Source organism: Lactuca virosa, chromosome 3 (assembly GCF_052849685.1).
Source record: "Lactuca virosa cultivar CGN04683 chromosome 3, Lactuca_virosa_CGN04683_v6, whole genome shotgun sequence".
In the NCBI taxonomy this organism is placed as follows: domain Eukaryota; kingdom Viridiplantae; phylum Streptophyta; class Magnoliopsida; order Asterales; family Asteraceae; genus Lactuca; species Lactuca virosa.
Genome location: NC_136428.1, coordinates 30051943 through 30124031, shown reverse-complemented (window position 1 = coordinate 30124031; position 72089 = coordinate 30051943). Strand labels below are relative to the sequence as shown.

The following is a 72089-nucleotide window of genomic DNA, read 5'->3' as shown; positions in this document are numbered from 1 at the left end:
TAGCAACTTCGACTAATAAAGCATTATCTAGTCTATCAACAGGCAAAGCTAGTTTTATACCAAATTCATGCGATATAAAGGAGTAGTTGGCTCCATAATCAAATAAAATTTGGGCAGACAATTCGTTTACGAGAAAGGTACCTGAAGCGACATCAGCTTCATCTTTCGCAGCTTCAAGTGTCATCTGAAAGGCTCTCGCCTTCGGTTTTGGTGGAATGTTGGGTTTTGCTGCCTCCTTCTTGTTCGGACAGTCTTTCAAAATGTGCCCCTCCTCGTTACATCCAAAGCACATCCTCTTGTTGGACGGACACTCGTTAGCATAATGCCCAGTTTTTCCACATTTGTAGCAAGTCACCTCCTCACTACATTTCCCAAAGTGCTTTTTCTTGCACTTTTCACACCATTTCGCTTCGCCTTTCCCTCCTCCTCCAAACTTCTTCGAATTAGACTTCGAAAATGTACTTTTCTTGTTGGAACCTGAAGTTCCTTCAAACTTTCTCTTTTCGCCAACTTCAACCTTGCTGGCGGTCATCCCCTTGATCATCTCCTCAACAGACTTGGCAGCGCAAATAGCTGCCTCCAGAGTAGGTGCCTGACGTACTGGCACCGCGTACTCCCATGGGAGCCCCTTTGCGTACCGGTCAACCTTTGTCAGCTCATCTGGGACGATGCGCAAAGCAAACTCCATTTTGCCGGTGAAGGCGTTAGTGTAATCGTCGACTGACATGCTGCCTTTTGTCAATGTCAGAAATTTGTTCTCCAACTCTAGCAGATTTTGGGCCGAGCAGAACTTGCGCTTGAATTGCACCAAGAACTCCGCCCAAGTCAGTTGCAGTGGCTCATTAGGGCTAAGGGTCTTTCCCAGAGTGTTCCATCAACGAACAGTGCCACTCCTGAACTGACGTACTGCATATATGGTTTGTAGTTTTCCCTTGCAACCGCATGTCATAAAGGCCAACTCCATTTCTGAGATCCAATCCATAACTCCGATTGGATCTTCCTTTCCAGTGAAGGTCGATGGTTTGCAAGTCAGAAAGTCTTTGTACTTGCATCCAAGTCCATCATTTCCTCCATCGTGGTTATTCTGCCTAACAATTGGTGGGTTGGCTTGAACAATGATCCCACTGAAGTTTCCTCCTTCCGACTGCCCTTCATTTAATTCGGGCTCTTCCACTTGAATCGACAGTTCTTCACGATTCTGCCGAAGCAGGCGTCTAGTTTCTTCTATCTGACGATCCAACATCGTCTGAATCATCATTTGTACCCCAACCATTGTCATTGGCTCAGGTGTTGCAGCTACTACAGGAGCTTGCTCAATCACTGGTGGTTGAGGCTGTTGATTCCTGTTTTCGTTAGCGTTTCCAACTCCGCTTCTTGTTCTTGCCATTCTTGATCTATACACTGAATAAGGTAAATTTAGATCTTTATTCACGATAGATATTTAAATCATCCTTATCACTCCGAAACGTTTACATGCTAGTTCTAATATCGTAGCTATACGCTTAGAATTCTAAACACATAAGGTTTCCAGATCCGGTCGGCAACAGACCATAGATCCGAACAAATAATATCATATATGGCAAACATATAACATTTAGCACATAAAAGCATATTAGGCAGCTTTCCTAAAATATACTAGTGCTCGTGTCTAAAATTCAACAGATACTCGTCTCACAATCTTTGCTTAGCATTCTAAGTTTAAATCTAGAAATCCTACAAATTCCTAGTTCGCTTAAACTAATGCTCTGATACCAACTGTGACATCCCCAATTTCACGGCCAGAGAATACCGATTTAATTTATGCTTTTAAAGTAAAATCAGAGTAATCCTTTGATTAAAAGAGTTGCGGAATTTGTTCCCAAAACAAAATATGATAAAACAAAATTTATCAAAGCATTTCTTAAAGAAATGTATTTTCATTATATAACAAAATCTCGGGATGTCATGTTCCGATACAGACCAAAAGCATAAACAATACAACATAGACCTTACAACAGTTATAAATAACTATGGTCTAAAATCCAAAATATCTTGACAAGTCATCCAACTTATGCTCTCGTGCCACTACCTGTAATACAAAGAAAAACTGAGTGGGTCAGGCTTGGGAGCCTGGTGAGCATATAGGGTTTTCAACCCACAATAAATGATTATATTAATTTCATCAACCAATAATAACCCAATTACCCATTCCCGTTATCCTCACTTTACGTCCCTAAAACAATTAACCCAAGGGACCTAGCCTAAGGATTTTCATCGGGGCGACAACACTGCTTTGGGGGTTTCCCAGCAATTTATGTCAAATAAGGCAACCATGGGGGGATGGAGTAGAGCAAATGAACACCCAAGGTCATTAACACCTACAGGTTATGAGCCTGCTAGCGTTCCACTGGACTGTCTAGAAAAGTCTGTGGTCGTCATCTAAACTCCGCCAGATGACTGAATCAGCAACAACAACGAGGCCTCTCATAATTTTATTTCATCACACACCAACTGTCTACCCATGTTCTACCTAACATATTAGTAGATAAAAATATATACATTTATATACAACTTAAATGTAACGCCCGTAGATCCGGGCTAGTCAATTTAGAGATAATAGGGGTCGAAAACGACTTTTCGACAAAAGATTATTTAGAATAAATAATCTTGACCAAGTTGTAGAATATGTCTCAAGGGTTCCGTACATATAAAGAACGCCAAAATCCGAGTTATAACAAAGAAGTTATGACCCGTCGAAGTTTTTCGGCAAAACCGGCACGGCACCAGGAGACGTAAATAGTGAATTTATGATAGAGCGACTTTTAGCCTTAGTAATCTAAACAGAATTTTTAGTATACGTTAAACCGAGAACATACAAAAAAAGAACACCCAAATCTGACTTCGTATGAGGAAGTTATGAATTTTCTAAGATTTGGCTTAGCAGTGCACGACTCGAAACTCGAATTTTAGTTCGATCGGTTTTTGGCTTACGCGACCTAAATGAGAGTTGAATATCTCATTAATAGGAACTCAACGGTAAAAAGGCAGACGAAAACGGAGTCCGTATGAAGGAGTTACGAATTCTTCGCGGTCATTTAACAGTCTAATCTCCTCCTACTGTTAAATTTAAGATCGGTCGAGAATTAGCCAAGGGAGTCTAAATAAAAGTTGTAGATCTTGTTTTTACCTACGCGTGGAAAAAATAACGCCGAAAACGGAGCTCGTATGCGAAAGTTATGAATTTTTGAAAATCGGCTGATTTCCACCTTATGTGCGATGCCACGTGTCAGCACCAGCCGAAACCTTGGAGCCTACGCAACACCACGACGTGGTGAGAGGCACCATGACATGGTAAACGCCCCAGGCAGCCTATAAATAGAGGTGTCGGGTGAAGCTCATTCCTCACATCTTTACTCACTTCTTTCTCTCTCTAAAACCTCTCTCTAACCCCCCCCCCCCCCAAAAAAAAGCCTAGGGAATCCCCTAGCACGAGGCGGAAGCCCGGGAGCGCCCGACGGATCCGAAAAGAAGAGCCTTCGGCTCAGAAACTCTGCTTCGGCGGAGCCCGGTTTTGCGAAAAAACCCGCTGTAAGTGAGCTATGCCTACCCTATCTTTAGTATAGCTTATGTTTTAATATAGTAACATTATTAGGACCTTAAAATAATTATTTGGGCTATTATTATGAGTTATATAAGAGTGTTGCTTAACGCTTATATAATAGTAATAATAGCTAGACTATTAATTAGTCGCGGTTAACGTTAGACTAAACTCTAGTGGTAATGATACTAGGTTTTGTCCGAGGGAAATTGTTTTAAGATTAACGAAGCGCTGTCCGAGTACCGAGTGACCACCTTATCAGGTGAGTGCATAGTTACTTTCATCTTACACATATATATGAAGTATTTTATATAAATTACGTGCTATGTGTGCATATTATCTGAATACTTGTTGTCTATGTTGGATGAATGATTTTATACATGTTTTAAATGATTCAAACTGTATATTTATTTTATATCTACAAATATGTTGGGAGTAAACATGGGTAGATGAAATAGTTGGTGTGTGATGAAATAAAATGATGAGAGATAGGTGATGATAGGAAGGTGATGATAATTAGGTGAGGATAGATAGGTGATGATGAATCGGTGATGTAGGATGAAAGATACCATAACCTTGTCCGACAATGTGGAGATGTAGTCATCTACCAGAGTATAGATGGCGACCACGGACTATTCTAGACAACCCCGTGGAAACACCAGCAGGCTCATAATCTGTAGGTGATGAATTACGAGTTCAGGCGATGTTGTAACTGTTGGATAAGATGTCTAAGTCCATAACTATTTCTGGTATGTACTTGACCCGACCCGGCATGGTCCATTTGGGTTGCATGGCACCATGCAATTGGATAAACTAAAATGAGAGAAATAACACTTATGGTTTATTAATATATTATAAGTTCTAATATATTAATAATATTATTTAATTAGTTTGATCAAGAATTAATTTAGAATTAATTAAGTGATCAAAAGATAACTAATTAAATATATGGGTAGATTATGTAAATCTTCCATATCTTATATAGTGGGCTAAGAGGCTCCATGGATTATCAAGTTGGGTTCCACCCATAGGATGCTCCATGGATGCTCCATGGGAGTTACAAACCCATGGGTCATGAAAATGAAGAGTCATGACACATTCGGGTTTACATGGTGTAACCCTAGATGTGTCAACACTATATAAGAAACCCATTCTCCACCAAAATTGGCTACACATAAGAAACAAGAAGGCTAGAGCCGATTTTGCAAGTGTAAAATTCTCTCAAAGTTTACTCCTTTGCATTTGGTGTTGTGTGAAGCATTTGAGGCATCACACTTGGGGTGCTAGGCTCACAAGGTTTCAAGGATCATAATCAACAACAAGGTAAGTTATTCTATCTTTCATCCAAGTTAAAAATGTTCCCCATGTATGCTAGATAGGAATATAACCTTGGAATTCAACTTTGCATGATTATTAGACAAACATAGATCCAAGGTTATTAGGGTTGCATGTACACTTAGGAAGTGTTAGAATGCTCAAAACCCATCAGTGGTATCAGAGCCAGGTTTGTTTGTTGTTTTTTTTTGTGTGCAAACAGCTTGAAAAAAAAAAATCGTTTTTCTGTTTTCTGCTCGTATGAATGTTTGCACATGTGTTGCTGGAAATGGACTAGAAACATTACCCTAAATTGTTTTGATGTTTTAAAGCTTGTTTTAGATGGTGTAATGTTTATGTTAATCCATTTACAATGGCAATTATTAAAATTACAAGTTTTTTTTAAGTGTAATTTTTTATTCTTGAAAGTGTTCATATTCATGTTCTTGAACTTATGAAGATTAGATGATCATAGGAATTGTTTGTAACCTTCATGGTAGTTTAATTCATGATCATAATGTGTTTTAATGAAGTCCATAACTTGTCCTCAAGTTATGGAAAACCAAAAGTCTCACTTTTATTAAAGCCATTAAAAGAACACAAGAGTTATAAAAATGAAGAGTCTTCATTTTTATTACTCAATTAATTCATAAGTTATAAGAAATGAAAAGTTTTGGAAGTTTACAAAACTTGCCCTCAAGTTTTGGAACATGTAAAGTCTTGATTAAAACTTTAGTTCCAACCCTTAGAATTTTAAAAGTTAAAATTCAACCCTTATACTTTATAATATTAAAAGTTACTAATATATATATGTATAACGTCAAGTCGTCTTACCGCTAGTACGCCTCATTCACGAAGCCGGTCTATAAGGGGGGTATAAGGTTGTTGCCTATAAAATGGCAACTTAATGGGTGTCCACTCTCACCCACCGCTTCCTTGATCGGTGGAGGGTCGTTAGCCGAACGGGTAAGACAAGGACTTATAAATTCTCATTAAAAGTATGATGAATATTATAAAGTAACTAAATGCTTTTATTAAATTCCCAATCTTAGTTACTTTAGGAAAATGTGAATAAGGTGCTAATCCATGAAATTACACTTTACACTTTGTTTAAGTCGTTGGTGGAGCGTGTGTGGTTAACCGGCACACTAACTTGGACTTAACAAGGTAGGTAAAGGGTGACTTAAGGTTTACCATAGCATCGGTGGAGCGTGTGTGGTTTACCGGCACATCGATTGAGTGATAAACCTTGAGGGTACCAAGTGATTTGCATGGTTACTTCACACCTCGTTTTGTGATCCTCGGTATCCCAGTCACAAAACTTGGAGGGCACACTCGAGATTGAAACATGCCTTTGAAAAGTTCATTGAATCTCAAAAGAATCTAGGAATTTCTAAGAACCAATTAAAAACCTAATATTTATATTTCGTTTTTCATGGTGGAAATTGGTGAATCGTCATTCACCTACCTTTCAAATATGTTATAGCTTGGATTACGGCATACCTCTTCTAAGTTATAATATATTGTGATTGGATCCTAGCCTTAATATTACATTTGGGTGTTTTATTAAGGACTCTCTTAATATCTAAACTAATCTTGTTCTCTTCTTTCAGATGTCTTCAAACAATGCTGCTTCTGGCTCTAATCCTAATGGCTCCTTTACCCTTATGAACTTGTGTGGGAAAGTCACTTTTGATGGATCCAACTTCAATGAATGGATCAGAAACATCAGGATGATTACCCGCTACGAGGACAAAGAATATGTCCTTGACAAGGAGCTTAAGGAGATTGATGAGACCACTGCAACTCCCTTGGAGATCGCTGACTTCCGGGCACATGAAAGGGATGCTACAAAAGTGGCATGCATCATGTTGGCCACCATGACAGCGGAACTCCAAAAGTCCTATGATGACTTCTACCCTTTTGAAATGCACCAAGATCTGATGGAAAGATACCATCAAAGTGCACGACAAGAGATGTATGAAATCATATGCTCTATCATAACAACCATGATAAAGGACGGGGAATCCGTCACGAGCCACATGCAGAAAATGCAAAGGTATGTGGATCGGTTGCTGAAGCTTAATGTGAACTTCCCTGAGGAGCTTGCAATAGATATCATTTTGCACTCCTTACCATCGTGCTATGATCAATTCCGCATGACATATCACATGAATAAGGAAGAGGTCACACTCAGCAAACTTCAGGGACTCCTCAAGACCGCAGAAACAGGTCTTAAGGGTAAGTCGGTTGTTAACACTCCTACTCCAAACTCAGCCCCGGTTTTGGCAATCAGGAAAGGTAGAGGGAAGAAGAGGAAGAGCTCTTCGAAGGGTACCAAGGCTAGGACCCTTGATGGCTCTTCTTCAAGTGGAACCAAGAAAGGTTTCGTCACTCCTTCTTCTGACCCTAAAGAGGCTGAATGCTTCTATTGCCATGAAAAGTCACATTGGAAGCGGAACTGCCCAAAGTACCAGCAAGATGTGAAGGATGGGAAAGTTAAACCCAACCATGCAGGTATTTACACTATCTTATCTAATAACTCACCCCATTCTAACTCTTGGGTCCTTGATACCGGTTGTGGTATTCATATCTGTTCTGATTTGCAGGGACTAAGAAGAAGTGAGAATGTGGAGCATGGAAGAATAAACTTAATCATGGGGAATAGGAAAGCTTTACCTGTCACCAAGATTGGAGTTTATACTTTATCGCTAAGTAGTGGGTTTAGTTTAGATTTGAATAAATGTTGTTATTCGCCAGAAATGGCAAGAAATATTATTTCCTTTCATGCATTGTATAAACAAGGTTTCACCTTTTCATTTGATAATGAAGTTGGTTCGATCAATGTTTTCTTTAATAATGTTCGTTATTTTAAAGCATTACTTTGTGATGGTGTGTATGAAACTGTATCTGTGGTTGATAACTTAGGAAATAATGTATTGTGTATTGATTCTGTTAATGATAATAACTTGGATAAAGCATCATTATGGCATTGTCGTCTTGGACATATAAGCAAGAAACGCATAGGCCAACTCCAAAAGGATGGAGTATTGGAGTCATTTGACCTAAAGTCAGATGATAGTTGCGAATCATGCTTACTTGGAAAAATGACAAAGTCACCCTTCACAGGCTCTTGTGAGAGGGGTGAAGGTTTGTTGGATCTTATACACACGGATGTGTGTGGGCCCTTCAAACATGCCACAAGGGATGCTAATCGTTATTATTTGACTTTTACTGATGATTACAGTAGATATGGCTATGTCTACTTAATCAAGCATAAGTCAGAGACTTTTGAGAGGTTTAAAGAGTTTAAACAGGAAGTCGAGAATCAATTGGGCAGGAACATTAAGATGCTTCGATCCGATCGAGGTGGTGAGTATGTTAGTTCAGAGTTCCTCGACTATCTTAGGGAATGTGGGATTGTCTCACAATTGACACCTCCCAGGACACCGCAGTTGAATGGTGTAGCTGAGAGGCGTAATCGAACCTTGTTGGATATGGTTCGTTCCATGATGATTCGAGCTTCGCTACCAATCTCATTTTGGGGGTATGCCTTAGAGACTGCCGCCCATATCCTTAATCTAGTTCCCATAAAGAAAGTTGCCAAAACTCCTCATGAGATGTGGACTGATAAAGTACCCAAACTAGACCACATTAAGATTTGGGATTGCGAGGATTTTGTGAGACGCGAGACTCATGATAAGCTCGAACCTCGAAGTGAGAGGTGTATTTTCATCGGCTACCCACATAAATCCTTTGGTTACCTCTTCTACAGACCTAGTGAGAATATGGTCTTTGTAGCTAGGAGGGCTTTCTTTCGAGAGAGAGAGTTCATAAGCCAAGGAGACAGTGGGAGGCAAGTTGACCTTGAAGAAATTCAAGAGTCAAGTAGTGAAGGAACTTCAAACCCTAGCACTCAACTTGAGGAGGAAACTTCTGTTGAGCCAATTGACAAGTCTGTACCTCTGAGGCGTTCCACAAGGGTTAGGAATGCACCTGAGCATTACTATGGATTCCATATTACTGCGGAAGGTGATACACTTATCAGTGATGAGACACTGATAGGACTGGATGAACCTAACAGTTACGCGGAAGCCATGGCAGGCCCTGAGTCAGCCAAGTGGAAAGAGGCAATGGACAGCGAGATACAGTCCATGTATGACAATCAAGTTTGGAACTTGGTTGAGAATGTACCAGGTCGTAAGACTGTAGGGTGCAAATGGATCTTCAAGAAGAAGACCGACATGGATGGTAATGTACATACTTATAAGGCACGACTGGTTGCAAAGGGTTTCTCACAAACTCCGGGAGTTGATTATGATGAGACCTTTTCTCCAGTGGCCAAGATTAAGTCTATTAGGGTTCTGTTAGCCATAGCCGCATTTCATGACTATGAAATATGGCAAATGGATGTCAAAACCGCTTTCCTTAATGGAAAGTTGGCTGAGGATGTTTACATGAGTCAGCCAGAGGGTTTTGTCAACACAGAGTACCCTAATAGAGTGTGTAAGCTTGAGAAATCCATTTATGGGTTAAAGCAAGCACCTCGCAGATGGAATCTTTGCTTTGATGAGAAAGTCAAGGAATTTGGCTTTTCTAGGAGTGAAGATGAATCTTGTGTATATGTCAAGGCTAGTGGGAGTATAGTTAGCTTTTTGGTATTGTATGTGGATGACATACTACTCATAGGAAATGACATCCCAACTCTGCAGGAAGTTAAGTCCTGGCTTGGGAAGTGTTTCTCTATGAAGGACCTAGGAGAAGCTGCCTATATTCTAGGGATAAGGATCTTGAGAGACCAGAGTAAAAGACTAATTGGACTTAGTCAGAGTACTTACTTGGATAAGGTGTTGAAGAGATTCGGCATGCAGGACTCCAAGAAAGGAGAGTTACCCATCCAGAGTAACGCCAGATTGAGTAAGACACAAAGCCCTAGTACTGAGGCTGAGATAGCAGAAATGAGTCGAATACCTTATGCTTCGGCTGTAGGATCGATCATGTATGCTATGACGTGTACTCGACCTGATGTAGCCTTTGCTTTGAGCATGGTTAGCAGGTATCAGGGGAACCCTAGCAAGGCACACTGGACTGCGGTAAAGAATATCCTCAAGTACCTACGGAGGACTAAGGACTGGGTCCTTACCCTCGGTGGGAGTGAAGACTTGAGAGTTGTAGGGTATAGTGATGCTAGATTTCATACTGATAGGGATAATTTCCGCTCTCAGTCAGGCTGGGTCTTTACCTTAAATGGAGGAGCAATTTCTTGGAAGAGTTCCAAGCAAGAGACAGTGGATGATTCAACTTGCGAATCAGAGTATATAGCAGCTAGCGAGGCAGCAAAGGAGGCGATATGGCTGAAGAACTTCATTGGAGACCTTGGAGTTGTACCAACTATTAAAGAGCCAATGGAAATTTTCTGTGATAGTGAAAGTGCAGTTGCCTTAGCCAAGGAACCAAGGGATCACGGGAGATCTAGACACATCGACAGAAAATACCATTTCATCAGACATCGAATAGAAGAAGGACTCCTCGTGGCAAAGAGGGTATCATCGAATGAGAATCCAGTAGATCCCCTCACGAAAGGACTGACTCGGGTTAAGCATCTCCAGCATGCTCGAAGCATAGGGCTGAAGGATGATATTAGATTTAGTAGTTAGATAACCTTGAAATTTGTAAAGTGTAATTGACATTAGATGATGAATAAAAGGTGTTTTATTTATGAGTAAAGTGTTGCTATCTCTTGTCGATCGTTTACTATATTTCTTTTGCATGTTTTGACTTCCAGAATAATTATGTTTGGTATATCATATTATTCGAACCTCCACGGTCGGTCCTATGTCGGAAGTAGGTATGAATCAAGACTGTCATGATTGGTTGCAGAGGTCTAAGTTGTTGGACATGGCTACAACACTCATGAGTGCTCATAAGTTCTGAGCATTGGACTCAACCCACGCTCACTGGAATCACTTCATGGAATTTATCTCAAGTGATCGTGAGACGGTAATATCATATAATTCTTCAAACCTAGATATATGATTTGTTACTTATGAGTTGGTTATGCATTGATTGTACGAAAACGCATTGGTAACTCGATGTTATAAAACGTGCTTTTGTGTATAATTCAATGAGTGGTAGAACAAACATATGAGTCGAAGTTTATCTGTTCCTTCTTGGATTAGAAGCTGATATCTGGGCCCCTCGATGATTTTGTTTTGACCTATGTACCGGGCTCGGTCAGAACTAAGTTGATGTGTTCAATTAAGTTCTTTGTCAAACAAATCGGAAATCGGGAAACAAACTGCTGGACAATAAGTAAGACATTGTTCCATGTATTTGTCCGGCTGATATCTAGAACAGCGGATTATATGATCACTTATCTTAAATGGCGTATCATCATCTTCTCAGTTCCGAGAGACCTTGAAAGAGCTACGATTGCCGATCGGTTCCTGAAGTATTGCAGTTATAGTTATTAGACTTATCCAAGTGGGAGACTGTTGGATAAGGTGTCTAAGTCCATAACTATTTCTGGTATGTACTTGACCCGACCCGGCATGGTCCATTTGGGTTGCATGGCACCATGCAATTGGATAAACTAAAATGAGAGAAATAACACTTATGGTTTATTAATATATTATAAGTTCTAATATATTAATAATATTATTTAATTAGTTTGATCAAGAATTAATTTAGAATTAATTAAGTGATCAAAAGATAACTAATTAAATATATGGGTAGATTATGTAAATCTTCCATATCTTATATAGTGGGCTAAGAGGCTCCATGGATTATCAAGTTGGGTTCCACCCATAGGATGCTCCATGGATGCTCCATGGGAGTTACAAACCCATGGGTCATGGAAATGAAGAGTCATGACACATTAGGGTTTACATGGTGTAACCCTAGATATGTCAACACTATATAAGAAACCCATTCTCCACCAAAATTGGCTACACATAAGAAACAAGAGGGTTAGAGCCGATTTTGCAAGTGTAAGATTCTCTCAAAGTTTACTCCTTTGCATTTGGTGTTGTGTGAAGCATTTGAGGCATCACACTTGGGGTGCTAGGCTCACAAGGTTTCAAGGATCATAATCAAAAACAAGGTAAGTTCTTCTATCTTTCATTCAAGTTAAAAATGTTCCCCATGTATGCTAGATAGGAATATAACCTTGGAATTCAACTTTGCATGATTATTAGACAAACATAGATCCAAGGTTATTAGGGTTGCATGTACACTTAGGAAGTGTTAGAATGCTCAAAACCCATCAGTAACTACGTATTCATGTGATGATACTCTAACCCTTACTATGAATTACGAGTTCAGGCGATGTTGTAACTACGTATTCATGCGATGATACTCCAACCCTTACTAAGCGCGTATTGAGGGGGTAATCCCCAAATCATTACTGTCTATGCGTTGCAGGCAATGATCCTTAGGAACGAACATATAAGGAAATGTGATGTAAAGAGATGAGAGGTAAATACGATATAGGAGATGACCCTTAAGATAATTCTCTAGGGAATATTAAATGAAGAAAATGGGGATGGGCAATCGGGTTAATTGTTTGACATGTATTATGTGAAGAAACAAATTAACTATGTTATTGTGGGTTGAAAACCCTATGTACTCACCAGGTTTCCCAACCTGACCCACTCAGTTTATTTATATCACAGGTGTTGATATGAAGTCACATTACACTGAGAGATTAAGGAGATATAAATCACTAGTGATAATGAATGTAAGTTCTGTTTATGCTTATGTTTCTGTATTGACGGTGACATCCCAAATGTTTTAAAAGGAATAAAAATACTTTTCTTTGAAAATGCCTTGATAACGTATTTATCATGTTTTACTAGGAACAAATTCCGCAACATTTTTATTAAAAGAGGTACTCTGATTTTTATAAAGCATAAACAAAATCGGTCTTTTCTGGCCGTGAAAATGGGGATGTCACAGTTGGTATCAGAGCATTAGTTTAAGAGAACTAGGAATATGGATTTATTTCTAGACTTAAACTTAGAATGCTAAGCAATGATTGTGAGGAGTGTGTCTAATAAAATTTAGGTAATACACCTGAATAGACACAAGCACTAGCTTATTTAGGGAAAATGCCTAACATGATTTTATGTGTTAAATGATTTATGATATGCATTACATGATCGGATCTATGGTCTGTTGCCGACCAGATCTGGAAATTTTATGTGTTCAGATTTCTAAACGTTTGATTGCGGTATTAGAACTGGCATGTAACTTTTCGGAGTGATAAGGAGAATTACACGTCGAATCTTTCTTATCTTAATTCTCGTCATTACACACCGAACGTCTGATTTGGTGTATAGATCGAGATGGCAAGAACCCGAAGCGGAGTCGGGAATGCGAACGGAAACAGGAATCAACCCCCAGTGATTGAGGAAATACCTGTTGTAGTAGAAGCTGCACCTGAACCAATCACCATGGCCGGAGTACAAGCCATGATTCGGACTATGTTAGCTGAACAAAGGGAAGAAATGAGGAGGATGTTGCATGAAAATAGGGACGAACCTACCATGCCCATTGAGCAACCTGAGCTGATTCCCGAGCAATCGGAGGAAGGGAACTATAGTCGCCATGTGAGTCAAGTTGGGACTCAAGGAGAACGAAGAAATGGCCCGGAGAGGGGAAACGACAAGGATGGACGAATGTATAAGAACTTCTTGGGTGCCAAGCCACCAAGCCTTTCTGGAAGCCCGAAGCCGGTTGAGATTATGGATTGGATCTCCGAAATGGAGATGGTGTTTGAGAGTTGTGACTGTAGCGACAAGCAAAAGACCGTCTCTGCAGTCAGGCAACTAAAGACTGGAGTGCTAAGTTGGTGGAAGTTGTTGGCAGATACAATGCCACGAGGAGAAGCCATGCGAATGCCTTGGGAAGCATTCGTGGAGCAGTTGAAAATAGAGTACTGCTCAGAGATAGATCTGATAGACCTAAACAACGAATTTCAGAACCTGAAGAAAGGAAAGATGAGTGTGGATGAGTATGCCACCGCATTCACCGAGAGGATGAAGCTATTCCCCTACTTGGTGCCTACTGAACTCTCCAAGATAGATAGGTTTGCTAACGGACTGCCAATAGACTTTGGCCCAACGGTTAAAATGGCAACTACTTTAAAGACAGCCGTTAGAGCAGCTAAGAATGTAGAGACCCATATAAGAGAAAATGGTCTAGAAAAGGATAAGGCGGGAGAAAAGAGGGTTTGAAGGATCTTCAAAATCCAACAAAGAAAGAAAATTCTCAAAGTCTGGAGGTGGAGGAGGTGAAACAAAGTGGTGTGAGAAGTGTAAGAAGAAGCACTTCGGAAGATGCGATGGAGAAGTGACGTGCTATAAGTGTGGTAGGACCGGTCACTATTCCAAAGATTGTACATTCGACAACAAGAAGTGCTACGAATGTGGAAATGATGGGCATATTTCTAAGAACTGTCCAAAGAAAAACGAAGTAGCAAGACCAAATGTGCCGCCAAAACCAAAGGCAAGAGCATTCCAGATGATCCTTGACGATGATGCAAGGAATCAAGAGTGAGGACTTGATATCCGAAGATTGAGTAATACAGTAGCCATGTGGACTATGATCTCTGTTTTCGACGTTCTTTATATCCACGCGTAGGTGAGACTATGATCTACAACTTTCATTTAGACTCCGTCAGATAATTTTGACTTTATTTTTAATATTATATTTTTAGCAGGCCGGGACAGGAAATTTCCGTTAAAAATTCATAACTTCTTCATCCGACGTCCGTTTTCGTCTGTATTTTTACCGTTGCACTACTAATAACGAGATCTTCGATTCTCGTTTAGATTGTTTCGGCTAAAAATCACTCCATCTCATATTCGAGTTTCGGGCTGCATACTGCTAAGCTGAAATTTAGAAAAATCATAACTTCGTCATACGAAGTCAGATTTAGACGTTCTTTTTACACACGCTCTCGGTTTAACGTATTCTACGACTTTTGTTTAGATCACTAAGGCTAAAAACCGCTCTATCGTAAATTCACATTTTACGTCATTCAGCGTCGAACCGGTTCTGTCGCGAAACTTCGACATGTCATAACTTCTTTGTTATAACTCGGATTTCCGTATTCTTTATACCCCTGGAATCCTTGTTCCGACCACTTTAACTTCATTCATAGATATCGGCTTTTTCTAATATTTATTTTTGACGCTCATTTTTATTCTTAGATAAATTAAATCACATAATTAAGCATAAAACACATAATACTCAAGTAATACATTTATATTATTTCAAAATGAGTTACAAAGGTTAACCTAGACTATTATATCAATATTAATGTCTAGCCTAGAAACACGGGCGTTACACAATGTTGCTATATTTATGTGGAATTGAATATGGTTTATCTAAACTTGAATTGAAATGAGGTAGTAAACATGATTGAATTGGATGAAAACCGATATAAATGAGTACTTTCAGAATTTAATATTTTAAAGGTGTGTAAAGCTTTCGTTTATTGTGTTCTTTATCTACAGATAAAATATTATAGAAAGTGTGTAAATAAATTATGTTGTAGAGAAAATGGAAGCTAATCACTTGGATTATAATGTGTCTTTGCCCCCACCCGTATCAATAACTTGTTGAGTGTTCATCCAAGCGATAATAATTTTTTCCAATTGAAGACTGGAGAGGCCTCAAGATCAACAATTGAGGTTGCAGCCAAGATTGCAATAGTTGCAAAAGCTTTAGCTTATAAGAGTTTTATAATGGCAACCATTGACATGACGAGTCTTGGTTGAATAGGTAGCAATCTATGGATTTAGAAGATGAAAATTTGGATGAGAATGAGATTGACATAGCTTCATCTTATAATGGAGAAGTGGAATTGTCTTTCTTCATATGTAAACCTCCCGAGGGTTTATGTATTCCAAGTATTAATGAAGTTATGAAGCAAGTTAAGGATATGCATCAAGAAAGATTCAAAGATTTTGGAACTGAATTCTTGCTTTCTATGCTTTTTCTCAACATTCTTTTTCATTATATTGTTATTTTCTTACATTTTTTGGTTGCATGTATGGTAACTGAAATTTTTGTGTGTTGCATGAGAGTTAATTTTGTTTATATATAATATCACCTTTTTGAATTTAAGATAAAGAAATTATTTATATTTTAAAAATAATCACAACTAGATATTTGTCGAATGTAAGTTAATTTTGTTTTGAATAAACTACACCAATGGAACATTGGTTATGTGACTGAACAAATGCCATTTTTTCAATTGTTATGCTAGCCGTGTTCATGATTTACTATTTTAATTTTATTTCTCTTTTAGTCTTTTAACAATGTTAAAAAAATTGTCTTTAATTACTTTTTTAATCTTTTATTTATTATTTATGGCAAATAACATAAAAATCATTGTAGTTTGACTCATATCCGATTTAACATATATATGTTGAGTTGCAAACATAATAGAATGGTAAAATAATAATTTTCATCATTCAACATAGTCAGTCAACATATTCAAACATCATTGTTTCAGATGTATATTTAATCAGACTTTAGACCAGTCAGATATCTGATTCGGTTAGATCTCACTCAATCATCACTTATCAAACAACTCATGAGTTATATCTGATCGAGTCAAAGTCTGACTAAGCCCTGAATCTAACCGAGTAAAACACATTTTAGAAGAGTTAGTACCGAGTAAGTATCAAACAATTTGAATCTGATCGAATCAGACTCGACCTCTTACAATACACAATAAAAATCAATAAATCATATCAATAGTCTTTAAGCAAAGTCCCTCATACATCGAAATCATATTAAATTGAAGCTTGTATCCTAAATCATAGGATCATAAATGTTTTAATACAACAAATAGCAAATAAAGTACAAACCATACGGAAAACTTGCATGTGTAAGCATTGAAGTTATAATTATGATCGACAACTCATATGGTAATAAAACTTGCACGTGTGGTTACGGTCGTGCTTTTGGTTGATTAACCCATATGTTTCAGATTTTAATATTCGTAAATCTAAAAGTTTAATGTGATTTATATTTGAAAATACATGTGGATGGGTGCTTGTCTCCCTCTCATTACATTCTTAGCTTTCGCATGTGCAAAGTCTCATTATATTCTTCTACATTATAATCCAACTTGCCTTTTCCTTTTATTCAAAAATTCCCTCTTCCCTAAGTTTCCTTGCCCCTTTTACCAAATCAACAATCAAATTAATAATACATTATTTTGAAAAAAAAAAAAAAAAATCCAAAAACACAGTTTCCATTCAATTCTTGATATAGTTTTTATTTATATCGACAAATATGAATCCTTTACAATATTTTATTTTATAATAACAAATATGAATAGGATATACATAATTCACATTACCTGTTTACATTGTTGATTGTTTATTTTGTTTTTGATACATATTAATTCATTGAAAGTACCAGTTTTCATTTGATTGTGGGAAGTTCAGTTATGATATTTGGTGAATATTGTGACGTATAATGGTTTTTTCATGTTAATCAATAATGAAAGCTTTAATAGTGGAGTTAGTTTGTGAGAATCATGTCATTCAAGGTGCTCATAATGATTTTTCTTTAATTTGATAAAATTAAATAGTTATTTATGTGGAAACACAACATTTTGGTTCTAAATCGTTTTGAGATAACTCTAATGCGACGTATACATTTTATTTAACCACATAAACCACTATATTTACTTTTACATTTATTTATAGATAAAAACAATTAATTTATTTTTTGCATAATAACAATAGAATTACATTTATCTTTATGCCCTTACATATGTTCTTATCTCTATAACTTTGGAAATAATCTTACGTATAAATTTAAATACATAATTTCAAAAAAGAAAAAAAACCCAGCTTGTTCCAAAAGTGAGTTATTAAAAGTTATACATCCGATATTTTCCTTTGGTAAAGCAAGAATGCGAATCTTATTTACTTTGTAGCAAATTATGGTCCTTCATAGTACTCAAATAAATACAATAAAGTTACATATTCAAGATAATCCATCTACATATTTAAATTTAGAACTCAAAATAGATTCAATGAAGTTCCAATAATAAAAATTATCAAAACTTCACCATAATGTCAAAATTAGATGGGAAGATAATTGATCAAAATTCATTTAATCAGTCAACACATGTAACTTGTTAATATGAGTAATATTAAATTATTAATGAATAGACTAGGTTGATCTATTGATATTTTCTTTAATGTGGCCAATTAATAAATGTGTGATTTTATCAAATTATGATCATCAACTATATTATAAAAATATAAAATAAAAGTAAGTTTTTAATTCTATAAAAAGAACAATATTTGATGCGATTTGTTCTTTATAAAAAGAGGAGTTTAGAAAAAGTTTGGGCCGTGGGGTTGGGCCTGTTAAAAGGAAAAGCTTTGATAACTGCCCTTCGATAGGACACACAAAGATGGCTGATGGGAGTGTGTGTGTGTGAGAGAGAAAATAGAGATGCAATCGTCGTCGTCATCATCCTCGTTTATCATCAATCATAATTAGATTCGAGTATTGTGCAGTGGATACAACAGAAACAACACTCCGAGGCAAGAATCAAAGCACTTAGGCATTTGGAAGGGGGGCCGGGGTGGTGTCAAAGAGGTTATGGTGTGGAGGAATTTGGGGAAAACAACGACGAGGAGGAGGAACAAGGTTAATAATCTGATTTCATTCCTGTTGGTGTTGCTTTTCTCATTGATGTTCGACGTCTTCTCCGGTGGTGATGGTCGTCGGACAGGTTACGGTTTTGTTGAAGGCGCCGTTGGAAAAAGCGATGGAGGTTCTGGTGCGATTTTCTGGATTACCGGTGGCGGTGTTGGTGCTAGTGGTGCCTCTGGCTCCCAATCTAATGTCGGAATAGCTATCGCCATGACGGTCATGGCTGGCCTCGCCGTGGCCGCCACCCTCGTTTACTCTAATAGGTAAAAGAAGAAGAGAACATTTACAATTACTTCAATTAGTCGTCCTAATCGAAATAGATCAATCGGAACCCTAAATTCCTAATTTCATTCCCTAGGCTCGTATAGATTATAGATATAGTTACTTCACATTTAGATTTACTAGAAAAAAGGAAAGATGTTGGCCTCACAACAGAAACATCATGTGTTGAGAGCACTCCGGCGGAGTCACACTTCGTCACCATCATCTTCGAATTCGTCCTCTCCGACATCGTCGTCCTCTTCGTCATCGTGGATTCATTTGCGATCAGTCCTATTAGTCGTTGCTTCTTCATCATCATCCTCACCAATTTCTACTACTAGGTCAGTTCCCTCATTCCTCTTTCCTCTCCTTTTCAGATCTCGATCTCCAACTACTATCTTTTACTCCAAAAAAATGCACTGATCTCTTGTTTCTCAACTTGCTTTTTCGATCTGTTCTAGGTTTTTTACTTCTGTATTCAAGGCACCAACCTTTCACCAGATATTGTATTCCTCCTTTTTTTCTCAAGTTTCTAAGGGAAGAAACGTTCAAACTGCTATATTTATTTCCTTTTTCTTTTCTCCCAACGATAAAGATGTCTGCCATTTGTCCTCAAGTATAACGAATTAATCCGACACTGTAGCTTCGGTGCTATTGACTTTCTTAAAAAATAATTTAGAGAGGAACAGTCATCTTCCACCATGGAGTTGCGATAGTTCTGCCCCGTCAAATGTCTTATCATATTGTTGTATATAGAGATTTCGTTGACCAAATGCTTCAGTATAATTTGTAGCCTTATAGAATGAAGGGGTGGGGATGATGCCATGTTTTTGTTCCGAAATACTTTATGCCTCTTTTCAAATTCTATCACTCTGTGTAAGACATGTTAGTATAGTTCTATATAAACTGTTAAAGGATGCATTAATCTTATACAAAATATATCCCCAACTTTAAAGTAAACCGTGAACTTTTTAACTCTGAAAACTAAAGAAACTGCACACTAGTTGTTTCTGAAGTCTACTATATCATCTACAGTTCCTTGTTATTCTGTTTGATTCTTGATCCTACAATAACTATGTACTCTCTCATGTGTTGTGATGTAGGGGTCACCTTCAATCCCCATGGTCAAAAAGGAGAAGAAAACATGCTCTTCAGCCAAAACAATGGAAAGCTTTATTTGATGAAGATGGAAGACTATGTGATGGCGGAGTGAAGTTCTTGAAGAAAGTTAGAAGTGGAGTATGTTTGATCTTTAATTTTTAGTTAACTTTCTGTTATCATATCCATTTTGGCATTTGCTTCTGTTATCTGATCATGTCTGCAATACATCTTTATACAGGGTATTCATCCTAGCTTAAGAGCAGAAGTTTGGCCCTTCCTTCTTGGAGTGTAAGCACCTAAAACATATCTTACTCTCATATACAGTTATACCTTTTCATAAATATGCTTACTCTCATGGCATTCTTCAAACTCATTCTGTTATCTGAAACATTTTTTTTTTTTTTTTTTTTTTTAATAATCTTCTTACAGTTATGATCTTAAAAGTTCAAAAGAAGAACGAGATGCTGTTAAAACTAAGAACAAGAAAGAATACGAAAATCTTAGAAAACAGTGCCAACAAACTTACATACGAAGAGATAACAGCACTAACGACATAAGTGACAGCAACAATGATGATGTCAGCAACAACAACGATAGTGGTGAAGTTGTGGACGCAGATTCCCAACAAGTAAAAGAAGAAATCAGTGACACCACCACCACCACCACCACCAACAACAACAACAACATTAACAACAACAAAGAGGACAGCAAAGATGGTGATGATGTAAGCGAAGTGACTACCAAAACTGACACGTGTTCATCTGATTCTGACTCATCTGAAGAAACCGACAACATGGAACCCTCTCCTGCCACACCGCAAAAACCCAAAACAACAGAAGAAGTTAAAAGTAAAACGTCACTTCCGTACAGATCTGAAAGTTTTGCCACGTGGCAAAGAATCATCCGGCTGGACGCCATCCGGGCGAACGATGAATGGATTGTGTACTCTCCATCACAGGCATCGGTGTCAGTAACAAAAGCACAAGAATTAGCAAAAAGCGTAGTCCTAAAAGACTACACTCATCTCGAAACATGCAGAGTCTTCCACGCTGCACGTTTAGTTTCAATTCTAGAAGCGTACGCTTTATACGACTCAGAAATCGGCTACTGCCAAGGGATGAGCGACCTTCTCTCTCCAATCATCTCAGTGGTGGAGGACGACAGCGAGGCGTTCTGGTGCTTTGTTGGGCTCATGAAAAAAGCGCGCCATAACTTCCGGCTGGATGAGGTGGGGATCCGGCGGCAGTTGAATATTGTTTCCAAGATTATTAAAGGGAAGGATTCGCATCTGTACAGACACCTGGAGGAGCTGCAGGCGGAGGATTGTTTTTTTGTGTATAGGATGGTGGTGGTTTTGTTCAGACGTGAGTTGAATTTTGAACAGACGTTGTGTCTGTGGGAGGTGATGTGGGCGGATCAGACGGCGATCCGGGCGGGGATAACGAAATCCGGGTGGGGGAGGATGAGGCTGCGGGCCCCACCCACGGATGATCTGTTGCTGTATGCGATTGCGGCGTGTGTGTTGCAGAAGAGGAAGATGATAATAGAGAAGTATAGCAGTATGGATGAGATATTGAGGGAGTGTAATAGCATGGCTGGACATTTGGATGTTTGGAAGCTTCTGGATGATGCACATGATTTGGTGGTAACCCTTCATGACAAGATTTAGAACAACTTGCTTTTCTTAAATTTCTTCTTTTTTATTTACAAAAAAATGTCTCTGTCTGTCTGTATCTGGTTTTGAATAAGTTACGGATATTCCTCAACTTTTGTGCCCGCACTCCTCCCAACCGAGTGATGGTGGCTTTTTTCTAAAACTAATTCTCACAAATGTTTGTTGTTCTCAGAGAATGATTAGTATTTGTCAAAAAAATTCTGAGATATTTTATTCAGAACTATGGTCATGGAGAAGTTATTGTATTGTTGTCCTCGTTTCTGCATTTGGAAAACTATATGCTTTTCATTTTACTAATATGTCTTGGAGTTGGATGAAGGACAGGAACATACCATATCTATTTTCTGGATTTTTCATTTTTTTTCCAAGATACATATCAATCTATTATGTATAGTTCATTTGTTTTTACTTTGTAATATCGTGATTGCAAGAGTGGATTGGAATGGAATTATCCCACCAAATTACATTGCTATCTACTTGTTGACAAGTTATATAAGGTTTGGGAAAAGAATGAAAAGCTTAAAGTTAATACTTAGCTTTAAATGTGACTATCTAATATAATCATAATTGTTAAATGATTTATTGATATGATTTTCCCGTTTTATAGTACTGTTATCTTTTTATTGTAAAAGGACAAAATTTTAAGGCTATGTGTTGGATTAATAAAATTTTAAGGCCAGGTGAGTGAAACCAGAAAAACTATATAAAAAGACAAAATTTTAAGGCTATGTGTTGGATTATTAAACCGAGATTAGTTTTTATTGTTAGCAAAACTATAGAATTTATACTTTTAAACACTAAAGACCAAATTTAAAAAAAAAAATATGGGATTGGATCATTGTACGATCTATTTTAGCTACGATCTTGCTACAAAATTGATCCTACTGTGATCTAGATTATCTTATTGATTAAAAAGATCAAGATCTCTATCTTAACAATACTCCTTTCAAGTTATTTCTTCAATGTAAAACATTAACATATACTATATTTATTAGGGTAGATTATGATGATTTCATGGTTTGTTTTTTATATTTATGGTCAAATAGTTTCATTTTTAATGCTAGTAAAACTAGATCAAATCTCAGTTAATATTGTTTTTCATCATCAGGTTCACGAAAGTAATGCTTGACAAAAATAGTTGACATAATGGTTTCTAGTAAAGTACCAAACCAAATTCAGTAATACAACGGAAAATAAATGATTGTCCAAAAGGAAAAGACTCTGTTGACAAATATATTCAATTTTGATGGAAGAATCAACTAGATTTATTGATTTAAAATTTAATTCAGAGATGAATGTTGCTTCCATAATTCTAGTATTTACGGCTCATTTTCCAAATGATAACAATATAATTGCAATTGTTGTAACTTCGATCTCGTAGTACAAACTTTTGTTTTATGGATGGTATTTTTCCAAAACTAATAAGCCATTGAAGACCTTATCTTAGAAATAGACCTAATCGTAGTACAAACTTTTGCTTTATGGCTCATTTTCCAAATGATAACAATATAATTTCTTTGTAGATAAGCAGAAAATTGAGTTCCTTTACGCATTGTTCCCGAGTTCTACTTAAGGAGGGATATGGATGGATACGGAGGGAAAGTGAGGGATGTCGAAGGAAAATTGTGTTCCCGAGTTTCATTAATGGAAAGAAAGTGAGGGGAGACAAAGGATTTTGGAGGCATATTTTCCTCCCAAATTGGGCGGATTTGGAAAGAAAGTGAGGGGAAGGAAAATTTTAAGTTTTTTTTTTTTTTTTTTCTCCTGACTCAGGAACACCAAAACTTAAAATTTTCCTTTTATTTCCTTTCATTTCCTTCGGGAACACGGAATAATGACCATAGTTAAGTTTTGTTTTATTGATTTATGTTCAAATTCTGATACTATTCGGCCCGTGTGACTATGAAGGTTTGTCTGTAGTGACTCCAAAACATGAGACATAGCCTCATGTTTGCAGCAGATGATTATGTGGACCCTACACTGACCCTCCTTGGATATATGGTTAACCCGCTAATAAAAAACTGACATACCTATCATCTTTTGATCTCTCGATATTTCTTTATCACACATGGCTGATGAAATCAAACCCGACCAAGAGGCGGTGGTCTGTTTAGAGTTTGATAATGTTCATAATTAGAAAAATAGTAAAACAATCATTTACATGTCTGAAAAGTCTAAACTAAATGGTCTCCGTTTCAAAAGGCCAAAAGATAATAAACCTAATGATTTTATAAAAATGAAACTATAAATCTGTATTGGTAAAAGTCAAAAAACCATGCAAACAAAAAATGTAGATCTCAAAATTTTATTAGAAAATGTAACATTTTGTAGAAGAAAATATAACTATGTTTCAAGAAGCCAATTTAAAAAAACAAAACAAAAATGTGAATCTCAAACTTTTGTTAGAAGATGTAACATTTTGATTAACGTTAGCTTCAATATTCACAAAAGAGACAAAGGAATATTATATTTATGAATTATGACAAACCAACCTACTATACTATTCATGCAGAGGAATTGGCATTTTGCAATTCGCAGTTTTGGAAGCTTGAGAATCCATGCTACGTTACACATTTGATCATCGGTTTAGTGGTACCAGTCCATGACTAATTGTTCATAAACCATAACGTATATCAGGATTTTGTTTTGGAAGATGCTACACTACTGTAAACCTAGAAGAGGGGGTGTACCATCGTAAACGAACGGATTTCTGAGATTGGATGTGTGATGTGTGAGGGTTGATTCATTGATTCAACAATGTCTACGAACCATGACCGGTCGGAATCACAAAACGGCGACTCGGAACACAATCCAGATCCCAAATCTCCTCCACACGAAGACGCTGCGATCCAATCGACGGACGGACCATCACCTGGCAACGATGTGGATCGCCCTTCGAAGCTCGACCAAATCATTACGTCCAATGATACTGATATCGATTCGACCAATGTTGATCCGGATCCGGAACTGGAACCGGAACCCCCAAAAGAACCAACACCTACTGTGCTACCGAAAGACCAAATCATTCCGTCCAATGATACTGATATGGATTCCACCAATGTTGATCCGGAACCGGAACCGGAACCCCCAAAAGAACCAAAGCTTACTGTGCTACCGAAAGATGAAGCGAAACCGTCTGTCGCTATGAGAGAATTGTTGGGTGAACTGAAGAATGTCGATGTCAATGAAGATTCTCCATCGGCTGCAGTTGCCACGCCTTCTCGTAGGTCAGACATTTGGTTTTTACAGTTGTGTAATATGTAATTTCAATGAAATTCCTGTATAATAACAAATCAACTCATGTAAAAACCTAATTCTTCATTACTTTCCCTTTTGCATGCACTCAACCTGCTTCACTTCAGTCAAGATAACAAACAACCTAAAGGACGAAATAGTGCTGCCATGGCCTTGATTAATAGTATCTCGAGTTCTGATGAAGAAGGAAGGACAAGGCAACGAATGCTTAAGTTTGCTGCAAAGAGGTGTAGCCATGTTATCCATACCTCACCACTTCGTCTTTGTATTCTTGAGTGTGTTTTTCATATAAAGATTGCCATATTTTCAGGTACGCTAGTGCAATAGAGAGCAATCCAGATGATTATGATGCACTTTATAATTGGGCATTGGTTCTTCAGGTCTGTTTCTGTGTGGCTAAATAACATTCATATCGCTGTTTGTAATTGGGCACTGGTTCTTCATGTGATTACAGGAAAGTGCAGATAATGTTAATGCCGATACTAATTCACCTTCCAAAGATGCTTTACTTGAAGAAGCCTGCAAAAAGTATGCTGAAGCTATCAATTTAAACCCTGCCCTTCATGATGTGAGAAAAAACTTAATCTGATTTTGATTACAAATTTTCCTCTTAACATATGCTAATTTCTACCTGTTGTCCAACCACAGGCTTATTATAACTGGGCTATTGCCATATCTGATAGAGCCAAACTCCATGGACGTACAAAAGAAGCTGAAGAACTATGGAAACAAGCAACAAAGAATTATGAAATAGCTGTCAAACTAAACTGGAACAGTCCACAGGTAACTTCAAAAAAGAAATGTAGCTCTATTTCATTTGTAAATTCCCTGCTTCTTGTTTATGACTTTGTGATGAAATTAAATTCAGGCTCTTAACAACTGGGGACTTGCTTTACAGGTGCTTCATTTTGAAACTTTCTAATATAGTCCTAAACATTTTATATGTTTTATTTATGTATATTGATTGACATCAATAATGAGTGTCACAGGAGCTGAGTGCAATTGTTCCTGCTCGTGAAAAACAGACTATAGTAAGAAGTGCAATCAGTAAGGTAAACAGATATTATAAAAAGTAAAAACTTCACCTTTTTCTTATAATTTTTCACCATGAATGGCTTATTATTAACCACATTTATTACCACCTATGAAGTTTCGTGCAGCAATACAGTTGCAATTTGACTTCCACAGAGCAATTTACAACCTTGGCACTGTTCTGGTCAGTTAGTTTGTGGAATTTCTTTCCCAATTTAATAATATCATCTTATACTATTTATGAAATTTGATATATTTGTCATGAATAATCTTGTTTTGTTGCAGTATGGATTAGCAGAAGACACATCAAGAACTGGAGTACCAGTTGTTGGAAATGAGATTCCTTTCAATGAATTATACAGTCAATCTGCTATCTATATAGCTGCTGCTCATGCATTGAAACCAAATTACTCAGTGAGTATACTGTATACCTTCTTCCATTGTTTCATGTAGAAATTTCAAAATTGTTTAAATGACCTTTTCGTCCATCTTATGCATTCAGGTTTACTCCAGTGCCTTGAAGCTTGTCCGGACTATGGTAAGTATTATTCATTAACATTTCCATAAAATTAAATGATAATTCATTTTTGTACTTTGTTTTTTGCAGCTTCCTTTACCTTATTTAAAGGTGGGTTATCTTACATCCCCACCAGTGGGGAATCCAGTTGCACCACATTGTGATTGGAAAAGATCTAAGTTTGTTTTGAACCATGAAGCACTTCAACAGGTATATGATTCTATTCTTTTTCTGTTGATGTTAATTAAGTGTAATGATTCTTACTTTTCAATTATTGTAGATTCATGATGATCAACAAAAACAAATATCTGGAGATAGAACAAGTATCCGAGTTGAAATTCTGAATATTGTTTCAGTAAAAGAGTGCTCAGATTTGACTTTACCACTTGGTCCTTCCTTCTCCATTGATACAATTCATGGACCATTCTTCTTGGTACTTCCCATCTTCTCTCTTTCTAATTTTAATCAACAATTTAAAATATTTAATTAATTAGTTAATCAATCATATGCTCTTTCTTTTCTCATCAGATTGCAGACTCACGCGAATACATGGACACATGGCTGGATGCTATTCGCCTAGTCTACACAATATTCGCCCGGGGTAAAACCGATGTTCTAGCTGGGATAATAACAGGATAGAATCCTATTTCACTTGATATTCTTTAATTCTTTCGCCTTTTTTCTTTGTATAAAAATTCAATCATTATAGAATAAACTCCAACTCAGCATTATTCAACACATCAACTATGGTTAACAAACATTACTAGTTTACTACTTACTACTCTTTCCCAAAACTAATCACAAAATTTATAAATCTAAGAAGAAAAAAACTTCATACAAATAGGAGGCCTAATTTTGGCCAATGCAAGAACCGAAGCCGGTAGGGACCACATACCTTCACCACAGATCAAACCAGAAGCAACCGCAGGCACCATTGAATCCGCCTTTTTAGCATTCACCTTGTGCCACATAAACACAATCAAACTCCCAATACACATATCAATAGCAAAATACCCACCTACCAAAAAAGGAACAGCCATACATATAGGCAATGGCATCCATTTCCCTATCTTTTTAGGCAACATATCTTTAATCATATTAATCAACACAGCAAACGCGAAAAAACCATAACAAAGGTCCAAACAATGTTTAGGTAAAGCCGAAAAACCTTGCACCCCAAGAATCGCCAAGTTTCTGTAGATTATCGCGTATGGTGCTTTGTATTCTCCATCAGGGTTTCCAATATCAAAAGCTTTGTAGAACAAAAAGAAGCTCAATGGTGACACCATGCACCCTATAGCTGTCCCGATTGCTTGACTCACAAGCATCGTTCTTGGAGAAGTCAACGTGAGTTGACCGGTTTTCAAGTCGTGCATCAGTATGCAAGAAACCGAAACCACCGATTTCACCAGCCCACATCCCGCCATTCCCGCCACCACCCCGTCCTCTTTTCCCGCCATTGCCGCCATCATGAAAAGCCCGATTTTCCCGTAATTGTATGCCATGTTGATGTCGGTCAACCCGGCTCCATACGCGTTACAGAAGGCTAAAGATGGAGCAAATATGTAGGAGATGATGACATAGTACCATTTAACTTCGGGAAACATGTATGGGATTGCAATCACAGCAATTATAGCTAAAGTTATGTATCCGATTGCTCCTATTGACATGGGAATGTTTTCTCTTAAGAAAACCTCGTTTTGTTTTAGCTCAATTTCACTCACCTTCTTCTCGATAACTGGATTGAGGCTTTTGTTCTTGAATCTTCCATGTACGCTCATGGATGTGATGTATAGTATCTTGACGAAGTTGTATAGACCATCTCCTAGGATTAGAGCAATGGAAATAAAGGCCTTGTAGCCATTGAGACTCTTCATGCTGCTTTCAGGTAAACCATCAGGATACCAGTCTCCTTTGTTTTTTCCAATTAAGGGCCACATTATACCCCATGAAACCACAGCTCCAATTAGCAATGACAAGTTCACAATGTGAGGACAAATCATTCCGGTTCCCACATAAGTCATACTAAAGTCAAAGTAAAACCTACAACCAAATTCAAACAAACCCACCCGATTAATCAGAATCAAAAACTGTGGATGAAAAAGAAAAAAAAGTTGAAGTAAATAAGAACAGACATACGTGTTCTTCCAAGCTTTTAATCCGAATGTAGGAAACTGAACAAATCCGCATTCTTCTTCTTTTCCTGTAAAGAACCACTGAAAAAAACCCCATAGAAAGCTTGCAGAAAAGTACTTTGCAAATCCCTTCACTTGCTTCCTACAATCCAAAGAAAGAAATCATGAGTTTTTTTGACATATGTCTAGTTTGAAAAGAAATGGGTTAAATATAAAAATACAAAAAAATACTTTGCCATATCATCTCCTTGAGTATGAAATCCATTAATAAGAACCGCAGTCGCCATCCCACTTGGAAACACCAACTTATAGTCCACAATTAAAACCTGCAACCAACCAAACCAAACCATTAAGCAGTCATGAAATATATATATATATATATATATTTATATAATAAAATCAGAAGACAGGAAAAGAGATAGATAGATAGATGTACCTTGCGTAGTGGGATCAATACAAAAAGACCAATAAAACAGACCAAGAAAGAATAGCCCATCATCCAACCAACACCAGGTTCTTTATATGTCCCTGGAGAATTCACACCTCCAGCCATCTCATATGTTTTCTTGTTTAATCCCAGTAAATAAGATCCATATCCACCTACACAATCATCAAAAACCCATAATTAATTTAAGAAAAAAAAGATGTTGTTGATGATGGATGATATTGAATTGAATTGAATTGAATTTCACCTCCAATAGCAATGCTGTAACAGGCAACGGAACATGTCTGAATCATGGTGTTCTCATGTCTAGTAAAGGGAACAGATGAAATCCCTGATTTCTGAAGCATCTTTGTCCAAGTCCTCATGAACACAAAAGCAAGAAGTGCAGCCGAGACATTCATATTAGGTGTCATTCCAGTTGTCAGATTCAATTTCATTGCTATGATACTGTAAATACTCCCTATAATACAACTCGCCACAATCCCACGAACCGTAATCTGCTTTGTCCATGGTTGCAGCCTCCCTGAACCACCCTCCTCCACACCATCACCATCATCTTTCTTCTCATCTTCCATTTCACCTCTTTTCTCTCCCTCAATCTCCCCATTCATCATGGATCCTACATCAACATTTCATCATTAACTAATTAAACAACATAAAAACAAACAATCCAAATTGCAAATATATGTGTATGATCTCCCTCACCTTTTATATCGGGTACCATTGAAGAAGCACACTCTTTGATCTTACTTATACTTGTATATATATTTATATATATATTCCTTCCAATATAATCGAATACAAGTTTGGATATGAAACTATGAATGTCTTGCGTTTTCTTTCTCCATCCGACAAGTATAACAATAGAGTCTACTGCTATTGTGCTTACAAACACAACTAGTATTTGAAGGATGTTACTTTGCACTTTACCACCCTCTACTTCCATTTAACTCTAAATTTTGGATGTCACATTTTGTCATTCGTATTCGGTTGAAAACGAGACCAGTAATTCAGAAGGTTACGTTTTTAATTTAGCATCTTATACCTTTTTGTTTGAAATGACATTAAATAGTTTTTTCGTTGAGACTGATCTAAAATTTGAGTATTTTAGTTGTTTAAAGGACATGAGATGTTTCGTTAAGTTTGGACTCGTTATGAAACCCAGTATAAGTGCGAGGGGTTAATGTGCAATAAGAGTTTTCTTCGAATTTGATTTCTTAGATATTTATTCTGTTATTATTCTAAAGAAAATTATTGGTTCAGTATACTATTTTGCATACGTCGTTCTCTCTTTGTTGATAGAAATCATTAACAAACACAACGTCTAACTTGACATGTAATGCTCTTTAAAGATTCAACTAACAATCAAATATTAAGAAAAAAACATATGGACCACAATGAATTTTATTATTTTCTGACATATGATGGTTGTTGATGAAGAATTATATAAATATAGAGCAAACATACTTTTTGAAGTTGAACAAAATAAAAGGAAAATATGTGCAGGTAATGGAATTTAGAAAAAAATAATAATAAAAAAATGAATAGAAAAAGTGAAAAGACCCATGGAGAATGGTGACCTCACAATCGGTTGATGGTGAATGGTAAGGAGTGGGGAAAATTGATCCCGTTTTGTAAGGTTGTGATTTGGAGATGAAAAAAGCGTGTGGAACATTTACTCCTCTCTCATTGCCTCTCCACATCCTTCCCTATCACAATTTTATTCTCTTAAATCTCTTTATATCATTTAAGAAATAAAAAATTATAAACCAAATCATCTAACCAGCTTAGATTAACCCATCTCAAAACCCATATGTACACTAAATCATGCAACGCTCATAATATTTTGGGCATATTTTGGTTTGAAGTTTGAATCATAAACATGTTTCAACATATATCATTATACTGTGTAATATTGTAGATTTTTGGATTATCTATTTTGTCCATGTTTTATTTATGTTTGTTACTTAATGGGATATGGGCGTCGGGCGTCAGCCCACATAAAACCAAGCCGGCTAAGAAACCCGATTTGATGAAAAACCATAAACAAATAAACGTGGGTCGGTAGTCAACCCACCAAGATGTACCGACCACATACACCAATAATTGTCCTATCTCCTGGACATAACATATAAAACAATATCCTAGGAAACACGGAAAAGACAACCTTATTTTATTGCAAGGGTCTTACCCTTACAACCTTATGACCAAAGCAAGGTCCAAAAGAAAAGACTATGGACTGGGTAAAACCCCAATTATAAAACGAACCTCGATCCCTCCGAAAGGGGTAAGCAATCTTTATCAATTTTACTTAAATCGTAATCCAAAGCATGACATCTAACTTAGGCATCAGAGAGCAATATCGGGGTCCCATCCTCGATATGACTTTCTAACCTAGCTTTGCTAATTCTGTGCAGCGTGACATCTGGAAGTCTATATAAGGGTAACCAGATACGCATTGGGGATATCACGTAGCAACATTGGCGTCATTCATATATAAACATGAAAGACAAGCAAACACTTCACGCCCTCTTCCCGATACACCTTTTAGCCCAATCAACCTAATCCCTGCCTTTACACCAACCATCACAACAACTTTGACCGCCAGAGCCCTCATGGCACCCTCATACAAACAACAAATACCACCTACTACTCAGCCAAACGTGCAACCTAAGGTAGAGGTAAACGATCAAACGACAGAAAAAACTAAGAAGGCTAGGCAGGAAATCTCAACGGCCAGTAGTTCAAGCACATTCGGGAGAAATATGTCTGGAAGACCTACAAGGCCAAACCCGAGAAACAATGACACAACAGTACAGACATAACCACCTTTGCTACAACAACACCTCACAAATACCACGATTACCCAACAAAACACACCACCATACATGTCATTACCGCCACCATTCCCATGCGCACATTACCAAGCATACTGGCCTCCCTAACATCAACTAACATATGCTTTACAACCCACACCAGGAGGACAATCAACGCCTCATCTGCAACAAACCACACAACTGGCAAACAACAATAGACAAAATAACACAAATGGAGATGCAAGCAGTAGACGGGTCTTGAGGTCAGACAACTCACATACGATAAGAAGCATACACGAGTACCAACTATCAGTCGAAATGAATATACCAGAAATTACGAAGAAGGATGGGACGGGAGATCCAACTGACCATATTGATAACTATAGATGGACAAAGGATGCTTACTATTTGGATGAAAAATATTGGTGTATATTCTTCCCAATTGCTTTATCATGCGCAACGCGATTATGGTACACAATTTTACCAGCGGAAAGCATACACGATTTCAATCAACTCAGGGAAGAATTCGTGGGACATTTCGTCCAACAAAGTAGATACACGGCATATGTACAAGCTATATTGGGATGTCGGCAAAGAGAGGGCGAATCTTTAAGTGCATTCGTTCGAAGGTTCAACAAAGCCACACTCAGCACACCTGAGAAAGCAGATAACATGGTGATCGACGCCTTTATATATGGGTTGTGCCCAGGAACCCTATTTAAGAAATTAATTGGTAAACCAGTCGCTGTCAAGAAAAGAAATTATGGAGAGAGTTCATCGGTACATGAAACAAGAAGAAGCAACATCCGAGAAATACAAAACCGACCATGGAGGAAAGGTTAACCGGACATCCTATGCTAGAGGCCACATATTGGAAAATACAAGACACCAAAGTATAAAGCAAGCCCGCTCAAATCGTTTCCCACACCCGCATCGGAATCCATTAATAGCTAGGCATGGCGCTCAAAACGAGATAGCCACGGTAAATGAAAACAAAAAGAACACAGGGGGAAAAGCTGGAGAGAAGATAGTAAAACAAGGATCACGGAAGATACTACGAGTTCCATGAGTTTACAGGGCATGACACCATTGAATGTACTATGTTACAACGGGAACTAGAAAACAAAATGAAATTAGGACAACTGACCGAACTGATCAAAAGTCTTCGATCTAAGCACTTAGAGAGTATAGCACCCATAGAACCAAAGGTAACGAATGCAAGGAAAAACGAAATATCCATGCTGCAAAACGTTGATCACGACGAAACAATTGGTGAATGGGAGAACTATAAGTTCACATTCGATGAATGGGATTACAATCACGATAACCATAGAGGGGATTCGCCAATCATAATTGGAGGATTGATGGGGAAGAACTACGTGAACAATATCTATGTTGACAGTGGGAGCTCCACAGACGTTATGTACAAGCATTTCTTCAAGCAATTACCAGGATACGTGCATAAAAAAGTAGAGCCGCCTAAAAATCACCTGATAAGTTTCACAAGCCATAATTCATAAATATATCCTCACCATATGACATCATCTTTGGAAGAATGGAAATGCATAAGTTTAAAGCAATAACATCGACAATTCATTGGGTAGTCAAGTTTCACACAGTGTCGGGCGTAGGTACAATACAAACTAAGAGGAGATTGGGGCAAATGGAACAAACTCAAAATGCACACAACTCCAACAACGACCTTAGAAACCTTGAAGCACTCAAAGAAAACATATCGACAATGAAGAGAGAGGGCAAAAATGCAAACCGAAACACACCACCCAAAGAGCAAGCATCTAGTAACGATGGCTCTACAGGAAACATGCGCTTGAAGTAAGATTACAACTATTAGTGGATAGAATTTTGTGGCATGTCACTAAAGATAGTGTGTTTGTTGTCGTTAAAAAATTCAAATGGACAATAAACATTATACCAACCACTACCTAGGAATTAAAGCAAGGAGGAGAAAAAGAACGAGGCGAGGTGGTGAGAATAAACGACAAGGCAATATTCCATCCCATAAACCCAAGCACGGCTGAGAACAACCAGATACCAACAGAAGAAAATGAGAAAACTCCACCTGCAGAAGGCAGTGAAAAAAGGTACAAAGGATCGCGACAATGTCACGGAAAAATGAATAACTTGAGTGAGATATATGGTACTAGTAAGACACAAAAATCTAAAACATCTAAGGAAACTAGAGTGAAGAAGAGGCCAACAATTGAGTTACCACAATGGGGAACCAAGAAGGCTCAAACAGAAAGGTTGAAAACAACACGACCCAAGACGAACTATGAGGGCAGACGTGGAAGGAAGAGAGGAAAGGATTATCCGACATTATTAGGCACGTCGAAGGATAGGCAAATGCAACAACCTATGAAGAGCATGTTGTAGGGAAAGCGGTTGCAACCGCCACCTTTATCTATGACTAAATCAAAGAAGAGGCAGTAAACACATTTTAAGAATATCTTTATTCTTTTAAAACATTGTATCTCGGTCATCCGACTACATTCATAAAGGTCGAGTAACATACACCGACCAAGGCTACCTGATTAGCCTAAGAATATCTTTATTCTTTTAAAACATTATAGCTCGGTCGGCCGAATACATTCATAAAGGTCGAGTACCACACTCCAACCAAGGCTACATGCTTAGCCTAATAAATATCTTTATTCTTTTAAAACATTATAGCTTGGTCAGCCTACTACATTCATAAAGGTCGAGTTCCATACTCCGACCAAGGCTACCTGCTTAGCCTAAGAATATCTTTATTCTTTTAAAACATTATAGCTTGGTCAGCCGACTACATTCATAAAGGTCGAGTTCCATACTCCGACCAAGGCTACCTGCTTAGCCTAAGAATATCTTTATTCTTTTAAAACATTGTAGCTTGGTCAGCCGACTACATTCATAAAGTTCGAGTGCCACACTCCAACCAAGGCTACCTGCTTAGCTTAAGAATATCTTTATTCTTTTAAAACATTGTAGCTCGGTTAATCGACTATATTCATAAAGGTCGAATACCACACTCCAACCAAGGCTACCTTCTTAGCCTAAGAACATATTTATTCTTTTAACCAAAGAATGCATTTTTTTTTCTTTGCACAAAGTCACTTGGTTAGTTACAAACAATCATGCATGGGACAATAACAATGTCCTAACCCAATATACTTGATAAGGAGTATATAAATTGGTGCAACCAAGCGATTCGACTACCTGGAAATACAACAAAATATTTAGACCCATGTTAATTACTCTGCTTAAAAGGACATTACTTCCTCAAAATCCATGACAAGTATACAAACAGACTCGAGGATCAAGAACACAATATTCAGACAAACAAAATCAAAAGTTACCACAAAGTTTGAAATCCTTACAAAAGACCCTGGATAACCCATAAAGGAAATATAGGAATAGCAAATTGTCATACAACTCGAATTGCACTAACAACAATAGGAGAAAATAGACAAGAAATTCAGTACCAAGGGACAACCACAGGTTGCATTAAACCATACTACAATAACAAGTCAAGTGGTACACAAAACCATTACGAGAGGGAATGCATACCAACACTCAAGCTCAACCACCACCTCCAGCACCTTTCGACGTCCCACCATCACCAGAACAACCAACCAAATCTCGTAACTGCTTTACATATTTAAAGGGAAAACCTAGCTCGGATAGATAGTCACCATAAAACAAAGCAGAAAACGCCTCCTCCATCTTCTAAAAATAAGTAGGATCATAGAGTAGTAAGTCGGTAGCAGATAATCCCAAGTTGTGCTTTGCGTTCATCATCTTACAACCCTGTCTTCGACCATAATCGACACAAATAGTTTGCAAATCCCGGTTTGCATCATAAAAGGAAGAGTCATCAATAAGTTTATCCACCACTTTGGTCATCCCATTAGATAAAACCCATGACATATCCTCATTCTCCTTACGCAAGCGATTCTCCAACCCAACCACACTCGGTTGTAATTCTATGTTTTTCAAAGTAGATTCATTGAAATCACTCTTTAACTTTCGAACACCATGCTCCAACATTGCTATTTATCCAAGAATCCAGTTTTTTCCAATTCAAGAGATATTGTTATAGCCTTTAACATAGCAACCTCCTCATCCACATCTCAGTAACCCGCCAATTTACTCTAAAGGATAGCCCTTTCATTCTGCAACACGACCAAATCATTCCTCATCTTCTCCACCTCAGCCTTAGAAACCATACCAACAGTAGGGGAAACTTTCTCCAACTCAACAACTTTCTCCACAAGACTCACATATTGGTCATGAAATGTCTGAATATTACAGGAAACTCCTCCATATAAAGCTACATACGGTATTATAAGGTCTTATACAGTCTTATAATAATTAATAAACCAATTTCTTTTTTTTATTTATTCTACTCAATTTGGGTCTTAAGGGCAACCGAAAAGGACCCTGTTATTATTAGAAATATTACAAATAGTTAATGACCTTGGACACTCTTTCCAACAGTCTCCCACTTGGACAAGTCATAAACTATATGAGGCCATATATTTCTCTAATAATCAACAGATAGTTAGCCATCCAATGCAACTATCGAACTCTTGATCTAATCAAGATTCAACCCTTAGATAAGTGATCAACTATCCCTTCATTCTATGATATCTATATGAATTCGAGACATGGATAATGGTCAATCTCAGAATTCAAGATTATGTTTCTCGATGTGGATTTGGGACAACTGCATCTGACTACTAAATTGAACACATCAATTTCAGTCAGGGCTCGGCCAAGAACTTTAGATGTCAGCACCAAATCATCGAGGGGCCCATAAATATCACTTCTCCTGTTAAGGCAGAAGGAACGAATAAACTTCGACTACATAGTTTTTGTCTATTTCATCATGTCACACATGGACATACACTTTATAACTACCAGTTACGAATATCGTTGGAGTAGACCAATGCATAACAAAATCATAGAGCAAAACCCTACATGTATCTAGGTTTGAAGAATAGAAGATATTATCGTCTTAGAATTACTCATGAGTGTTAGCGCAATCTCTATGCTATGTACAATCACTATCGACAATCCACTAATGCTTATGACAGTCTTGAATCACTACTTACTTCCAAGAGTATGACCGACTGTGGATGTTTGAATAAATTAATACTCGGGAAGTGGGTTCCAAACATGCAAAAGGAGAACACATTGATAAGCTAATTGAAATGGATGAACTCCATCATATATTAAGATCTCCACATAATAATCGCCAAATCAAATTAACCCTTATACTTTTTTAAGTTCTTAGGTTTAAAACAAATTCATTTGCACATCTAATGCCTCTCGACTTTGTCTGACTGTCAGACTTGGTCAGTGACATTGTCTTAGGGAATGGATCGACAAGATTATCTTTTGATATGACTCATTGACTATGATGTCCTTACATTTGACTCACTATTAAATGTGTTGGTACTTACTGACTATTTCTCATGTGAGCTTGTATGACTTGGGATCCATACTCGAGGTAAGTTCACCCTTATAGTCACAAGAAACTTCAAAAGGACCATCAATGATTGAATTTCAACAAAGATGTCACTAATGAATCTCTTTTAGTCACATTGTCTTCTTTTCAATTTAACCAATTGCAACATACTCTAAGTTTCTTAAATCTACTATGGTGTATTAGTTGGTACTCTTCCAAGCTAATATCTCACCATTCAGTAAAAGCACGAATTCTGACTGCAAACAAAATCGTCTTTATCAGTATGGAACTTAGCATCAAAGTAACCTTTACAATGATATCTTCCATATTGTCAAGATCCTTTCCTCTGTCCTCCTAGGACACTTAATAATGTTCTTGATCTTTATTCGTTGATTCTCGTCAAATTTATCTAATCCAACTTGTCATGCTCAAGGTATACGAGTCATCAGATCTGGTACATGTCATGACATATATGATCAATTCCATAGCAGAAGCATGTAGAACACGACTCATAACCTCTAGGTCAATAATAGAACTAGGACATTAGCATCACTTAATGTTATTCCATATTTTTGACAAGCACGAACTCCTTTTTGAGTTCTGTATGTTGAGTTTCCTCAAGAATCCATATACTTTTGCTTAATCAAACGAATCACTTTGATCTATCTCCATAGATCCTTATTATGTACGTGTTCTGTATCTCCAATGTATATCATAGTGAAACAATTCTCATACAAAGCCAATTTTTTACACTTGCTAAGTTAGAATATAGTTTCCTATGAATCGTACATTATCTATTTACAATACAAGGGTGAAAACAATGCTCTCACTAGCATTGACATATATATGGTTTATCTATATTTCTCGAAATTCAAACTCCTTGACCTTTATCATTGAAACAAAGATTCCAATTACTTCCACTAACTTTGACATATATATTTCTCGAAATTCAAACTCCTTGACCTTTTCTCATTGAAACAAAGATTCCAATTGCGAGATGCTTGTTTCGGTCCATAAATGAACTTATTAAGCTTACATATCTTTCACAACCTATCTTGGTTTGATTATGTGTTTGTTCCTATCCATGCTTGTCTCTTCTTGAAGATCCAATTATACCTAATGGTTAAGGCCAAGTGCTTGATATACCAAGTTTTCACATACATGGACTGAATCACGTCTCCATTTCCTCTTTCCATGTTGTAGCCTTTACGGCCTACCATAGCTTATGATAGTTGGTATACTATGATTGATCCATACCAGTGACTCATTTACCTCAGTAATATAAACTCTTATATAACTAGGCGTATGACGTCCTCTATCATATCTATAAGGAAGAGGTGGAAATATGTCAGTTTCCTCAAAAGCTCTTTCAACCTCGAATTGAATTCTAGGTCCAACTTTAGTCTCTTCGTTGGTTGACTCTCGAATCTTATCAAGATCAATGTGGCTCCCACTGGCCCTTTTGGAAATCAGGACCCTCTCTTGGAAGACTGTCCTTCGAGCAACATACACTCTGTTCTCGAAAGGATAGTTGAACAATCATCCAAAATGCTTGATGGGTTCTCCAACGATATAACACATCTCTTTTCTAAGTCCTAGATTATCGAGCGCTTCACGACGAGCGTAAGCCTCATAATCATAGACTTTCATATGTGGTAGTGAGGATTGAATCCTACTTCACATATCATAGAGTGTTTTATGAACCTTACTAGTTGATACAAGACCAAAGGACTTCTTGTAACACTATTCATGGTATAATCCATGAATTGTTAGCAAACATAGTGTGACTCATCTAGTACAAAATCAATGAGCGATTCATTTCTCTATCCAACTAACACTTCCTAGTGGTAGTGTTCTGGGTTGAGATAGATCGTGAAACTCTTTCACAATACCTTAGATGATCGATAAAGCTTGGACTGAGATGCTCATTATGAGTGTCTCATCCTATTGACCATATGATTCTTAACTTTGCTATATGAGAGCTCTGAACACCTGAAAGGTTCCAGACTCATGTTCATATGAAGTTGTTCTTGATGGGTTTGAGCCATAAGAACTTTCCTATGTGCACATGCAAACCCTAATGCTTGGATCTAGGTTTCTCTAATTGAACATGCATTGTATCCAAGACTTACAATTCTAGATCTAGTGAATACGATAGAAACTTAACATATGAAATCAGATCTAGATGAATACATTTGATTGCTTGCTTGAATCTTCTTGTTCTTGGAGCTTAGAGTCATAATTGTCACTCCTCTAATGGCTTACAAACACCAACTAGCAAGAGGTTGATTTGGAGAGAGAGGAGGGATGTAGAAATCGACTCTAGGGTTCCCAAGGAAGCAAGGTGGCCGATTTCTCCAACCCTAGGGGTCTATTTATACTATGAGCTACTAGGGTTACATCCTTAACCCTAATTGAATAACTTAGGCCCTAAGCAATCCAAGGATCCTTCTAGAGTAAGGCTTGGATGAATTCAAGGAGCCCATACTCCTTAATTTCGGCCACCCTATATTCACAAGGATCCATAGCCCAAAAACTAACTATCACACAATTGACAGTTTAAGCCCCTTTATTCAATTAACCTCTTTTAGTCACCAAATCAATTCCTAATTAATTTATGACTAATATTAATTAAATAATATTATTATTCCTTTAATATATTATTCTCATAATATATTAATATAATAATATCTCTTCTCTCTTCATAAATCACCCTGTCAAGTTGCTATGGTGAAGGCAACCCAAAAGGACCATGCACAACCGGGTCAAGTACTTACCAAATATAGTTACGGGCTTAGACACTAATCCAACAGTTCTCACTATGTACTGTGGTTAATCTGAACAGTCCATTAGTGTGAACTAATTTCAACATATACTCAGATCACCTAGTGATGTATTCATTATCTATCTTAATAAACAAGTTTTGCATTTATCATGAGACTCGAGGTCAAATGATATCCAAAATCCGATCCAACTGTATACTTGGAAATGCATTTCTCATTTATGTATCCAAGACTATGATTCCACAATACATTTCACCTAAACCTTTTGGATGTATTTGTATCAGTACGTATTGTGGTCAAATACATTTCATAGATTTCATGACTTTCTTTTAACATGTTAGAATGCTCTACATTTAAATAAGTCAGAACTATCTCATGAATCATAGTGTAAACAATTTCAATTATGATACCATAGACTAAACATTTGGGAAAAGAGTTGTATTTTTATCCTATGAATAGTAACAAGGGCTCGGTATTCACGATCAAATGATCTTCTCCATGTTTTAGTCTTCTTACTTCATTTTAGTCACTGCACATTCTTTCAAATGTCAGTACTTAATCCTTAGTAAAATACTCAAGGTTTAGAAGTAATGTTCTGATGGCATTATGAATCCATATATTTGATTGAACACCAAACATGGGAGAACTAGTTATCTTTTGATCCTATGGAAATTAGCAAGGGCTCGTGATCCATGATTAAATTTAACTTCTTCATGTTTCAGTCCTTTTACCTCAAATATATATTTTGGGCATGTATGCTTTCTTAGTCATTTCTTGTTATGGAAAGGAATAGCTATCAGAACATGTCTCAAAATAAGTCATTTCTTCTTCTTGACACTTCTATTCATGATAGTAAAAATATGGGAGTATTTTGAAGTTTGAGTTTCTATGATTCCCCATGTTAGTTCCAAAAGGAAACCTCAATATTTATAGACATTCCAAGTTGTTCATATCAAAATCAGAATGAACTGATTATATGTACATGTCAGCTAGTCGACTAACCTTAGTCAACTCCTAACTCAAGGAAATTCCATTTTACATTAATATATCAATTTACAACGTACATTTGATAATTGCTCTTTCTAATAGATTAGAATGCCATGTATGGAGTAACCTAGGAAGAGCTTTATCAAAGGCATGATCTTTGCTTTCGTTTATGAGAACTATTCCCAAACTATGAATTTGACAAGATTGATCATCCTCATAGCTAATCCTTTCAAAGGTTTTATAGCAGTAGATATTAGTGGATAAGGTTATAGACATCATTCAATATCAATTACATTATAGTTTGTTTTACTTATCCTTAGAAAATAATTACCCTTTACAAAGTTATTTAATAAGGCTAGGATCCATATTTGGCTCCATGATGTGTCAAGGGATGCCGTAAACACACCATAAAGTTATTTAAGTTGGCAAAGCCCTTTGGCAATTTCGATCACCACGAAATTCCTAGATCTTTGAGATTCATTTACTATCAATGTCATGTTAATCTCGGATAATGTTCATCCCATATTCAATGATGGGGTCGCCGCAAATCACTGAACATATGGTGAATCGACCATACAAAATCGCGTGGTCCCTGACTCAAGTTACGCTTGAGATTCAAGAGTTCCACATCATTCTCTGTTGGATTAGTGTCTAAGTCCATAACTATTTTGGTATGTACTTGACCCGATTGTGAGCATGGTCCTTTTGGGTTGCCTTCACACGGGTGACTAGACAGGATGACAGTTGAGGAGAGAGGTTGATTAGGGCATAAATATGATTTATTTATTATATTATATGATTAATATAATAATTTGGAATCATATTATTAATTAGTATTTAATCAGAAATTAATTAGGAATTAATTTCGGGATTAAAGGAATTAATTAAAAGTACATGGGCTGTTTTGTAATTATTTGATAGTTGAGACTTTGGGCTATTGGATCACCTTTATTAAGGCTTGAACGAAAATCCTAGAAGGATCTAGGAGTTTTCGTCCAAGGGCTTAAGGAAAGGAGTCCATGGACTTGCTTAGGCCCTAAGCTAAGGGATTAGGGTTTCCACCTTGAAACCCTAGCTAGCCTCAAGTATAAATAGCACCCTAAGGCACTAGAATTCGACCACTCCTTGGGAAAACCCTACTAGGGACGAATTTTGGAGCTTAGTAATTTTCCTCCTCTCTCTCATATTCATCCTCTCACCCAAAGTGTGTTTGTGAGCCATTAGAGGTACTACACTTGTGGTACTTGCTTTCAAGAGCTAAGGAAATTCAAGGAACTAGTTGTTATTGCTATATAACAACAAAAGGTATGTATTCTATTCTCCTATGTAGATTTCGAAAATTATAGGAGCATTCCAGGTTTCTTTTTGTGTTCATAAAGTTGTATGTCTAATAGTGAAAACATAGATCCAATTAGGGTTGCATGCACACATAGGATTGTTTGTATAAAACCCATCAGTGGTATCAGAGCCATTGGTTTTTGTTTTCAATTAGATTCTATACAAAAGTATGAATTTGACATATTAGGGTTTATAGCCAATAAACCCTAAAGGCATGATTTTCGAAATTAGGGTTCATAAACCCTAAATTTCGAAATTTGGTTAGGGTTTCCCAAATCCTTTCCTTAGCCTCCAAGATTTCGAATTCTAGGGTTATCCAACCCTAGGATTTCGAAATTGGCCTCCTCCCCAAGATTAGATCCTAATTTTTAGGGATTTGGATAATGCCATATCTTGTAATTGTCTTTTAAGTGTTTAAATTTGGTAATTAAAGATTTTGAATTATCCCATCCCATAATTTCGAATTTTATAGGATTTAAGGGATTATGTTAAATTAAGTGTTTAATTTAATAGATATCCTCCAATATTTAATAATTCAAATTAATTGTTTAATTTGGATAGTTATTAAATCAAATTTTAATATTTAAGATTAAAAGGTTTTAATTTTTCGAAAATTTTTTAAACCTAATTGTTTTGAAAAGTTCAAAATTTGCCCTCAAGTTTTGGAATTTAAAAGTTGATTAAAAGTTTAATTTTGAAATGTTAAATTCTAAAACCCTCGTATTTTGAAAAGTTCAAATTACACCCTTATGCTTTTGTTAAGTTAATTAAAAGTTTAATTAAAAGAGAAAGTTAATAAAACCACCTAGTATTTTAAAAGTGTAAAAAATACACCCTATACTATATATATATGACATTAAAAGTCTAATATTATATATATCTATGAGTAAACAGTCAGTCTTACCGTTAGTAGGCCTCATTCACGAAGCTGGTCTATAAGGGGTGTTTAAGGAAATTGCCTATAAAATGGCGATTGAATGGGTATCCACTCTTACCCATCGCACTCTTGACTAGTGGAGGGTCGTTAGCCGAACGGGTAGGATAGGACGAAACCTTCCATTATAAGTATAATGAAGTACAAAGTAACTACTTGCTTTTACAAATTCCCAAATTCTAGTTACTTTAGGTTTGTGAAATTGTATGCTAATCCATGGAATTACACTTCGTACCCTTGTCAAACGTTAGTGGAGCGTGTGTGGTTAACCGGCACACTAATTTGGGATTGACATTGGTGGCGAAGGGTGGCTCGATGTTTATCATAGATCAATGGAGCGTGTGTGGTTAACCGACACATTGATTAGGTGATAGTATCATTGAGTGCATCACGTAGATTCGTATGGTTATTCACACCTTGTTTGTGATCCTCGGTATCCCAGTCGCAAATTTGAAGGGCATAATCGAGATTAAACATGCCATTGAAAAGTTCAATGAATCTCAAGAGATCTAGGAGTTTCAATTCATTTAAAACTTAAACTTCATTTTTGTTTTTCATGGTGGGAATTGGTAAATCGTCATTTACCTACCTTCAAATATTCTGCAACTAGATTACGGCATCCCTCTTCTAGGTTGTAGAATGTTGTGTTGGATCCTAGCCTTGATGTTTCATTTGGGTGTTACATCAAGGATTCTTATCAACTAACTTGAATTTTCTCCCGTTTTGTAGATGTCTAAATCTTACAATGGTCTTCCCAAGTCCCTTGGAACAAGCTTTCCAAATGAAGATGACGTTCCACGATACGATCAAGGAAATGAGAGTCATGCTTCACTTCCTCCACCTCCTCCAATTATTCTCCCTGACCCACAAGTTCGAAGGCTTGAAAAGTTCAAGCTCACTCAAGCCCTTTTGGCAAGTAAACACGAAGATGGGAAACCTGTGTGTGCACACGTCTTAGAGATGAAGTCACACATGGATAGGTTAAGGATGTTGGGTGTCGAGATTTCAGGTGAGTTGGCTGTTGACTGGGTTCTTCAGTCGCTTCCTGAATCATATAGTGAGTTCGTTAGAGAGTACTATATGATGAACCATGACGTGACCCTCATTGATTTGACCTATTTGCTTATAGCTGCTGAATCAGCAATGATTTGGCGTGCTGATCAAGCAAATTTGTCTGGTGAATCAAACTCCCAAACTTCAATGGACATTGAAAGTGGTGACATTGGAAATCCAGAAAAGGCAAATTCTGAGATAGTTCCTTGTGCCATTCCAAAAGAGTCCATTTGCTTCTATTGCCAAGAGAAGGGGCATTGGAGACGAAGCTGCCCTATTTACCTGAGAGATCTGAGTGATGGGAGAGTCAAGACGTATGGCTCTACTTCAGGTAAAATCTATTAACTAACTCTATAAGTTCCTATTCTTTGAATCTTAATACATGATGTGACAAGATTACATTTTGATGTTTTTGCAGGATCGAAGAAAAGAGAGGAAGCTTAAGGAAGAAGTGTGCTGAATCTGATCATGAAGAAATGGATTTCGATCGCATGGACTCGAGGATCAGATTTTTGAGCTGCTACTCTAGAGTTAGGATAGATTGATAAGAAATATGTAATAGCATAGTTTTTCAGCTGAATTGCATTGTAAAGACAAATTTTTCCGCAATAAAATAAATTTTGATTTTGTCTTATTTATTTATCCTTGCAATGGTGTGTATGAAAAATTGATGTTTGATTGTTTCTATCGTTAGCAATAATGGATTTGATTCTTAATTATGTTATTTGTGGAAATATCGAGAATTTGCCAAATAAGGGAAGATTCTCATCGCCCAAGTTTCAGTTGGTCAGAAACTTGGAGTCATGCAACTTGGTTGCGTGATGAATGAGAAACTTCATATTTGGAAATTAGACTAATTCTTTGACAAAGTGTCAAGAGAAGGACTAGGAGATCGAGTACACTAGGTTGTGCATTGATCAAGTCCACCACAAGAGTGATAAAGATATTCGTCATGATTTACTAAAGTTTAGTAAATATGGTTATACTTATAAGATTAAGTATAATTCTGAGTTGATTGAAAGAGTTTCAATCAATAGCAGAACGAATAAGAAGAATCAAACAGGCAGAAAGATAAAAGTTTCTCTATTCTACGAAGAAGGGAGAGTACCTTTTATTGTGTTTTATGATAAGTCTTAATGATTAAGAACCATATCTCAATTGATCCTCCAAGTGAGTCTTAGTGCATTTGTATGTCTAAGAAGAGGAATCGAGAATTGTAGAAATGGTTAAAATCAAGAAGTCAATCATACTTCGTTCCAATATCAAGTCTTAGAGTTATATTCCAAGATTGTGAATTGAGTGACAAGTCTTAAGTAGGTTTATAAAACTCATCAAATGTGGAGTTTGGAAAAGGTTTTCTTATTCTTGCACATTTGAAATTGGTAAGTTGTGCTGTCTTGGATAAGACAAAGACCAACTAGGACCAATTATGTGAAGTGTTTTGTCTTGATAAGAACTACACTAACTCTTGAATATTTGTTTTGTCTAGGAAAGGTTCCTGACAAGAGAATCATATATGTCAAGAGGTCAGTGGGAGTCTCAATTGCCTTGAAAAGTTTCAAGAACAAATCAAGAATAAACCGATAGTTAATCACTAGCACACGACTTGAGGTTGGCGACCTATCGTGTTGATATAATTTTGTTTCTGCGCCATTCCAGATGAAGTCAACTATGCAATATGAGTTCTATGAATTGATTGCATAAAGGCAAGGCACCCTAATCAATGGAAAGTACATTGATAGGAAAGGGTGAACTACTCAACGACCTGGAAGCAATGGTGGGCATTCGTGCTACCATGAGGCAGGAAATCGAGATTGAACAAGTTCAGTCCATATGAGTTAGATTTGTCACGAACATTGTCTTACGATTATTGTTATGACAAATTCAAATGGATAGGAACACATACACTTTAAAATCTAAGTGTCATAAGGTCTCACTCCTTCATGAAAATGATTTTGAGGAAATGCTTTCACTAAGAGAGATTTTAAAGAAGATAACAATTGTGATAATTGTATTCTTAAATTCGATTATGATTACGGCATCCCTCTTCATAGTTCGAATTGTGAGATTTGGCAATTAGTCTGAACATCTAGGACTTAGTAACATAAATTCTGAATTGTTTAGACACACATGCGAGCTATCTAAGGAAAGGTGTATGAGCTTAAAAAGCTTAGATAAAGGCTTATCAAAGCATTAGATATTAGAAATATGAACTTAAGGAATTCAATAAGCATTGTTTTCTAGAAGTTCAAGTGTTTTCTGAATACATGTCAAAGCTAGTGGGAGCATAAGTGTTATGCTTGTATGGAAATAATCATTGTGTTAGTGGGAGCATGATTATTATTTCAAGTATTGCGAGTTAGCAATATTAATTATAGAAAACAAGATTAACTTTGCAAAGTTGTAGGGGTTGAAAAGTTGTTTTGCTATAATTAAGGGAGAGAATATTATACTTCGTTTCAAAATCTAAAAGCTTAGATCAAGAAATGTTAATAAAATTTAGTCAAGGATACATAACACGTTCTCAAAATTCGATTATGATTACGGCATCCCTCTTCATAGTTCAAATTGTGAGAACATGGCTAACAAAATATTATGGCAAAAGACTGATACAGTATCATGTCTTTATGTGAGACATTATGCATCGTGTCCAATACGCTTCGGGTATAGGATCGATTGCATATGCTGTAATATTTGACCATTCTAAAATTTTCCAAATGCCTAGGGCATTAAGAGGGAAAAAGGACTAGAATCGGTTTTGACTAAAATAATTAAACAACTATCAAAGGACGATCTGAGGTTCACTGAGGATTTGTCGCTTGTGAGTAGTTGGAAGTATAGTACTGGATGGACTATATTGACATTATTATGAATAGATAAGATTCTATTAAGAATGAGTTGTCATATGGCAAATATGGAAATGTTTCCATTAATGGGAGTTGGAAATTAAGAATTTATGTCTAGATTAGAAAATTTTATGCGAGAAGGATGTTCAAAGGAATGTACTTTGAATGTGAGACTTCACGTCTATGGAATTGTCTTGTAACAATTTCCGATAGAATACCTTGTAATTTCATTAGCCGGGTCTTGGTGACTTTTGTGCTATGACATTACGAAAGAATCATTGCATAAAATGTTAGAATCTGATATATTCTAAAAGTGGCGAGAACCTTGTGTTCTTACACTAATGATGAGGATTAGGAATTGTGAAATGAGCATCATTGGAAAAGTTTTCAATTGATCTATTTCACAAAGCATGGACCATAGGAAACAAAGTGTGCATGCTTGGAGCATGGGACAATTATTGTTGTAATTCTAGTAATAAGTTGATTTTCTGAAACAGTGAGCAATGAATAATGAGTAATCAATATGGTGTTTAAATAAAAGTGTTTTATTTACGCTCAAAAGTTTTGGGGCCATATAGGATTACTATTATTATTGCGTTTCACTTTGCATGTTTTGACTTCCAGAATAATTGGGTTATTCGAACCTCCACAGTCGGTCATACATTGGAAGTAGGTATGAAGGAAGACTGTCATGAATCTGTCTGCAGATTGTCTAAAGTGTTTAGACATAGCACAAGTTTGCTGCAGAGTTCATGAGTGCTTTGGTAAGATTAAAGTATTGGATTAAACCCACGCTCACTTGAATCACTTCATGGATTTATCACGGGTGATTAGTGAGACGATAACATTGTATATTCTTGAAACCGAGATGTGTGAGTTGTTATTTGCTGGTCGGTTGCACATTGATGATAAGTAAACGCACCAGTAACTTGGTGTTATAAAACTTATTGTTGTGTGTGATTCGATTAGTAGGTGCAAGCAAGCATTTGAGTCGAAGTTTATCCATTCCTTTTACCCAAAGTGGGATAAAAGCGATATCTGTGGCCCCCTCGATGATTTAGTGATGACACCTACGCGCTTGGCCAAGCCGGGACTAAGTTGATGTGTTCAATTGTAGTCTGTTGTCAGTCGTCATGAATCAGAAGTCGGGAAACAATACATAGACAGAGAGAATGATTTAAATCCATGTCTCGTGTCTATACGATATCTTGATAATGGAGGAATATACGATCCCTTATCTAAAGGACAAGTTACTGATCAGAGTTGGCAGCGGCTTTTGAAAGCTACGATTGTTGATCAGGTTCTGAAGTCATACGCAGAATAGTTATTAGACTTATCCAAGTGGGAGACTGTTGGATTAGTGTCTAAGTCCATAACTATTTTGGTATGTACTTGACCCGATTGTGAGCATGGTCCTTTTGGGTTGCCTTCACACGGGTGACTAGACAGGATGACAGTTGAGGAGAGAGGTTGATTAGGGCATAAATATGATTTATTTATTATATTATATGATTAATATAATAATTTGGAATCATATTATTAATTAGTATTTAATCAGAAATCAATTAGGAATTAATTTCGGGATTAAAGGAATTAATTAAAAGTACAGGGGCTGTTTTGTAATTATTTGATAGTTGAGACTTTGGGCTATTGGATCACCTTTATTAAGGCTTGAACGAAAATCCTAGAAGGATCTAGGAGTTTTCGTCAAAGGGCTTAAGGAAAGGATTCCATGGACTTGCTTAGGCCCTAAGCTAAGGGATTAGGGTTTCCACCTTGAAACCCTAGCTAGCCTCAAGTATAAATAGCACCCTAAGGCACTAGAATTCGACCACTCCTTGGGAAAACCCTACTAGGGACGAATTTTGGAGCTTAGTACTTTTCCTCCTCTCTCTCATATTCATCCTCTCACCCAAAGTGTGTTTGTGAGCCATTAGAGGTACTACACTTGTGGTACTTGCTTTCAAGAGCTAAGGAAATTCAAGGAACTAGTTGTTATTGCTATATAACAACAAAAGGTATGTATTCTATTCTCCTATGTAGATTTCGAAAATTATAGGAGCATTCCAGGTTTCTTTTTGTGTTCATAAAGTTGTATGTCTAATAGTGAAAACATAGATCCAATTAGGGTTGCATGCACACATATGATTGTTTGTATAAAACCCATCATTCTCTACCTATACTCTCAAATTGACGTGTCGGTTAACCACACGAGCTCCATCAACAAGTTATAAAGAGAATGTGCAATTTTTATGGATAACATAAGATTCACGCTAAATAGATTGTAAATTAACCATGCAAAATCGCATGGTCCCCGACTCAAGTTACGCTTAAGATTCGCGAGTTCCATATCACTCTCAACTATACTCTAGATTGATGTATCGTTTAACCTCGCGAGCTCCACCAACAGAATATAAAGAGAATGTGCAATTTTCATGGATAATATAATACTTGCATTCTATTAATAAAACGAGATTTTGTTTTATACTTGTATTTAGAATACTTTTAGATTGACCATTATCACTATCAAACCCTTCGGTAACTCCATTCTCAAAATGCAATAGGGCGGTGAGGGTGGTAAGCGCGAAGCATATTAAAAACCGACCTCATTAGGAATCACAAAGACCTCCTTAAACTCCTACATCAGAATGGGTGAGCCTAGTCATGGTAAGATTGATAATGTCAATATTTAAAAACGCGAGGACGCATGTTGTAACTTTCTTATACATATAGTAGATACAATTGTAATATATATAAGGGGTAAATTTAAAACTCTTTAAATTTAGTTGTCTATTATTAATTCTAATTAATTGAAATGATACAATATTACAATTAATAAACCATGAGGGGGGGGGGGGGTAATATTCAAATTTATAAATCTCTATTATAAATAATATTAAATATTTATATTCACTATTTAAATAATAAATAAATAAATAAATATTCAAATTTAAATCTCTATTAAATAATATTTATTATTTTCCAGATTTAAAAAACATTTTAAATTTGGTAATTATCCATATTTAATAAATCTTCAAATTTGAAAAATGAAAAATAGGGAAACCCTAATCCGGGCTGCTCACGTCGTGAGCATAAACCCCTCACGTCGTGAGCTGCAACAAGGGTTTTTTTCAGTTACAAATTTTCCAATTTTTCTTCTTTCATTCAATTTCAAATAAGTATTTTCAGAAAACATGGATCTAGAGTGAATGTAATCGTGAACCAATGGCTATGATACCACTGTTGGGATTTCTACGCATCAAATACACTCTAAACTAGGTAGCGGAAAAATCGAAACTACGATATACCTAAGTGTACATGCAACCTATGGATGTATGTTTTCATGCTAATTACATCTACCCTAGAAAACATAAAATATAAAGAAGAAAAACATACCTCTTATGTAGCCCTTGATCTTCATGCTTGAGATCTTGATTCTTCACGAAGTTGCTTGGATGAGAGGACCCAAACCAGAATCCATCTAATGATATCACACCCATGACACCAAAGAGTGGAATAAAAATAACTAGGAGAAGGGTCAATTTCACAAACCCAAAGAGGGTTAGAAATCGTACCTAAGAGGGGGAGGAAGAAGGGTTGTCGAAACTTCAAGCCAAGGTACAAGGAATAATGAAATCCCTAAGGCCCTATTTATAGCCTTGGATCCTTTCCTAGGTTTTGTACTCCTTCCCATGTGGGATGGAAGCATAACCACGAAATTCACTCCTCTTCCCATGTGGGATGGAGTGATTTTCATCCAACCCTAATCCCATAACGATTCTGGAACATTCCTGATTAGCCAACTATCGGTTAATGAATATTCAACCCTTTAACTAATTAAACTGTTAATTAATTCCCAAAATATATTTCCAAAATATATTTCCAATTAGTTTCTAATTAATTATTAACCATAATAATTAATAAACCAATTTCTTCTTTTATTTATTCTACTCAATTTGGGTCTTGAGGGCAACCGAAAAGGACCATGTTATTATTAGAAATATTACCAATAGTTAATGACATTGGACACTCTTTCCAACAATGTATGCAATGTGTTTTAATAGGAGTAGATGTGGTAGTAGATGTCTCATATCATCCATTGTGAATGGACTGATGAAGAGAGTTTAGCAATTTTGTATTGAAAATGCAAGGAAATAGCAAGCAAATTACTATTTTATGTAATGAGAATTAAGGAAGAAAACAACCATAAAAGTGAACCATATAATTAGGGAATTTCGATGGAAGTTAAGGAAAGATTCTGATGATGGAATCTCTTTAAGGATGGGAGATTGTAAGAACCCAAAATTTAGAGAGATTTAACTTTGGGTGAATAATTGACCAAAAGGGAAATTTGGTCATTTAGATGAATTTCATGAATTGAGAAGGTGTAACTTCATGAAGTGAGTCAAGATAAGTCTAAGTCACTTTTATAAGATGAGATAAGTGGGTTCCAGATAAGAAATGCAAGAGATTGTGCATTTAGGATATAAAGGGTAAAATGAGAATTTTATGTTTTTTGCGCCATGTGACTTAATAGATTAAGACCTTTATGTAGTTTGTCATAAATGACTTAATTGAGTTGTAGAAATCATCCCCACCTTCGTGTGGATATAAAGATCATAGAAAATGGGTTTAAAACAAAGATATTATGAGTGTTAGAAGGTTAGAAGAAAATTATCCCAAGGCTAGAATGGAATCAGGTAAGGACCTGTTGAAGTGCAGGCACTACGACACGGTAAGACCTTTGCCATGGTGCGGTGGGCGAAGAGATAATATGGACAAAAGTTTCAACATAAGTTGAGGGAATTATACTTTACATCGTGGCGTGGTATATGGGTACCCATGGTACAGTGGTGAAAGTTGGATGCTATAAGAGAAAGGCATCGTAGCTCGGCTATAGGGAGACCACATCTTAATACGGTGCACCACGACATGGTAAGCATGCTGTCGCAACGTGGTTACTCAGATTAGTAAATGGATTAAAAGATCGTAAGGGTCCATTATCAGAAAAAAAACTCTACCAAATCGTTTGAGAGTCTACGAATGGCAAGTTTGGTGCCAAGATGAGCTAGAGATGGTGGATTGCAAGGATTAACATCCTCTTCCCTTTTAGGTAATGATTTCTCCTTTTTATGAAGCTTTGAACTTCAATGGTGAAATTGTTAGTTTGGTTAGATTGTTTGATTTAATAGGATTATAACTCAATTAGTATGTTATTGAGAGTGTTTAGAAGCTTTGAACAAGCTTTGTATGTGATTTCCATGGTGCAATCCATTTATGGGAAGTTATGGTTTTAAACCCTAACTAGTGAGGAAGATAAATTGATTGAATAGAGTTTAAAGTGTAATGATTGACGTAGTATGGGATGCTTAATTCATTGGGTAAAATAGATTTAGAGGTAGAAGATGAGATGTAAGAATTATGATCAATTAAGTGATCATCTTGATATGGAGATAAGTTAATCTCTTAATAGGCTAAGACAAGTTCTAATGATATTGATATGCTGTATGAATATTCCTTAAGTAAAGAAGATGGATCAAGTTGCATCAATTGAAGATTTGAAGCCAAAGGTAGTCTTCACTAACTAAGAAAATATGTTATAACTCTCTCTCTCTCTCTCTCTCTCTCTCACTAGCTTATGATTATATGTTGTATAATCTTATGAATATATATGTATGCGTGTTTATGTGTTAATGATATTGTGTCGGATACCTACAAGATATTAGGTAAAGATAGAATGTGATTACATGAATTGTAATATTGTAAATGAGTATGTATGTATGTTTAGATATTAACGGTATTGTGTTAAATACCCATCATATACTAGATGAAGATAGAGCATGGATGTATGGCTAGATGTTAATGGTATTGTGTTAAATATCTATATGTTAGTAGATAAAGATTTAGATTTAGTACTCAATAAATTAAGTACTACATTAGTAGTAGAAGATCTATTATTGGGATGATGAGATAGAATGTTATGAGACATGTGAGGTGTAAGACTATGGAGAGGCTATAACACTCACATGAAAGATTATGAGAAGATTAGAAAGATGCTTCCTACGGGAATGTAGTAAGATGATTCCTATAGGAATTAGATTATGATTCCTTTGGGAAAGAGATTTTGTTTCCTATGGGAATGAGACGATGATTCCTTCGGGAATAAGATTATGTGTGATTAGAGAAGATTGATAAAGGTTTCCATGATTGGAACAACGTAATAGATATTTCTTCTAAATAACCTTGATAAGTAATCCGTGAGCGATTAAGTGTAGAGGATCTGTAAGGGATCATTATAATACATGAGGGATTCAAGAGAAGAAAATTTCCAAAGGATTCGTGAGGGGACTAAGTCCGAATGATTGTACACTGGTAAGGTCAGAGTATATTGTCCCCCAATATGATAGATGAAGTATCCTATGCGATTAGACCGTTTGGGTCTAAATAAGAGTAGAATGGTAAAACAAAAGGAGATGAGAGTAGAGAGACATGAGGTGTGAAGAGATGAGAAGGAATGAGATGATATAGAGTAAGTATATGAGAAGTGATGAGAAAAGAGCATGATGTGAGGGAGAAGAGTATGAGAATAGGTGAAGATAGAGTATGGAAAGAGCATGAGGTGAGATGAGAAGAGGTGTAGAAAAAGTAAGAAAATAGCATGAGATGAGATGAAAACAAAATCAGATCATGAGAAGAGGTAAAGATAGAATCGGAGAAAGTATGAGATGAGATGAGTATGTGAAGAATAAAGTAGATGAGATGAGAAGAGATTAGATTTGTATGAGAAGAGATGAGATTAAAATACATAATATATGAAGAAGGTATTGGAGTTAAAGAGTATGAGAAAAAAAAGAGAAGAATGGTAGAGTATGAAAAGAAAGAAAGAAGAGAAGTAGAGTATGATTGCATGAAAATATAGTATGGTATAACTCACCATACCACACCGTGGTCTGATGTTGTAGATTCTTCCATGTGTTGCAGGTTCACGTAGTAGCCGTTGTAGGAGATTAGATGAAACATCCCAAAAATCATGACCAAAAATTTCATTTTAAATCATTAAATAAAACCATAGTCATCAAATCATTTCATCAAATCATAGTCAAAATATCTCAAAACATTATTATCACAGTATCAAAACATCATAGTAAACATCCCAAGCTAAACATAATGGTGTGTGTGCGATGCAGTCATCCCGAGCTCTTCTCTTTGCCACTAAAAGTACCTGAAACCAAAACTATAAACCGTAAGCACGAAGCTTAGTGAGTTCCCCAACCTACCACATACCATACACATAATCACATATATTGGGCCCCCACCCCAACATCGGGCCTCGCTCGGCATCGGACCATGTCCGACATCAGGCCCCGCCTGGCATCGAGCTCCGCTCGGTATACATATATGTTTCTCTTAGGCCCCGCCTACTGTATGTTGGATTAGGTGTCTAAGCCCATAACTATAATTGGTATGTATTTGACCCGAGAGTAGCATGGTCCTTTTGGATTGCCTTTATCAATGCAATTTGATAGGATGGACTTTTGAGAATAAGGTTATTTGTGATTTGTTAATATATTACAAGTATAATATATTAATGTGAAATCATATTATTTAATTAGTATTGATCAAGATTTAATATGGAATTAATTTTTTGATCAAAAGAGACTAATTTAATATACAGGGACTGATTTGGTAAATCAAGGATTTTTATAGTGTGGGCCAATGATCCATGGTTAATTAGGATGGGCTAAACCAACATGGATAGTCCATGGATGTTTAACCCATGGAGCCTAAGTAATATGAAGAGTCATGGCACATTAGGGTTTGCATGGATGTAACCCTAGCACTTGTCACCCTATAAAAGGAACTCCCTAGAGCTAAAATCGGTTGACACATACATTCTTGGAGAGTGTAAACCGATTTTGTGCTAAGCAACTTATTCTTTCAAGCCTCCTTTTGCACTTGGTGTTTGTGACACATTAGAGGCATCACACTTGAGGTGCTAAAGCTTTTGAAGGCCAAGAACTACAAGTCCTATTAAGAGGTAAGTTATCTAACTAGTTATATTGTTCAATTGTCAAATTGTATGCTAGTTAGGATGTGCGCTTTGGAAAAACAAATTGCATGTATAATTAGAGAAAACATAGATCCAAAGCATCTAGGGTTGCATGTGCACCATAAGGCTGTTAGAGTGCTCAAAACCCTTCAGTGGTATCAAAGCCTAAGATTGTTTTCTATTATACTTGATGCTCATTAGTTTTCAAAGTTGAAAAAATCGATTTTCTGGCCTCTGACTGATGAAATCGCCGAGTCCACTAGCTGACTCGACAAGTCCACTCAGTAAAGGGCCAACTCGACGAGTCAGGATCATGCACTCGTCGAGTTGATGGTTCTGGTTGCAGAATTTCGAGTTTTTGGCCAGAATTGGATTAGGATCATTACCACAAACTGTTTTTTGAAACATAAAATCTGTTTTTTGATATGGTAGTGATCATGCTCATCCAATTAAAAGATAATTGTCAAAATTTCAAGATTTGTATTAGTTTATATGATTAGGCTAATTTCTTGCAAATTGTTGATATGAATTATCTTGACTTATGAGTTTAACTAGATCATAGACAAATTATTGGATAATTTTTGTTAGTTAAAATGTTGATCTAAATGCCTTTAATGAATTCCATAACTTGTCCTCAAGTTATGGAAAATAAAAAGTCTCTTTTTTAAAAGTCATTAAACTCATAAGTTATGGAAATGAAAAGTTTTGAAGAGTTTCAAAACTTGCCCTCAAGTTTTGGAATTTGTAAAGTCACACTTATGAATACTTTAATTCCAAACCCTAGAATTTTATAAGTTTAAAATTCAACCCTTATACTATTATAATATTAAAAGTTTAATAATTATATATATGTATAAGACAAGTCAGTCTTACCGTTAGTAGGCCTCATTCACGAAGCCGGTCTATAAGGGGGGTATAAGGTTACTGCCTATAAAATGGTGGTTTAATATGTGTCTACTCTCACCCACCGCTTCTTTGAATGGTGGAGGGTCATTAGCCGAAGGGTAGGATAGGACATTGATTCTCGTTAAAAGTATAATGATAATTATAAAGTAACTAAACTTTTATTAAATTCCCAATCTTAGTTACTTTAGGAAAAATGTGAATTTGATGGTAATCCATGAAATTGCACTTTGCACCTTGCCAAGTCGTTAGTGGAGTGTGTGTGGTTAACCGACACAGTAACATGGACTAGTAAGGGTGGCAAAGGGTAGCTTGATGTTTATCATAGATCAATGGAGCGTGTGTGGTTAACCGACACATTGATTAGGTGATATATGATATTAAGAGTACCAAGTACATTGGCATGGTTATTCACACCTTGTTTGTGATCCTCGACATCCCAGTCACAAACTTGAAGGGCATAATCGAGATTTAAACATGCCATTGAAAAGCTAAATGAATCTCAAAAGAATCTAGGAATTTCCATCCAATTAAAACTTAATAATCAATTTCGTTTTTCATGGTTGAAATTGGTAAATCGTCATTTACCTACCTTCAAATATTTTGCAATTGGATTACGACATCCCTCTTCCAAATTGTAAACTATTGTGTTGGGTCCTAGCCTTAATATTTCATTTTGGTGTTATATTAAGGACTCTTATCTAATCTAAACTTTGTCTTTCTTTTTCAGATGTCTTCCAACACTGCTTCTGGCTCAAACCCTACTGGTTCTTTCTCCCTAATGAACTTGTCTGGGGGAGTTATCTTTGATGGTTCCAAATTTAACGATTGGATCAGGAACATCAGGATGGTCACTCGTTATGAGGACAAGGAATATGTCCTCGACAAAGAGCTTAAGGAAATTGATGAGTCGTCTGCTACTCCTGAGAAGATCGCTGAGTTTAGGACTCATGAGAAGGATGTCACTAAGGTGTCTTGTATCATATTGGCCACTATGACAGCTGAACTCCAAATGTATTATGAGGACTTCTACCCTTTTGAGATGCACCAAGACCTGATGGAAAGATACCATCAGAGTGCTCGTCAAGAGAGGTATGAAATCATCGCCTCCATGATAACAACAAAGATGAAGGATGGAGAATCCATCACGACCCACTTGCAGAAAATGCAAAGGTTTGTGGACCGCTTGCTGAAGTTGAATGTGAACTTCGATGAAGAGTTGGCCATAGATATCATTCTACATTCTTTACCTCCATGTTATGATAAGTTCCGTATGACCTATCATATGAACAAGGAGGATGTCACTCTTAGCAAGCTTCAAGGCCTTTTGAGGACTGCTGAAAGCAGTCTTAAAAGTAAATCTGTTGTTTCTACTCCTACTACTACTGCCCGTGTCTTGGCAATTGGACATGGGAAAGGGAAAAAGAGGAAGGCTCCCTCTAAGAGCCGCAAGGGAAAGTCTCTTGATGGATCCTCTTGCAGTGGGACCAAATCTGGTTCTGCTAATCCCTCTACCAACCCGAAAGAAGCAGAGTGTTTCAATTGTCATGATAAAGGGCACTGGAAGCGAAGCTGCCCAAATACTTGTAGGATTTCAAGGATGGGAAGGTTAAACCCACCCATGCAGGTATTTATACTATTCTATCTAATAACTCATCACATTCTTATTATTGGGTCCTTGATACAGGTTGTGGAATTCACATTTGTTCTGATTTGTAGGGACTAAAAAGTAGTACGGATGTGGAGCACGGGAAGATGAACTTGATCATGGGAAATAGGAAAATGTCGTCTGTCACCAAGATTGAAGTTTATTCTTTATTGCTTAGTAGTGGGTTGGAATTAGATTTGAATAATTGTTGCTACTCGTCTGATATGGCGAGAAATATTATTTCCTTTCATGGTGTGTACAAACAAGGTTTTAGTTTTTCATTTGATAATGAAATTGGTGCTATTGATGCTTTTTATAATGGTGTTTTTTATTTTAAAGCATTGCCTTGTAATGGTGTATATGAAACTGTGATGGTTGTAGACAACTTAGGAAATAATGTGTTGCACATCGAGTCTTCCGAAAGTTTGGATAAGGCATGCTTGTGGAATTGTAGTCTTGGACATGTCAACAAGAAGCGCATAGGCAAACTCCAAAAGGCTGGAGTCTTGGAGTCATTCGACTTAAGGTCGGATGACACTTGCGAATCTTGTTTGCTTGGAAAGATGACCAAGTCACCCTTCACTGGTACTTGTGAAAGGGGTGAAGGTTTGTTGGATCTCATACACACCGATGTGTGCGGAACTTTCAGAACCTCCACAAGGGATGCTAACCGCTTCTATGTGACTTTTATTGATGATTACAGCAGATATGGCTATATCTACTTAATCAAACATAAGTCAGAAACCTTTGAAAAGTTAAAAGAGTTTAAACAAGAAGTGGAGAATCAGCTGGGTAGGAAGATAAAGATGCTCTGATCCGATCGGGGTGGTGAGTATCTTAGTATTGAGTTCCAAGACTATCTTAAGGAATGTGGGATTGTTTCACAATTGACGCCACCTAGGACACCACAGCTTAATGGTGTGTCTGAGAGGCGCAATCGAACCTTGTTGGACATGGTTTGTTCCATGATGAGTTGAGCTTCGTTACCTATCTCATTATGGGGGTATGCCTTAGAGACTGCCGCCCATATCGTTAATCTAGTCCCAACTAAGAAGGTTGCTAAAACACCTCACGAGATGTGGACATGGAAGGTTCCCTCGTTAGCACACATCAAGGTTTGGGGTTATGAGGCTTTCGTGAGATGCGAGACTCACGACAAGGTCGAACCTCGTAGTGAGCGGTGTATTTTCATCGGCTACCCACATAAATCCTTTGGATATATCTTCTATAGACCGAGTGACAATGTTGTCTTCGTTGCAAGAAGAGGAGTCTTTAGCGAGAGAGAACTCATAGGCCAAGGGGACAGTGGGAGGAAAATTGACCTTGAAGAGCTTCAAGGGTCAAGCGGTGAAGGAACCTCAAACACTAGCAATCAACCTGAGGAGGAAACTCCTGTTGAACTAGTTGACGAGTTCGTACCTTTGAGGTGCTCCAGTAGAGTTAGTGTTCCACCTGTGTTATATGGTTTCCATATAACATCTGAGGGTGATACATTTATCAGTGATAACACACAGGTAAATTTGGATGAACCTAACAATTACAAGGAAGCCATGGCAGGACCCGAGTCTGCAAAGTGGAAAGAGGCTATGGACAGCGAGATTTAGTCCATGTATGACAATTAAGTTTGGAACTTGGTTGACAATGTACCGGGTCGTAAGACAGTCGGGTGCAAATGGATCTTCAAGAAGAAGACCGACATGGATGGGAAAGTGCACACTTATAAGGCACGACTGGTTGCAAAGGGCTTTACTCAAACTCAGGGAGTTGACTATGATGAGACCTTCTCACCAGTGGAGAATATTAAATCTATTAGGGTTATGTTAGCCATGGCTGCATTTCATGACTATGAAATATGGCAAATGGGTATCAAAACCGCTTTCCTTAATGGGAAGTTGGCTGAAGATGTTTACATGAGTCAGCCAGAGCGTTTTGTCAATGCAAAGTACCCTAATAGAGTGTGTAAGCTTGAGAAATCCATTTATGGATTGAAACAAGCATCTCGCAGATGGAATATTTGTTTCGATGAGAAAGTCAAAGAGTTTGGATTTTCAAGAAGCGAGGATGAGTCCTGTGTGTATGTCAAGGCTAGTGGGAGTACAGGTTAGCTTTCAGGTTTTGTATGTGGATGACATACTACTCATAGGAAATGACATTCCAACCTTGCAGGAGGTTAAGTCCTGTCTTGGGAAGTGTTTCGCTATGAAGGACCTTGGAGAAGCTGCTTACATCGTAGGGATAATGATATTGAGAGACGGGAGTAAAAGACTAATTGGACTTAGTCAAAGTACCTACTTGGACAAGGTGTTGAAACGGTTCAGCATGGAGAATTCCAAGAAAGGTGACTTACCCATCCAAGGCAATACAAAACTGAGTAAGACTCAGAGTCCGAGTACAAGGGCTGAGATAGCTGAGATGAGTCGAGTACCATATGCTTTCGCAGTTGGTTCGATCATGTATGCTATGACTTGTACTCGCCCTGATGTGGCCTTTGCCTTGAGCATGGTCAACAGATATCAAGGGAATCCTGGTAAAGCTCACTGGACTGCAGTAAAGAATATTCTTAAGTACCTATGTAGGACTAAGGACTGGGTCCTTACTCTTAGTGAGAGTGATGAATTAAGAGTCACATGGTATAGTGACGCCAACTTTCAAACCGACAGAGATAATTTCCGCTCTCAGTCGGGCTGGGTTTTTACCCTGAATGGAGGAGCAATAACTTGGAAAAGTTCCAAACAGGAGACTGTAGCTAATTCAATGTGCGAATCAGAGTACATAGCAGCAAGCGAAGCGTCGAAGGAGGCAATATGGCTGAAGAAGTTCATCAAAGACCTTGGAGTTGTACCAGATATAAAGGAGCCTATGGAGATTTTCTGTGACAATGAGGGTGCGGTTGGCTTAACCAAGGAACCAAGGGATCATGGCAGATCTAGGCACATCGACAGGAAATATCACTTCATAAGACATCGGGTGGAAGAAGGACTCCTCGTGGTAAAGAGGGTATCATCAGATGAGAACCCAACAGATCCCCTTACGAAGGGACTGAGTAGGGTTAAGCATTTGCAGCATGCGAGGAGCATTGGGCTGAAGGATGATATTAGTTTTAATGATTAGATAGCTATTTAGATACTTGTAATAGATAAAATGTAATTGACATCTGATGATTAAATAAAATGTGTTTTATTTATGAGTAAAGTTACTATCTTATGTCAATTATTTACTATTGTTTCATTTTGCATGTTTTGACTTCCAGAATAATTATATTATTCAAACTGTCCACAGTCGATCATACTTTGGAAGTAGGTATTGAGGCAAGACTGTCATGAATTTGGCTTGTTGATTGTATGAAGTGTTTTAGACATAGCAAGAGATTACTACAACATTCATGAGTGCTCATAAGGTCTGAGTATTGGATTAAACCCACGCTCGCTTGAATCACTTCATGGAATTTATCAGGAGTGATTGTGAGACGATAATATCATATAAGTCTTCAAACCAAGATATATAAATTGTTGACTATGAGTTGGTTGTACATTGATAGTGCGAAAACGCATCAGTAACTTGATGTTATAAAACGCACTGTTGTGTATGATTTAACGAATAGTTAGTACAAGCATCACTACTAGAAAAACAGCCTTTTACGACGCGCAATGCGTGTCGTAAAACGCTCAGACGACGCGTAAATGCGTGTCAAGAAAGGCCCTGTCATAACGAGAGACGACACGCTTTTGCGCGTCGTCTATAGACGACGCGCATTTACAACGCACATTTATGACACGCAATGCGTATCATTAAGGCCGCTGTCAAGAAAGGCCATGTCATAAATGAAGATGACACACATTTTTGCGTATCGTAATTTTAAATTTAAAGAAAAAATTATTCATAGATTTTCTAATTTTCAAATTAAATTAGCATTTCATGTCTCATAATAGAAAATAAAATACCATATACAAAAAATACAATACATTGCACAAAAGTTAATGTCATACAAAAATACAATACATTGTAATACATTGGTATTAAGGGGATCTAATTCTACATTGCTATTAAGAGGTTTTCCCTAACTATATAACCTATTTGTATAACCAAGTCCAAATGAAAGTATCCCCGACCTTCTTCCAGCTGTGTTAGATTCCGGACGAATTAACCTATATATTAATAAAAAAATAACATTAACATATAGCAATAAATAATAATAATAGCCATAAGATAAGTAAGTAACCTTATCCTGTTGGTTGTACTGCTTTGACTTGGCCAGAATTGTATTGCATTGTTGCCTCTAAAGTAGATTCCGCCATTACAACTCTCTTTTCCATTTGAGCAAGAGTATACACAGCTTCTTCATACTTCCTCTGCATATAACATATATATAAAAAAATTATCTACTTCTCATTCATTTGATTTCCTTTGTTCTAGAAGAGTAAATTAATACTCGATTTCTTTATAAAGACAAGAGTAGAAAGGATTGAGTACATCGGATCTGTCCAAAAAGATTGATGATCAAGAGATGGGAGAACGAGAGTGGAGTTCATCATATTGGCGATAGCCACTATGTCACATATCTGACGTTATAAATAAGGCTGTTTTTATTAAAAGTAGATATCTGAGATATATAATAATAATTAAGATTGGTTTAACCCTTACTAAAAATAGAAAAATTGTAGCATGTACGAATTCTAAAAATAATAAATTTGGAGGGATAAGAACTCACCCATGTCCTCATTTGGTTCAATCCGCCGTTGGCATGAACGAGAAGATATCCGTTTGTTATGGAGCTGCTCTCTAAAAAGTAAAATAAAAAATCAGAATATCTTTCCACAAAATTAATAAATAATTGTCACTGAACATAAATATAAGTTTATCTATTCTATTTGATTTTAGTCAAATATTAATATACAAAATTATAATTTGTTTACAGCTAAAAAGCCTAAAATGATCGTGACTTACTGCTTTGATTCCGAGGTCTAGCAATGCACAATGCAACCGAATTAAGGATATTTTATATATGAGAAAAACATGAAAAAAAAGTATAAGTTGATGAAAGAGACAAGGGCAAAATGGTCATTTTGACAAATTCAACAGCTAGGCTGTTAAATTTAACAATCCAAGAACATAAAAAAGGCTTTAAATGTTGCATTAGTATATTTCAGATCAGGGTTCTGTTAGTGTGTACCTCAAAGATAAGTCAAAAGAAAGTCTCAAGAAGAAGGAGAAAAAGGTAAATGCTGTGAAGGGTATATTGGTCAGAATGCTTTCAAGAAGGCCTAATTCAGATCAGGGTTCTATTAGTGTGTACCTCAAAGATAAGTCAAAAGAAAGTCTCAAGAAGAAGAAGAAAAAGGTAAATGCTGTGAAGGGTATATTGGTCAGAATGCTTTGAAGAAGACTATAATCAAAAGGATTTGGATTAGCTATAGCCATTGCTCCTAAAGCTTTCAGTAACAAGGAAAGAATCTTCTTTATATTCATGACCTTCTCACGGACAATAGCTTCCTCATTAAGCTGCACCTCACGTTCCTCCTCTTTTGATGTCTTATGTTAATCTAGATTAACCAAAAAAAGAAAAAAGAAAAATATAAATACATTTGCTTATGTTTAAGAAAGAGATAATAAAAAATAAAGCACTTGCCAGGCTTTTTTGTTGGTTTCCCTGCATCTTTCTTCCCCACAACCGAACGCTCTTTGCCACCAGTGTCTCGCCTTCCGGAATTAGAGTTGCCATTTTCCTAAACATGCTTTATGTCATTATCATTGCTTAAGGAATTATATAGAAGAGAATTAATGAAAATATGATGTTATTGTAACCAAAAGGTATAATCAACTCAAAAGAATACAATATTCTTTGCAAATGGCATATACCTGTCCATTAGTGCAGTACAACAAATTTATACATGTCTATTAGTGCAGTACAACAAATTTATAAGAAATTTATACTTGTCCATTAGTGCAGTACAACAAATGTGAAGGTAACCAAAAGGTATACCTGTCCATTAGTGCAGTACAACAAATTTATAAGAAATTAAAGAATAAAGGTTTATTATATAAAATAAATATGATATTCATATTATAAATTATACCTGTAATTCAACAGTAGAACCTCCACCACGAGCACAAAGTTCTGCTTGCAAGCATTCTAGTTGTTAACGCATCTTTAACATTTCACTAGACACCGAATCCCTATTCACCTATTAAATTGTTTAAAAAAGTAATGATTTTTTTTGTGTATTATAGCATCTCAATTTAATATTTTTCTATAATAATAAAATAAATGAAAGCAGGTTGCTATTTCTAGCATATAACTCAAACTTACCACAGGCTTATTCTGTATATTTCGAGTCCTGATTGCATACTTTAAAGTGTTGAGAGTCTCCTCAATATTTATATCAGCAGGACTAAGACTAACACAAGCTAAAATTAGGAAAAATTATATGTTTACTTAGTACCAAAGATTTTAAATAATAAACAAAATTATAAATTATAAATAATAAACAAAACTATAAATTATATATGTTACCTATCATAACAGTTCTGCTGTTCCCACTAAGTGAGTCCTGTTAGTTTGGTAAAACATATTTAGATTAAACTAAAAGCAATAAACTTAGTTGAATTAAAAATTAGTTAATTAATAATGTCCAACCTGCAAGAGGCGAGTAAGTTTACTATCTCTATATGGAACATGAGCACCTTCTTTCCGTTTTTTCTCATCACCAAGGGCACTTATGACATTTCTAAGTGCAAGAAGCCCCTTATTAATATGAACTCCTGTTCAATAAATCAAGTTATCAGGCAGGTTATTTCCATTTTCCAATAATAAGGATGAGGGCATTTATGTATTTTGTGTGGGACAAAAACTGCAACTTTTGTCCACTAGGTCATTCTGATACAGGAAATATACAAAGCACCTGTTATAATAGTTCTTTACTAACAACCAAAACCATCCCAATTCCCATATGTTTGAGAAACAATTAGACTTTAGTAAATATAAACCATGTTTTGTTATGTAACTTTTGATTACCCAAATCTTTTTTTAAAGAATGAAATGATTTTAAAAAATTACAATTTTATTTTCTAAAAATTACAAATTACTCTCAAATAAGTGAAGTTGGCTTTAAGTTATATGAATAGAAATAAACTTATCTCATATATGCATCATCCACCTGCATATTCTTCCTTGTTTCATGCCATCCTCGCATTGATGATAAACCATATCAAAAGAAGATCATAGTCTTAATCCCTTCTATATAACACATCTTTCGGTTTTCTATTTTGCATGAATAGGCCCATACTTCTCTATAATTCAATTCAATCTCTAAACCAAATACATTTTTTGTGATAAAGACTAAAATTACCAACAAAAAACATCCTGTAGCCATCAATTTGTTCAAACTTCAGAAACCGATTCCACTTTGTTAGTTTTTCAAAATTAACATGATAACATAGCATATTTATTTCTCATTCATAAAGGAATTACTTCATTATGGTACAAAACTCATTAATAAGTTAACATAATAGATTTCATACTCCTATACAATCACTAAAATAGAATATGTATTATATTCATTGTGTGTACAGAATACTAGCATCATGTAGAAGAAACAAAAACAAGAAATCGTTATATCAGGAGAAGAGAATGAAACCTGATTGAAGCCTTGCAGTTGCAGGGACGTCAAACTGATGAAAGAAAGAAGAAACATAAAGAATGTACCTTTTGGGAGTGAACCAAGAAGGAGTAGGATCAGATGGGTCTCCTTGACGGGCGACACGTAGGTCAGCGACGGTGGCAGAGAGGAGAGATGGGTCGGAGGAGAAGTCGGAAGTGCGTGCTTAGGTTGATGGCGAGCTTTGACTTTGATTTCGTTCCAGACCCAGTCGCATTCGTTTTCTCTGCCATTGACAGCGGTTTGTGGAGACGATGATGACATCGTGGACTGCGATGTGGCGTTCCGATCTTGAACCGGTATCTTGAGATGGCGGAAGTGTGTGCTTAGGTTTCTAGATGTACTCCAAACTCTTAAAGCTTATGGGGTTCGATGCTGTTGGTGGCGACTTAGGGCTTGCAGAGAGAGAGAGAGAGAGAGAGAGAGAGAGAGAGAGAGAGAGAGAGAGAGAGAGAGAGAGAGAGAGTAGAGGTAAAGGAAGATGAGCCGATTCAAAAGGATTATTAGGGTTCTTTGGTAGGATTTTAGAAAGAAAGGAAGGAGATGAATCAGGTGGGGTGTTTAATTTTTTGGGATTCCATTTCCCCCCCATAGGCTATTAAAAACACGGAGACGCGCCTTCCTAAAAAATATAAAACGACACATTCACATGTCACACTTTTTATAATAGGTGCCCTCCATGTTTTTTTTTGACACTAATTTTAGGGTACGCAAAAATGCGTGTCCTCTATCCTTCAAATTTTGCAAAACTGACATTATTTTTTAGGGCACACACAAATGCGTGTCCTCTATCAGCGAGTGTCATTGTTTGCGCGTCATTAAAGGGCTTTTTTCTAGTAGTGCATATAATGTCGAAGTTTATATGTTCCTTTTAAATCTTGGAGGATTAAAAGTGATATCTTGGGCCCCTCGATGATTTTGTTTTGACTTATGTGTCGGGCCCGGTCAGGACGTGTTCAATTAAGTTCTCTGTCAAACAAATCAGAAATCGAGAAACAAACAGCTGGACAATAAGTATGACATTGTTCCATGTATTTGTCCGGATGATATCTTGAAGAACAGAGGATTATATGATCCCTTATCTAAAGGATGCGTCACTGACTGGGTCAGAGTTCGACAACGGCTTTTAAGAGCTACGATTGCTAGTTGATTGTTTAAGTTGTACTTGCAGTTATAGTTATTAGACTTATCCAAGTGGGAGACTGTTGGATTAGGTGTCTAAGCCCATAACTATAATTGGTATGTACTTGACCCGAAAGTAGCATGGTCCTTTTGGGTTGCCTTCACCAATGCAATTTGATAGGATAGACTTTTGAGAATAAGGTTATTTGTGATTTGTTAATATATTACAAGTATTATTAGGGTTCGATGCTGTTGGTGGCGACTTAGGGCTTGCAGAGAGAGAGAGAGAGAGAGAGAGAGAGAGAGTAGAGGTAAAGGAAGATGAGCCGATTCAAAAGGATTATTAGGGTTCTTTGGTAGGATTTTAGAAAGAAAGGAAGGAGATGAATCAGGTAGGGTGTTTAATTTTTTGGGATTCCATTTCCCCCCCATAGGCTATTAAAAACACGGAGACGCGCCTTCCTAAAAAATATAAAACGACACATTCACATGTCACACTTTTTATAATAGGTGCCCTCCATGTTTTTTTTTGACACTAATTTTAGGGTACGCAAAAATGCGTGTCCTCTATCCTTCAAATTTTGCAAAACTGACATTATTTTTTAGGGCACACACAAATGCGTGTCCTCTATCAGCGAGTGTCATTGTTTGCGCGTCATTAAAGGGCTTTTTTCTAGTAGTGCATATAATGTCGAAGTTTATATGTTCCTTTTAAATCTTGGAGGATTAAAAGTGATATCTTGGGCCCCTCGATGATTTTGTTTTGACTTATGTGTCGGGCCCGGTCAGGACGTGTTCAATTAAGTTCTCTGTCAAACAAATCGGAAATCGAGAAACAAACAGCTGGACAATAAGTATGACATTGTTCCATGTATTTGTCCGGATGATATCTTGAAGAACAGAGGATTATATGATCCCTTATCTAAAGGATGCGTCACTGACTGGGTCAGAGTTCGACAACGGCTTTTAAGAGCTACGATTGCTAGTTGATTGTTTAAGTTGTACTTGCAGTTATAGTTATTAGACTTATCCAAGTGGGAGACTGTTGGATTAGGTGTCTAAGCCCATAACTATAATTGGTATGTACTTGACCCGAAAGTAGCATGGTCCTTTTGGGTTGCCTTCACCAATGCAATTTGATAGGATAGACTTTTGAGAATAAGGTTATTTGTGATTTGTTAATATATTACAAGTATTATTAGGGTTCGATGCTGTTGGTGGCGACTTAGGGCTTGCAGAGAGAGAGAGAGAGAGAGAGAGAGAGAGAGAGAGAGAGAGAGAGTAGAGGTAAAGGAAGATGAGCCGATTCAAAAGGATTATTAGGGTTCTTTGGTAGGATTTTAGAAAGAAAGGAAGGAGATGAATCAGGTGGGGTGTTTAATTTTTTGGGATTCCATTTCCCCCCCATAGGCTATTAAAAACACGGAGACGCGCCTTCCTAAAAAATATAAAACGACACATTCACATGTCACACTTTTTATAATAGGTGCCCTCCATGTTTTTTTTTGACACTAATTTTAGGGTACGCAAAAATGCGTGTCCTCTATCCTTCAAATTTTGCAAAACTGACATTATTTTTTAGGGCACACACAAATGCGTGTCCTCTATCAGCGAGTGTCATTGTTTGCGCGTCATTAAAGGGCTTTTTTCTAGTAGTGCATATAATGTCGAAGTTTATATGTTCCTTTTAAATCTTGGAGGATTAAAAGTGATATCTTGGGCCCCTCGATGATTTTGTTTTGACTTATGTGTCGGGCCCGGTCAGGACGTGTTCAATTAAGTTCTCTGTCAAACAAATCGGAAATCGAGAAACAAACAGCTGGACAATAAGTATGACATTGTTCCATGTATTTGTCCGGATGATATCTTGAAGAACAGAGGATTATATGATCCCTTATCTAAAGGATGCGTCACTGACTGGGTCAGAGTTCGACAACGGCTTTTAAGAGCTACGATTGCTAGTTGATTGTTTAAGTTGTACTTGCAGTTATAGTTATTAGACTTATCCAAGTGGGAGACTGTTGGATTAGGTGTCTAAGCCCATAACTATAATTGGTATGTACTTGACCCGAAAGTAGCATGGTCCTTTTGGGTTGCCTTCACCAATGCAATTTGATAGGATAGACTTTTGAGAATAAGGTTATTTGTGATTTGTTAATATATTACAAGTATTATTAGGGTTCGATGCTGTTGGTGGCGACTTAGGGCTTGCAGAGAGAGAGAGAGAGAGAGAGAGAGAGAGTAGAGGTAAAGGAAGATGAGCCGATTCAAAAGGATTATTAGGGTTCTTTGGTAGGATTTTAGAAAGAAAGGAAGGAGATGAATCAGGTGGGGTGTTTAATTTTTTGGGATTCCATTTCCCCCCCATAGGCTATTAAAAACACGGAGACGCGCCTTCCTAAAAAATATAAAACGACACATTCACATGTCACACTTTTTATAATAGGTGCCCTCCATGTTTTTTTTTGACACTAATTTTAGGGTACGCAAAAATGCGTGTCCTCTATCCTTCAAATTTTGCAAAACTGACATTATTTTTTAGGGCACACACAAATGCGTGTCCTCTATCAGCGAGTGTCATTGTTTGCGCGTCATTAAAGGGCTTTTTTCTAGTAGTGCATATAATGTCGAAGTTTATATGTTCCTTTTAAATCTTGGAGGATTAAAAGTGATATCTTGGGCCCCTCGATGATTTTGTTTTGACTTATGTGTCGGGCCCGGTCAGGACGTGTTCAATTAAGTTCTCTGTCAAACAAATCGGAAATCGAGAAACAAACAGCTGGACAATAAGTATGACATTGTTCCATGTATTTGTCCGGATGATATCTTGAAGAACAGAGGATTATATGATCCCTTATCTAAAGGATGCGTCACTGACTGGGTCAGAGTTCGACAACGGCTTTTAAGAGCTACGATTGCTAGTTGATTGTTTAAGTTGTACTTGCAGTTATAGTTATTAGACTTATCCAAGTGGGAGACTGTTGGATTAGGTGTCTAAGCCCATAACTATAATTGGTATGTACTTGACCCGAAAGTAGCATGGTCCTTTTGGGTTGCCTTCACCAATGCAATTTGATAGGATAGACTTTTGAGAATAAGGTTATTTGTGATTTGTTAATATATTACAAGTATTATTAGGGTTCGATGCTGTTGGTGGCGACTTAGGGCTTGCAGAGAGAGAGAGAGAGAGAGAGAGAGAGAGAGAGAGAGAGAGAGAGAGAGAGAGAGAGAGAGAGAGAGAGAAGAGGTAAAGGAAGATGAGCCGATTCAAAAGGATTATTAGGGTTCTTTGGTAGGATTTTAGAAAGAAAGGAAGGAGATGATTCAGGTGGGGTGTTTAATTTTTTGGGATTCCATTTCCCCCCCATAGGCTATTAAAAACACGGAGACGCGCCTTCCTAAAAAATATAAAACGACACATTCACATGTCACACTTTTTATATTAGGTGCCCTCCATGTTTTTTTTGACACTAATTTTAGGGTACGCAAAAATGCGTGTCCTCTATCCTTCAAATTTTGCAAAACTGACATTATTTTTTAGGGCACACACAAATGCGTGTCCTCTATCAGCGAGTGTCATTGTTTGCGCGTCATTAAAGGGCTTTTTTCTAGTAGTGCATATAATGTCGAAGTTTATATGTTCCTTTTAAATCTTGGAGGATTAAAAGTGATATCTTGGGCCCCTCGATGATTTTGTTTTGACTTATGTGTCGGGCCCGGTCAGGACGTGTTCAATTAAGTTCTCTGTCAAACAAATCAGAAATCGAGAAACAAACAGCTGGACAATAAGTATGACATTGTTCCATGTATTTGTCCGGATGATATCTTGAAGAACAGAGGATTATATGATCCCTTATCTAAAGGATGCGTCACTGACTGGGTCAGAGTTCGACAACGGCTTTTAAGAGCTACGATTGCTAGTTGATTGTTTAAGTTGTACTTGCAGTTATAGTTATTAGACTTATCCAAGTGGGAGACTGTTGGATTAGGTGTCTAAGCCCATAACTATAATTGGTATGTACTTGACCCGAAAGTAGCATGGTCCTTTTGGGTTGCCTTCACCAATGCAATTTGATAGGATAGACTTTTGAGAATAAGGTTATTTGTGATTTGTTAATATATTACAAGTATAATATATTAATGTGAAATCATATTATTTCATTAGTATTGATCAAGAATTAATTTGGAATTAATTTTATGATCAAAAGAGACTAATTAAATATACGGGGACTGATTTGGTAAATCAATGATTCTTATAGTGTGGGCCAATGATCCATGGTTAATTAGAATGGGCTAAACCAACATAGATAGTCCATGGAGGTTTAACCCATGGAGCCTAAGTAATATGAAGAGTCATGGAACATTAAAGTTTGCATGGATGTAACCCTAGCACTTGTCACACTATAAAAGGAACTCCCTAGAGCTAAAATCGGTTGCCACATACATTCTTGGAGAGTGTAAACCGATTTTGTGCTAAGCAACTTATTCTCTCAAGCCTCCTTTTGCACTTGGTGTTTGTGACACATTAGAGGCATCACACTTGAGGTGCTAAAGCTTTTGAAGGCCAAGAACTACAATTCCTATGAAGAGGCAAGTTATCTAACTAGTTATATTGTTCAATTGTCAAATTGTATGCTAGTTAGGATGTGTGCTTTGGAATAACAAATTGCATGTATAATTAGAGAAAACATAGATCCAAAGCATCTAGGGTTGCTTGTGCACCATAAGGTTGTTAGAGTGCTCAAAACCCTTCACTATACACATATAAATATATCATATAATCATACTAGCACATAAAGAAAAATACTCTAAATGTATTTCCTGTCCTAAGGCCTTGCCTAACTTGGGCCCCGCCCCTGTCCTGCTACTAATGAGTCATGGAACCCCGTCCACACTCCTGCTGTTAGTGAGATACAGGCCCCCGCCCATACTCACTTCTCTCTTATCACGGGCCCTGCCCCTACTCTGCTATGGATGAGATATGGAACCCCGTCCATACTCAGCTAGTGATGAGATACGGAACCTCGCCCACACTCACCTCCCTACCAGGCACATACAAGTATCACACAGACAAAAAGTATAATCTAACATGAAAACATTCCTCGGGCAACGCCCAACATCAGACCTTGGTCCGGAATAACATACTATCATACAATGCCTAGGGCTAACACTCGGGTCTTCCTACCATACATAAACTAAATGGGCCGACATTGTGGCCGTATACCCATGCAAACAGTGAGGAGACTCACCTTGCACTGCTGAAGTCCTGCAGATAATCCTCTGGTTGCTAACTGGCAATTCCCCGAACTGGTAATCCTTCGGCTCCCCGAGCTATCAATACCAAAATAACACTTAGTCCAAAATGCTCTCAAAAGTCAAACTAGGTCAACCTTGGTCAAAGTCAAAGTCAACGGTCAAATTCAACGCTCCGAGTTGACTCAACTCGTCGAGTTATCTCCTAACTCATCGAGTTCCCA

The 72089-nt window shown here is 36.9% G+C and overlaps 4 protein-coding genes across 5 annotated transcripts; 3 read left to right on the top strand and 1 right to left on the bottom strand.

Annotated features, from left to right (window-relative positions):
• The first annotated feature begins 18306 nt into the window (after window positions 1-18306).
• Window positions 18307-21888, top strand: LOC145165413 (rab GTPase-activating protein 22-like). 2 transcript variants are annotated; one of them, XM_079084146.1, is made up of 4 exons: window positions 18307-18849; window positions 19951-20086; window positions 20187-20236; window positions 20378-21888. In XM_079084146.1, the coding sequence occupies exons 1-4, from the start codon at window positions 18533-18535 to the stop codon at window positions 21615-21617; spliced, it is 1743 nt and encodes a 580-aa protein (XP_078940272.1). In that variant the 5' UTR covers window positions 18307-18532; the 3' UTR covers window positions 21618-21888. The 2 variants fall into 2 exon arrangements, with proteins under 2 accessions (XP_078940272.1, XP_078940273.1); XM_079084147.1 differs by having other exon boundaries at window positions 18707-19188.
• A 2222-nt stretch (window positions 21889-24110) lies between these two features.
• On the top strand, window positions 24111-27165 carry LOC145165412 (protein HLB1-like). Its single transcript, XM_079084145.1, has 13 exons — window positions 24111-24850; window positions 24986-25105; window positions 25189-25258; window positions 25333-25446; window positions 25527-25661; window positions 25747-25776; window positions 25868-25930; window positions 26029-26094; window positions 26196-26324; window positions 26413-26448; window positions 26518-26637; window positions 26708-26860; window positions 26956-27165. Exons 1-13 carry the CDS (start codon window positions 24381-24383, stop codon window positions 27064-27066), a joined length of 1617 nt encoding a protein of 538 aa, XP_078940271.1. The 5' UTR covers window positions 24111-24380; the 3' UTR covers window positions 27067-27165.
• YSL1 (YELLOW STRIPE like 1) lies at window positions 27131-29910 on the bottom strand. The gene is made up of 6 exons (XM_079084144.1): window positions 29713-29910; window positions 29255-29626; window positions 28999-29162; window positions 28794-28888; window positions 28567-28704; window positions 27131-28470 (listed from the first exon to the last, which is right to left on the bottom strand). Exons 1-6 carry the CDS (start codon window positions 29729-29731, stop codon window positions 27243-27245), a joined length of 2016 nt encoding a protein of 671 aa, XP_078940270.1. The 5' UTR covers window positions 29732-29910; the 3' UTR covers window positions 27131-27242.
• A 2231-nt stretch (window positions 29911-32141) lies between these two features.
• LOC145163384 (uncharacterized) lies at window positions 32142-32666 on the top strand. The gene has a single exon (XM_079082227.1). It carries the CDS (start codon window positions 32142-32144, stop codon window positions 32664-32666), a length of 525 nt encoding a protein of 174 aa, XP_078938353.1.
• The last annotated feature ends 39423 nt before the right edge of the window (window positions 32667-72089 follow it).

What these genes read in the sequence shown, in the direction of transcription:
- LOC145165412 (XM_079084145.1), top strand. Translation starts at nt 24,381, where the DNA reads ATGTCTACGAACCATGACCGGTCGGAATCACAAAACGGCGACTCGGAA. An exon ending in ACTGGGGACTTGCTTTACAG is followed by an intron (nt 25,777 to 25,867) that starts GTGCTTCATTTT and finishes TGAGTGTCACAG; the next exon opens with GAGCTGAGTGCAATTGTTCC. An exon ending in TTCATGGACCATTCTTCTTG is followed by an intron (nt 26,861 to 26,955) that starts GTACTTCCCATC and finishes TTTTCTCATCAG; the next exon opens with ATTGCAGACTCACGCGAATA.
- LOC145165413 (XM_079084146.1), top strand. Translation starts at nt 18,533, where the DNA reads ATGGTGTGGAGGAATTTGGGGAAAACAACGACGAGGAGGAGGAACAAG. An exon ending in ACCCTCGTTTACTCTAATAG is followed by an intron (nt 18,850 to 19,950) that starts GTAAAAGAAGAA and finishes GTTGTGATGTAG; the next exon opens with GGGTCACCTTCAATCCCCAT. An exon ending in TGAAGAAAGTTAGAAGTGGA is followed by an intron (nt 20,087 to 20,186) that starts GTATGTTTGATC and finishes ATCTTTATACAG; the next exon opens with GGTATTCATCCTAGCTTAAG.
- LOC145163384 (XM_079082227.1), top strand. Translation starts at nt 32,142, where the DNA reads ATGAATATACCAGAAATTACGAAGAAGGATGGGACGGGAGATCCAACT.
- YSL1 (XM_079084144.1), bottom strand. An exon ending in TTACAGCATTGCTATTGGAG is followed by an intron (nt 29,163 to 29,254) that starts GTGAAATTCAAT and finishes ATGATTGTGTAG; the next exon opens with GTGGATATGGATCTTATTTA. An exon ending in CAAGGAGATGATATGGCAAA is followed by an intron (nt 28,705 to 28,793) that starts GTATTTTTTTGT and finishes TTTGGATTGTAG; the next exon opens with GAAGCAAGTGAAGGGATTTG.